The sequence below is a fragment of the Scyliorhinus canicula genome, chromosome 22, assembly GCF_902713615.1.
Source record: "Scyliorhinus canicula chromosome 22, sScyCan1.1, whole genome shotgun sequence".
Classification (NCBI taxonomy): Eukaryota; Metazoa; Chordata; class Chondrichthyes; order Carcharhiniformes; family Scyliorhinidae; genus Scyliorhinus; species Scyliorhinus canicula.
This window is the reverse complement of record NC_052167.1, coordinates 17,932,479-18,004,567: the sequence shown is the minus strand read 5'-3', so window position 1 is coordinate 18,004,567 and position 72,089 is coordinate 17,932,479. Positions and strand designations below refer to the sequence as shown.

Sequence of the window (72,089 nt, the reverse complement as noted above, 5' to 3'; positions counted from 1 at the left end):
AACACGCGGGTTGGGAGGCCGGAGCATCTCGCCCTGAGCCTTCACGTGTCTGTCCTGTTGGATAAGTGTGTTTGAGATGGTAAGGGTTAATGTGGGGTTGGGATAACAGTACCACCCAAATTATGAAATGAAAATGAAATGAAAATCGCTTATTGTCACGAGTAGGCTTCAATGAAGTTACTGTGAAAAGCCCCTAGTCGCCACATTCTGGCGCCTGTCCGGGGAGGCTGGTACGGGAATCGAACCGTGCTGCTGGCCTGCTTGGTCTGCTTTGTAAGCCAGCGATTTAGCCTGGTGAGCTAAACCAGCCCCTAAAAATTATCATGCAGAGTCACACGTGAGTAATAGACTGTAGGTCAGGCAGAGGTCAGCATGAAGATAGTAGCGAGTCTGGACTGTGTAATAAGTCCACGGAGGCAGAAGTCCTTTCACCAGAATCCCTTTTATTAATAAAACCAACAGCAGTACGACCTTGTGCATTCAGCTTGCACTGGGAGCACAATTGATCTGACACTCCCTGTTATATACAGAGAAAGGGCCACTAATCAGGGAACTCAAAAGCCTGGTCTAAATGAAAATCACTTATTGTCACAAGTAGGCTTCAAATGAAGTTACTGGGAAAAGCTCCTAGTCGCCACATTCCTGCGCCTGTTTGGGGAGGCTGGCACGGGAATTGAACTGTGCTGCTGGCCTGCCTTGGTCTGCTTTCAAAGCCAGCGATTTAGCCCTGTGCTAAACCAGCCCCATCATTATGACACTAAATCATTACAGATTGTACCCTCTATGTATGTGTGAAGTGATGTGTTATTAATCAACAGATTTTTCAACCATACAAACCTCCTTTCTTCAACCACCCAGGAAATCACTACAGAAATGGGACACAACAGCTGGGAGGTTATGCTTCAGATCTGCAGGGCATTGGTGAGACCCCATCTGAAGTACTGTGTACGGCATTAGTCACGTTATTTGAGGAAATAAGGAATGTTTAAGGAAGGGCGGCACGGTAGCACAGTGATTAGCACTGTTGCTTCACAGCTCCAGGATCCCAGGTTTGATTCCCGGCTTGGGTCACTGTCTGTGTGGAGTCTGCACGTTCTCCTCGTGTTTGCGTGGGTTTCGTCCGGGAGCTCCGGTTTCCTCCCACAAGTTCCAAAAGACGTGCTTGTTCGGAGAATTGGACATTCTGAATTCTCTCTGTGTTATTTTTCTCTTTCATTTGATCCATCAGTCGCCGTGGACTTCATTCCTCATAGAGCGATCGTATTTTGATGGAATACCTCTTGGAGGGATAGCCGGCTGGCTTTTCCCCTGTGGAACCTCCTGCTTTGCACAGTCCAGGTCAACAACAGCTTCATTCCCCTTGTCAGCTTCGCACAAGCCGGCTCTTCGTTTGGACTCATTGTGACGCATGAGGACTTGGGCCTCTCTCTGTTCCCATCCTCCTTTTACTAAAGCTACTTTCATTTAGCTATCCTCTTAGCATCCCTCAACAATTCAAACGGAGTGCTTAGGGTGGCATGGTAACACAGTGGTTAGCACAGTTGCTTCACAGTGCCAGGGACCCGGGTTCAATTCCCGGCTTGGGTCACTGTCTGTGCGGAGTCTGCACGTTCTCTCCGTGTCAGCGTGGGTTTCCTCCGGGTGCTCCAGTTTCCTTCCGCAAGTCCTGAAAAATGTGCTTGTGAGGTGAATTGGACATTCTGAATTCTCCCTCCGTGTACCCAAACAGGTGCCAGAATGTGGCGGCTGGGGGATTTTCACAGTAACTTCATTGCAGAGTTAATGTAAGCCTACTTGTGACACTAATACTGATTATTTTTGTATGTAAAGGCATTGGAACCAGTTCAGAGGAGGTTCACTAGATCAGTACCTGAAATGGGGTGCAAGGCCTTATGAGGAAGGATTGGACAGGGCAGGCCTGTACCCGCTGGAGTTTAGAGGTGTAAGAGGCAACTTGAGTAAGGACCTTGAGCAGCTTTGACAGGGTGTATGTGGAGAGGCTGTTTCCTCCGATGGGGGAATCAAGAACGAGGAGCCACTGTTGTAAAAATAAGCGGTCACCCATTTATGACAGAAATGAGGAAATTTTGTTTTTCTCTGTGGGCTGTGAGATTTGGAATTTTCTCCCTCAAAAGGTGGTGGAGGAGGCAGAGGGCTTGAATATCTTTAAGGCAGACGCAGATCGATTATTGACAGGTAAAGGTGGTGACTGGTAATCAGAGGTAGGCAGGAATGTGAAGCAGCCATGATCGTATTGAATGACAGAGCACGCTCGAGGGGCCGAGTCGCCTACTGCCGCTCCTAACTTGTACATTCGTACAATAACTAAGGCAGTTATTGTAATTTGATGTTTTGTGTGATATGAATTTTTAAAAGTCTTTCAAGGTCCACTCACACCATCGCCTTGATATTAACCTAACCCAGCCAACAGGAATGTGACAGCTTTGGTAGAGCACTTGTTTTAAGCACTGTACTCATAAACCCCCATAAATCCCCCTCCCCACTCAACGCTATGAGCTGTTGATGTCAATGGAACATAAAATTGGGTAGGATGTCAAACTGAGTTCTGATTCAAACTCATTCCGTTCCCACCCAACTACGATGATTAAAATTGTAATTATAATTATTACATAAGCATTTAATGATTTTGATTTGCCGCGATGCTGTAGTTAAATTGCAGCCTGACTCCAAAATCAGGGCCTGACTTGACACAAGAACAATCCTGAATGCGCTAATTGCGATACGAACAACCAATTTAAGTCAATCAGTCCAGCCTGTAATGTGGCTCATTTATGCTTTTTGAAGTGTGATCAATGTAGAAATTGTTATGTGATATTTTATATTTATGGCAGTAATGTTATTAAAAACCCTGGTTTAAAGTACATACAGGCAGTGTGTCTACTAAAGCTGTAATGAAAGAGTCATAAAAGGTGAAGTAATTATTCAATCCAATCACTTAATTGGTTACAGATATACGGCTAATGGAATAGTGTTCTGATTGCTGAAGATTCTCTGGAGTGTAGCTAATTTATAAGGGATTGTATTTAGACATAGCTAAGCAGGTCATGGAATGTAGTGGGGTGTAGATGATATAATTATGTCATTGATGAAGACAAACATCTTGCCAAGGCCATCCCCACACCTCCACTCCCTGCCTTCGAACAACATGGCAACCCCAAACAGACCATTGTTTTCAGCAAACTACCCAGCCTTCAGGAGAACGGCGACCACGGCACCACACAACCCTGCCATGGCAACCTCTGCAAGACGTGCCAGATCATCAACATTGGTACCTCCATTACAAGTGAGAACACCACACACACCAGGTGCATACTCGTGCGACTCGGCCAACGCTGTCTACCTCATATGCTGCAGGAAAGGATGTCCCGAGGTGTGGTACCTTGGCGAGACCATGCAGACGTTGCCACAATGGATGAACGGACAATCACCAGGCAGGAATGTTCCCTCCCAGTCTGTGAACACGTCAGCAGGCAAGGGCATTCCGCGTCTGACCTTTGGGTAAGCGTTCTCCAAGGCGGCCTTCAGGACGCGCGACAACGCAGAATCGCCGAGCAGAAACTGATAGCCAAGTTCTGCACACATATGTACAGCCTCAACCGGGACCTCGCATTCATGTCACATTACATTCACCCCCCCCCCCCACCATCTGGCCTGGGCTTGCGAAATCCTACCAACTGCCATGGCTCGAGACAATTCACACCCCTTTAACCTGTGATTATCCCTCGCTCCAGTCGCACCTGGACCTATAATGACTTAATTACCTGCAAAGACTCGCATAGGTGCTGGTTTAGCACACTGGGCTAAATCACTGGCTTTTAAAGCAGACCAAGGCAGGCCAGCAGCACGGTTCAATTCCCGTACCAGCCTCCCTGAACAGGTGCCGGAATGTGGCGACTAGGGGCTTTCCACAGTAACTTCATTGAAGCCTACTTGTGACAATAAGCGATTTTCATTTTCATTTTCATTCAAAGTATTGTCTTGCATCATTGACTTTGTCTAGATATGTGTTTCTGGAACTGACCTCTTCATTCACCTGAGGAAGGAGCAGTGCTCCAAAGCTAGTGATTCAAAACAAACCTTTTGGGCTTTAACCTGGTGTTGTAAGACTTCTTACTGTGCCCATCCCAGTGCAACGCCGGCATCTCCACATCATATAATTAACGGGAAGAGCCAGGTCTGTCTGTAGTTGTGCCATCTGTTGCCAAGTGGCTGGTTTAGCTCACTGGGCTAAATCGCAGGCTTTTAAAGCAGACCAAGCAGGCCAGCAGCACGGTTCGATTCCCGTACCAGCCTCCCCGGACAGGCGCCGGAATGTGGCGACTAGGGGCTTTTCACAGTAACTTCATTGAAGCCTACTCGTGACAATAAGCAATTTTAATTTTTTCATTTTCAAGTTGAACATCGGTTTTGCCCAAATGCTGTTAGATTGCAGAAATGTATTGGACCTGCTCTTGAAAGGATCTCACACCAAAAGTCTATACACAGATAAGCAAGGAACCTGTTTTGTTAACTTTATTTATAAGTGGCATTTGAACTGTATTGAGTGACTTAATTGGAATTAATGGCAGGTGTAGATAGTAATTTCAAGTTTTCTCTTTTATTTAAGAACTTCTTCACTATTAGATGTAAAGCTATTTCTTTGATAATGTGGTATATTCTGTGTTTAAATTAAAGTTTGTTTTAATATAAAAGATACCGATTGCTCAGAGTCATTACTGCTTGAGTGAAGTATACTTTTATCACAGTTTTACAAATTTAAAAAAATTGTTTGGGTTTTTTGTCCTGTGCCCTAATAAAAGCAGCATACATTCATACGCAAGGACCTACTTATTCTTTGCAAACAAAAGGACTAGGTTTATAAGAACTAGGAGCAGGAGTAGGCCATCTGGCCCCTCGAGCCTGCTCCGCCATTCAATGAGATCATGGCTGATCTTTTGTGGACTCAGCTTATGTCTTGGGTCTTCTTTTGATTATCTGGGAGATTGGGTAGCCCATAATTCCCCATTGCTTTCTTCGTCTCAATACCTTGGCCAATCAGAGTGAACTTGCCAACCAATCAGCACTCTTTTCCCCTGTGCCATAAATTGTGATCATTTGAAATTTGGAAATCCTGATGAAAAGCGTCAGCAACACGTGTCTCTTTTCAGCAAGGTTCAAGTTCCATACTACCAAGCGACTATTTATTTTGCTTTTGTTGACTAGACATTACCTTGTCGGCAACGGATGTGCTCAACTGAAGAAAAGGTATTTCCCATTAACTTCTTAGCTCAACTGAAAAGCCCAAGACACATTTAAGCATGACACCGCACTCACAGTAGAGATGTAAGGCAGGGTTTTCCAATCACAGCCCCCCCCCCCCCCCCCCCCCCCCCCCCCCCCCCCCCCCCCCCCCCCCCCCGCACCCCGTGCATTGCAGCATCACCGGTGGCTCACCATTGGACAGCAGTGTTCCCGTCCCACCGCTGCCATCGGGGTTTCCTGTTGTTTGCACCCTCCGCCACTGGGAAACCCACAACAGGGGAGGTCACCTTTGGCCGGTCCGGAAAATCCTATTAGTAGTCTTGTATATGAAGTCTTGAGCTCTTCCCGTCTTCAACAGGATCTCTTATCCTGCCACATCAGAGTGAAACTTACAGTGTCCTTCTCAAATAATGTCCATCGCTCAATCTTCTAAAGTAAATAAAATGGCCTCCATTTTCAAGATATCTTCTGGCAACTCCTGGATCTTTAACTCTCCACAAACCTTCGAACAGGAAATCTGTCCTCACCAAAACTTTGCCTGGTGGTTGCTTGGCGTAGCAACACTTGTTTCTGTTCCTCAAAGTTTTCCGACTGACTCTGAGAATCTGCGAGTCTGGTCACGGCAAGTCCAGCTGCCTCCTCATTCATGTCCAGGTCTTAAAAGCTGAACTTCACTTTCAATAGATTTTGACCTTGCCCCTTGTCCCCATGAGAACCAGATCACATTGGCTTGTCTCCAGGCAGATTTCACAGGAGGTCACATCCCACTCTCAAATTTTCTTCCGTTCAACCGTGAATTAAAGGTGACTGTTTAAAATTTGACAGCCTTATAAAAGTCTGAGCTCTATGAAGCTATGCTAAAGGCTCAATGTCAATGAAATTGCTGTTGTTGAAACCGTGTTGTAATCTTCAAATATTCACTTTAAAATACTTGATAAGTGAGCTTCAGTAAAATGCCATTAACCAGCATTTTGGGTATGAATTATGGGGGGAAACTATTGATAATCACTTCACATTAAAATATAGCATGAAAAGATAATGTAGTTGACAATAATGAACGACAAGTATTAACAGTGTACGGATGCAAAAAGGGCAAATGTTACAAGCTAATAGATTTGGAAAAAAATACCTCAATGCTATAATCAGTGTCGTTATTCAAAGGGAAGAGGGGAAGGTGCAATAGATGAATGCACATAATAACTTGAAAATAGAGTTTCTTCTGTCTCACTACATCCCTAATCTATTCGCTAGAGTAAAAATTTAGACAGACTTTAGGAAGAATTTGGTGAACCTTCAGCCTCACCCTGGGCATTTCTACTGTTTAAGAAACTCAGTGAAATTGTGCAAGTTGGCCACATTCAACTTGAGATAGAATTACACGGAACTGCAACAGCCAAGCTAGTCAATGTCAGTGTTTCTGCTTCACATAAGCCTCCTCTCAACCTACATCATTTAACCCCATCAGCGTATCTTTCTAGTCCTTCCTCTCTTCGCCCTTTGTTCAGTTTTCACTTAAACGCATCCACGCTAGTTATTCCATGCGGTAAGCAAGTTCGATGTTCCCATCAATCCCTCAATACAGCAGCTTCCCGGGAATTTCTTATTCAATTTATAATAATAATAATCTTTATTGTCACACTGGAATGAAGTTACTGTGAAATGCCCCTAGTCGCCACATTCCGGCGCCTGTTCGGGTACACAGGGAGAATTTAGAATGTCCAATTCACCAACAAGCACGTCTTTCGGGACGTGTGGGAGGAAACCGGAGCACCCGGAGGAAACCCACGCAGACACGGTGAAAACGTGCAGACTCCGCACAGACAGTGACTCAAGCTGGGAATGTAACCCTGGGAGCCGTGAAGCAACAGTGTTAACCACTGTGGTACCGTGATTTACTAGTGGCTATGTTATCTAGTAAAAAGGCGGTCTAGTGCCACAGTGAGAGGCTTTCCTGATTCTGAGGCAGAAGATTTGGGTTTGAGTCCCACTCTAGGGATTGATTCTGTACTCTGGGATAACACAGGCTGCAACTCGATGCAGCTTTGACCAAAAGATACTGCAGACTTTGAAGTAAGTTCAATGTGATTTATTGAACCATTAGCACAGATCTCTATGAGTTTGACTCTCCTGCTAATCTTGCTATAGTAACTCAGTCTAACTAACCAGTCTGCTCTAAGCCACGCGGTGGGTGTGATGCTTCTGATCTGCCCCTGTCCTACTCTCTAAGTGTCGCCTTGGAAAGAGACAGAGGATGTGTGCCCTGTCCTTATATATGGGTTGTGTAATGCCCCCTTGTGGTAGTGTCACCTCCGGGTATCTTGACTGCCCATTGGTCGTGTCCTATTCTATGTGTTCATTAGCTGTATGTCTGCATGTCATGACATCTCTGGTGCTCCCTCTAGTGTTTACTGAGTCGTAGTGTATTTACATTAACCCCTGGTGTATTTACAGTGATGCATATCACCACAATGGCCACTTTCATAATGCAGCCAAAAGGTTTGAGTATCAGCTTGCAACGCCCTTCCAACTCGTGTCAATGGCTGACGGTAAGAGCGGGAGAGACTCCTGGTCAGTCATGTTTGATGCGAAGCGGCACCACTCAATCTATAAGACTCTAGTTACAGGCTGGAGACCTGTTCCAGAAAAAAACCTCACGCTGGGAAAATACGAAGATCTGCCCTGTGCGCCAGTAGATGCGGAAAGAGAAACAGCAACGATAACATTATATCCAACACGAACAGAAAATGCTGTAAAAACCCAGCAGGTGCAGACTTGATGGGCCGAAGGGCTTCCTTCCGTACTGTCGGGATTCTATGATTCATTCTGATGAATTTGATGCGGGAGGAGAAAGGTCACAGACAATAATTGTTGAGTCCCGTGCCCAATGAGGAGATGCGATGTTGCCCCTCCAGTTTGTGCTGGGCTTCACTGGAGCTTTGCAGCAGGCCAAGGTTGGACATGTGGGCACGAGAGCAAGGTGCTGAGCTGAGCTGGCAAGCAGCAATGATATTATACAGTTACTGATCATTGGTGAGCACTAACCATGAAAGTTGTTTCTTTTACATGTGACCAGGCCTGAAATCACACCAAAACTGTCTTTTGTGTAAATCCCGTGGTGTAATGGTATAATCATAATATGACATCTGGGTTAATCACTGCCCTGCTACCTTACTGTGAGCAGTTAACTGTCTTCCACAAATCCTAATTACAGAAGACAGACCGGTCGAGCTTCTTTCATTAATTTCCATTCTGTTCATGACACCTCCGTGTAACCAAATGTATTTTGCAACTGATCCGCAAGGTCGCAGGATAAACTCCCTGGAGTTAAACGTCAATTTGAAAAGAAAAATATCTAAAGTTTTTAATGCAAGAAAATAAAGACTTGAACAATCGCTTCACAGCTCCAGGGTCCCAGGTTCGATTCCGGGTTGGGTCACTGTCTGTGCGGAGTCTGCACATCCTCCCCATGTGTGCGTGGGTTTCCTCCGGGTGCTCCGGTTTCCTCCCACAGTCCAAAGATGTGCAGATTAGGTGGATTGGACATGATAACTTGCCCTTAGTGTCCAAAATTGGCCTTAGTGTTGGGTGGGTTTTCTGGGTTATGGGGATAGGGTGGAGGTGTTAACCTTGGGTAGGGTGCTCTTTCCAGGAGCCGGTGCAGACTCGATGGGCCGAATGGCCTCCTTCTGCACTATAAATTCTATGATCTATAACTTCAGCCACGACAACTGGAAACCATCAGAAACTTTATATACCCCACTCAGCAGAGAAACTCTGCAGGTTTCTGGGCTTATGTGAGTTTCTTAGAAGTTTCATGAGGAGTACGTTGCCTCAACACCTCAGACTGTTTCACAAAGTTGATATTGAAGTTGTGGATATGACTTTGTCTTTGAAAGGTGAAAGTCAAAAACAGTTTGCATGAATCATGTTGCTCTGGCCAAGATAATCCAGACGTTAGGGATTTGTGATGAAAGCAAACTGCTGGTGAGGTCCCCCGCCGGCCGAGCCTGCACCTTGGAAAGGCAAAAGCGAGGTTACCGGCATTGCAGGTGTAACCTCTCACCGGGACACCTGCATCGCAGCTGATATTGTCGGGTGGGTGGGCTTCCCGATTCGACAGCTGCAGGAAGTAGAATCTGTGTATCTTTCTTAACGTCCTGCCCAATGATGTGACCAGATGGTGTTGCTGCACCAGTGAAATGAACATCCAGCAAGGCAGTGGCCTCAAATAGACCCAAACGGAAGGCAATACTCAACGATGAGTCATCTCGCTGACTAGAGAACTTGATCATTAACTCATCATGCACTGGGTCTGTGGAGGAATGATTCAAAGTGCCTCAATCTCACCCTGGCTAGACACTGGCTGCCCACATGGGGTCAAGAGGGTCGGGAATGCTCCTCAGATTGGGGGTCAGGCCATCCTGGCAACTTGGTCCACCCCATGCGTTGACTAATACATTGGCAAATTCCTTCTCTTCCCCCACTGCTGTGCATTTAGACATGGTCTTCCTGTCAAACAGGGTACCAAGCCTACGCGATCAGATGGGCTCACCAGCAGAGAGCCTGTTGGGGGGAAAAACAAAGATTCTCGCTATGGAGCTAAAACCAAAGCAAACCTCTGCCCTCGCACCCTCCCCACCCAGCAGCATCCCCCCCCCCCCCCCCCTCCCCGCCCCCCGCCGCCACCCATTCTCCAGTCAGCCGTGTTTCAGAGCTTTGGATTCAGAATCCAAGTGCATACTTGCCTTACTCACAGCCTGGACCCAAACTGTGAAGGGCAGAGGAGGCACCTTTTAAGAAAAAAAAGTTGGAAGTGGGAAGATCAGTAGAATCATAGAATGTTCCTGAACAAAAGGAGGCCATTCAGCCCATCGTGCCTGCGTTGGCCCTTTGAATGAGCCATCCAATTAGTCCAGCGGTGATATGCCTGTGAACAATATGGTAGATAGTTGGCGGTGCGACCTCCAACCACCAGGTGGCAGTACAGATCCACCATGCGGTCTTGAGACAGTGGTCATGTGACAAGGCATCCAGATGCAAGCCAGGGCAGATCTGGTGATCCTAGAAAGGTTATAAGACGTATATGAGGACAGTCGTGCATAGGGGTAGTTCCAGGGGAGTATTAAGAAACTCCATGAGAACTTGCTCTGTATCAGATTGTTACCTTACCACATGTGTATTAATTAAAATCCTGGTTTGGACAAGTCACAAACAGTTCCGTGGATTCCTTGTTAGACATCGAACACTGAACACAGCAAGTCCCACTTTACTTTTCTTTCCCCTACAGATCCCGGGAAGCGTTACTTCTCAGGTATTTATCCAGTTCACTTCCAAAAGTTACTATCCCCTCGCGAATTACATAACTGGTGCGGCCGCTCCTGGAGTACTGCGTGCAGTTCTGGTCACCACATTATAGGAAGGATGTGGAAGCTTTGGAAAGGGTTCAGAGGAGATTTACTAGGATGTTGCCTGGTATGGAGGGAAGGTCTTACGAGGAAAGGCTCAGGGACTTGAGGTTGTTTTCGTTAGAGAGGAGAAGGCTGAGAGGTGACTTAATAGAGACATATAAGATAGTCAGAGGGTTAGATAGGGTGGACAGTGAGAGTCTCTTTCCTCGGATGGTGATGACCAACACGAGGGGACATAGCTTTAAATTGAGGGGTGGTAGATATAGGACAGATGTCAGAGGCAGTTTCTTTACTCGGAGAGTAGTAGGGGTGTGGAACGCCCTGCCTGCAACAGTAGTAGACTCGCCAACTTTAAGGGCATTTAAGTGGTCACTGGATAGACATATGGATGAAAATGGAATAGTGTAGGTCAGATAGGCTTCAGATGGTTTCACAGGTCGGCGCAACATCGAGGGCCGAAGGGCCCGTACTGCGCTGTAATGTTCTATGTTCTATGTTCTTAACAACACGCTGAATGAAAAAGAAAATCAAGGCAGATGTCGACGGCAGCAAACACGAAGACAAACGGGTGGTGAAAATGATCCACTAAGAGCGAACAAAGGACTAAACTGAATGATGCTCGGGGTTTTAGTAGCTGTTCATTCACGACTGACCAGGGGCCACAAAGAAAGTAGACTATCGATAAAACCTTTGAGCAGTTGTGGGATAAACCATGCTCAAAGTATAAGACCAAGCAGTTCCTCATTCTGGTCACTTACCCGTGAAGATTGTCCAGAGAATTGCTGCAAGGCCGATTTTTAACGTCAGTGTACGGGCTGCTTTTGATTGGCATTCAGACAGGCGGCCATCCAGCAGAACTTGTCAGTCAGCTAGCCGTTTTGGCCAGTGAGAGGTTTGTCACCCTTTAGGAACCCCTTGCCTCGTCTGAATCTGGCGGAATGAGGCGGCTCGCCGTTTTCTTGGCCTGAAGGTCCTGGGTTGGATGGCGGAGAGAGGCAAGACCATGGCAGACAGAGTGATGGATGGGCAGTGGTCGACAGTCATTCTGGTGGGAACCGGAGGAGAATTCTGTTCCTTCAGGCCTCACAGAAATAACTTACGACTGACCCTTTCCAGGGCCTGTCTCCATTGCTCATCGAACCAGCATGACAATCCACAATACAGGCTTTGATCAGTGTGATGGAACCATCAATTCAGCGAACACATGTAGTTGGATCTGAACAGAGGCTTTAATACACTTACAATAGAGCCAGCCTATTCGTCGTTGAACTTCAGGTGAAATGGCAGGCTGGCTCTAAGGCACTGATCTTTATACATCAGTCCCAGGGGGAGGAGGCCTGGGCGGAGCCAAGGGAGGAGCCCAGTACAACTCTCGCGTACTCCCAGAGTGACTCCCCCTGGTGGTCGGATAGTGCCACTGCACTTACAATGGGTAGATAACGAACATATATACATGGAGTGATATTGGCAACTATATATAGTGTGAATCACATTCACCACACAGTGCTACCCACAAAGGCAAAACGGATCTACCCCCATGTCACGGGACACTGAGTTGCATATGAAAAGAGCCGAGAGCTATGGCTGCCCAATATTAGGCCTCTGTGGAAGTTATACTGGAGCAATCACTAGGGTTAATGAGGCCAGTTAACACCAGCTTTGGCAGGTTTAAATTGTCCCCTTGGGCCTTATGCACACTTGGAATGAGGCAACTGGGAGGGGGACTTCATAGAGATACCACATAAAGAAGAAAACAATGGATCTGGAAAATAGTCACAAACTAAAGAGTGGAACACTAGTGTTTCGAACCAAAATAACACAATTTAAACAGGTTTAGCACTGACATCAGGAGACTGGTCAAGTTCAACTCATTGGATTCCAGGTAGAGGAGAGTTAAAGCCCTGAAATTACTTAAAAGCAGTTGGGTGATGTGATGAGAGAGCTCTCTGGATGGTTGAGTCCAGCAGTCTCCCCATCTGTGTTTATTTGGTGATCTCGTAAAAACAACTCAAACATATAGATTGTTAACACGTTAACATCTCCCCAGTCTGAAAGGAATGGTCTTGGAAAGCATAGTTACTTTAAAGGTATGTGTGTTCAGAGAACCCGCACCAACACCCCTTCGGGCCTGCCCATGAACCTCTAGAAACAGCCTTAAAAGACTTTCCCAATTCAGCTGGTGAAAGGAAATAAATCCTCAATCATTTTGTTTTCAGATGATAAAAGATTCTAACACCATGCTGTTCTGGGCAATACAAGTCCCCAATTGGAAGAGTGCCATTATTAAGGCTGAATTAAGGTTCTTCAGACTACAGGCCTCAGGCCTACAGTTTCAGTTGCTCTGTCTCATAAGTCTCAGGTTTTTGAATTATGCTGGCTTGGCACCCAACGAAACTGAATAATTGCCAAGCAAAATACTGCGATAATATACTGGAGATGCTGAAAATGCTCAGCAGGCCAGACAGATTCTCCGAAGAAAGAAAGAGATGATGGCCTGTGAAAATTGTAGATTGATTCCGGAACATGCAAACTTGGCCCCCTTAATATATAGATGTCCCCCGTGCAGCAGGCTTCAGGGCGTTCCTTCATGTGCATATGGTGGGGTTTTGATAGCAGTGTCAATACGGGCTTGAAATGGAGGGGGGGGTCTCCTCAACTTCAGACAGCTGCATATCCTAGGGCTACATTAGGTTAGCTGAAAGCATCGAATTGGCTACCTTTGGATGGCTATCATAAGGATGGCTGCCCCACCCGGACTAAAGAGTGCTGACATTGGAGATGCCTCAGCCAAGCCTACTTGGAGACTACCAAGGTTTTCACATGTGGAGGAAAGTTCCCTTCTGCTCCCCTCCCCCCCCCCCCCCACCCCCCCCCCACCGACAATTCCTGCTACCCCACAGTCGGTAAAATGGCAGCGGCGTTGGAAGAGGCCCTTCATTGGTCAGATAAGTGCCTTCATTGGCCTCTGGGCCATTCACCACATTCCCCGCCAACAGCAGCAGATGGGAAGGCAGAGGAAGACAACATTCACTCGACACCTTTATTCCTGCATTCCCTCAGCACTTTACAGGAGACCCACCCTCGACCCTATCCCCAGATGGCTGGTAAACTCCAGTCTGGTGGGTTACCAAAGGATTTCTCTGCATTCACTGCTATCTCATTTGAATCCATTGCATTTCCCACTTTTAGGTTCAGAGTAGAGGTGGGAGAGGCTCGTTTTAGAAGGTGCTCTGTGCCAGGATTTTGTGCTAGAATTGGCAATCATGGGGCAGCACGGTGGTGCAGTGGTGATCAGCACTGCTGCCTATGGAGCTGAGGTCCCAGGTTCGATCCTGGCCCCAGGTCACTGTCAGTGTGGAGTTTGCACATTCTCCCCGTGTCTGCGTGGGTTTCGCCCCCACAACCCAAAGATGTGCAGCGTAGGTGGATTGGCCACGCTAAATTGCCCCTTAATTGGAAAAAAAGAATTGGGTACTGTAAATTTATTTAAAAAAAGAATTGGCAATCTTCTGTTTCAGACTTTGGGCATGTAAGCATTCCCTTCTTACTTAGACTCATGGAGAATGGACAGGACGGTAGAGTAAGGCCAGGATGTGATTAGCCATGATCGAATGGCGGAGCAGACTTGATGGGCCAAATGGCCTAATTCTGCTCCTATACCTTATAAAATAACAGACAAACTTCTCCAACCGTCATTTCTCCCTCGCAGCCATTGACACGCTCAATGAATAGGCAAACATTAAGGTCAAAACGCTTTTATTTTTGTCTGGTAATGCAAATCAGTGCTCACAAATTGTACAAGCGTGTCCCATTAAGTTGAACAGAAACGCTTTCCGGTGCCAACTGCCTCTCTTTCCACCTTTTTAAGCAACCTTGATTTGCACAAATTCTCTTTAACTTTCCTTTGCAACAGTGGTGGGTTCGGGAGCAGGAAACCAAGCAGAGTCCACAAACAAAGCAACCTGGACTCCTCCTGGGAGCCGCCACAAAGGCTTTGTAAATTTAGAAAGAGTTAGAGGGAACCACATAAAAATGGCATTGTATTGTGTTACAATGAGCACTCCTGATTCAAGAATGTCGTCAGACAGAAAGGCATCAGAGTTCGCAATTCCCGATTGTTTTCCAAATATTTCGCAAGTATGGTAACAATGTCGGATATTCAAGGACAAAATCAATAGCTGATATAGATCGTTAGGTAAAGGGAAAGGAATCGGTTACCATTGTGCTGATTTATGCTTATAATGACTGACTTATAGAATACATTTGTTCCCTAGGGCCCTATAGATCAGTTTCTGAAATTAATTCAGTCTTTAAATCAGTCCATCCTGTTTGAAGTTTCGCTACATAAATCTACCTTCCCCACCACCCACCCCAACCCCGGGCATTGATACTGTTTAATATGATCAAATCTATATTAATAATAAATGCAGCATACATGTTGTCAGTAACGTGTGAGTATATGATCTTTAATATTTTTTAAATGTGTCAAATGCTTCCTTTCTCTTGCATATTTTTCCAAAGGGAACGCTTTGCATTTGGTATTCTTCTGTCAGAAATCTTCCGGAAGGGTTTTCCATAGGACTCGCATTTATAGGAAGCATCTCGGCTCGGTTCTCTGGGGCTAAGCACACCTTGCGCGCAATAAATTCAATTGCAGTCAACGCGATTGCAAAGCCCATTTTTGCCCACAGCCGCATCATTCAGACTGCTGTGAAGGGGGCGCAATGTGGGCCAGGGCTTTCGTACGAACATCTTGACCGCCCACGATTATTGTTGCGGGGACTTTTACTTCTCTGCAAACAGGGAGACGGGGTCGGGAATGAACAGCGCACCAGTCCGCCGAGTATGTCCTTCTTACCTTTTGTGCTCTTGTCTTATTTTCTGACTGCTGACAACTCCAAATGAACACTTTGAGAGAGGTTATGAGGGGCGTGGACAATTCTAAATACAAAATTTCCAAATTGGAAGTAGCAAAGCTTGAATCTTTTTTGTTGCATGTATTAAAGCGCGTGGCGGGGGGAATGTTTTTCTTTATTTTTGTCATCGTGTTTATATTTTGAGAGAAGCAGACCAAAACGCCAAGAGATTGCCTTCTCACCCAAAACATTTCCAACTGTTATTAATGTTTTATGGGGCTGCCATTGACTGCTGTTATGTTTATTTTTCCGGCAGGGTTTCCTTGCCTTGTCCACTGGGATTGTTACATCATATCCCCTTTGGCGCCAAGGCCTCGCCTAAATGATGCATTGAGCTTCTCATTGAATCTCAGTTCTCTGCTGCTGTGGCCTTTAAGTTGCATAGTCTGTCCATACCGCACCGCCAGTCTGCAGCTTTGCAAATGCCTGCAAGTTCTATACCCATTGCCCGCGAATGCTTGGGCTCTCTGCAAATGTCAACCCGTGTGCTGGTAACCTATGTCCCTTGCGAATTAAACTTGAATCCCGCCCGTCTCCAGCTGAGATCCTGGTGGGAGTCCAACGCCTCTCCAGGGAATACAGCCACATTGGCATCAGATTCCCACCGGTCACAGCCAGGACTGGGGTGGGGGGGTGGGGGGGTGGGGGATGGGGAGGGAGGTCCATACAATCCCAGCCTGTTATGCAATAAGTGCATCCTTGAGATTATATGAAGCAGAAGGTGTTCATTTTGCACGTAAAGTTGGATTGTGTTATTGAAGCTGTTGGGCAGTCAGACCCATGCATATTAATAGGTAACAGCAGAAAGTTGCAGTGTCGCATTGGAAGCTTTTGAACCCCACAGGATTGAACCAATTGAACCAGGGGCTGTTTAGCACAACGCTAAATTGCTGGCTTTGAAAGTAGGCCAGCAGCACGGTTCGATTCCCGTACCAGCCTCCCCGAACAGGTGCCGGATTGTGGCGACTAGGGGCTTTTCACAGTAACTTCATTTGAAGCCTACTCGTGACAATAAGCGATTTTCATTTTCAATTGCGATGCACACGCTTAGCTTCATATGTTTCTTTTCAAAGGTTCAGACATAAGGTTGACGTGACATAGATGAAAGGCTAATAAAGGCGGTTGTCACGGTGAACCTTAAAGCATAATTCACAATGTATTGCTATAAACATTCAGCTTGTAAACTATATCACTACGTAACAACTGGTTACTGGGTAATATTCTGTGCGTGATGGCAGTCTGCGTGGAATACATAAGGGTGTCACATTTTTCTTTTGCCTCATCAGCACGCACGATCAGCACGTGCTTGTTACCTTCACATCATGGATTTCCTGAAAAGTAATGGAGAGTTTCATTAACAACAGCCTTGTGTGCCACGTTTGCTATGATTATTGGGACGAAGACGCCTCAAGCAACATTAACTTTAGCTCTCTCGTTTAGATTGTTAATTAGGTTCTCCTCAGCATTATTTAAACAGTGGGACTCTGGACGTATCTATGTGGAAAAAGGACACCTATAGCGAGGCAGTAAGAAGGTCTTGTGGCGCAGTAGAGTGTCCCTACCTCTGGACCAGAGGATCTGGATTGAGTCCAATGCCAGGACTTCTTGGCCATGGGAGAAGCTAAAGGAAGGCAGTGGTGTAGTCGCTAGACGAGCAATCGAGAGACCCAGAGTAATGCTCCCGGTTTGAATCCCACCACGGCAGATGGAGAAATTAAAAGCCTAGTGACGACCATGAAACCATTGGTCGATTGTTGTAAAAACCCATCCAGTTCACTGATTTTCTTTAGTGAAGGAAATCTGCCGCCCCTTGCCCGACCTTGCCTACGTGTGACTCCAAACCCACAGGCTTGTGACTTGCATAGAAAGTACAGTGCAGAAGGAGGTCATTCGGCCCATCGAGACTGCACCGGCTCCTGGAAAGAGCACCCTACCCACGGTTAACACCTCCACCCCATCCCATAACCCAGTAACCCCACCCAACACTAAGGGCAATTTTGGACACTAAGGGCAATTTAGGACACTAAGGGCAATTTATCATGGCCAATCCACCTAAGCTGCACATCTTTGGACTGTGGGGGGAAACCGGAGCACCCGGACGAAACCCACGCACACATGGGGAGGACGTGCAGACTCCACACAGGCAGTGACCCAAGCCGGAATCGAACCTGGGACCCTGGAGCTGTGAAGCGATTGTGCTATCCACAATGCTACCGTACTGCCCTAATTGTGATTGACTCTGAACTACCCCCTCGCGGGTAATCAGGGATGGGCACAGCCAGCAACGCTGAATTTTTAAAAATATTCGCAGTTCAACGGGCTGATTATCAGCACAGGAATTCTTCCACCAGTTCCCCAACCATTTTCCCCAGAAGGAAATAAGTGGGCGGGATTCTCCGTTCCGGCAACCGGCCAATGGGTTTCCCATTGTGGCCAACCCAGGCCCGGGCGTGGGTGCGCTGCCGGCGAAGCAGAGGGTCCCGCCGACGGAGAATCCCGCAGAGTGTGTCTTTGACACTAAAAATAACAAACAGAGGCACCAGGCTTGGGCCTTCCCCTTCAGCCAGAATTGGGCTACACCCTCAGCGCCGATGCTGCCATGGTGAACTCCTGACCTCAGTCCAGGGGTCACTGCGTCAAGCCTCGGAGGACGCTAGGCCACTGGCGAAACGGAATTGGGTGCCGATGTTTGTGTATTAAATTTAAACCTACCTCCTCCATTGCCACAACCACACCAGGCACCAAGGCCCAAATAAGTAAATACGTGGCAAATCTCTGCCATTTGAGTACTCTTTCAATTTGTCCATCCAACAGACACATTGAATGTCACTGGTTAATCCAGAAGGAAGCCCCAGCCAGATGTTAGCAGGGGGTGGAGGGAGGAAATACAGGCGAATAGCTTCCCATATAGACCAATGTATAACATATCTGTAAAATGAGGGAGAGTAATACTTCATGGAGCTAAAAGGAACCTAATGCATGGCTCAGTAATTATCACACACTGTAAAATATGATGTAATGTCAGGCGTAGTTGACCCATGTTGAACACGGCTGCAGCGAAACATGAGTGAAAGTGAGACTAGATGCCTGCCGTCTCAGCAGCGCCAGAACTCATAGTGGGCGCTGCTGGGACTGCAAGTCGGCAAAGCATCCGGATCCAGTTAAGTCCTGGGTTTGGGCATAAAGGGATTGGGGAGTTGGCGGGGGCGAAGGAGTTTGTTGGCCAGGGTGGCTACCAACTTCAGCGGATTTAATCGGAACAGATTGGGGGTGGGTGGAAAGACAGTAGATTAGCCATCGGTTTCCCCTCTCAACGAGAAATACAGCCCAGAGATGGGGGAGTCCAAAAGATACAGCCCTCTATTTGCATTGTACTTGCGGTGACCCATCAGATACCAGGAACATAGGATTTTGGAGCTGGAGTGGCCATTCAGCCCTTCAAGTCTGTTCCACCATTCAATAAAATCAAGGCTGATCTGGTTGTGGTCTCAAATGGATGTTCCTTTATTCCCTTCACACTCCCATAAACCTTGACTCCTCTGTCTTTCAGAAATCTACTAATTTGAACTACATTCATTTTCCAAAACATTGCAAATTTGCAAAATGTGATGAATTCAGATTCCCTTCGTATTCTAAGATGAAAACGTTGTTGGCCGTTGCCTTAAAGTCTTTCTGCTTGATTATATTGGCCTCAAATGTACCTTATTGCTAGGGAAATGGAGGAGAAAAGTAGGGGAATCTTGAACTGGATAGGGTGTGAGTGACACCACATCGAGAGTACTGGGTACACATGGTCTCTTATTTAAGGAGAAATATACTTTCTTTGGATGCAGTTCAGAGAAGCTTCATTCAGCTAATTCCTGGGATGAAGGGTCTGTAAAGATTGAGCAGGTTGGGACTATACCCACTGGAGTTTGGAAGAACAATAGATGATCTTATTGAAACATATAAGCTTCATAAAAACATAAAAAATAGGAGCACGATGAGGCCATTCGACCCTTCGAGCCAGTAGTGATATGCATCACTGTACATACACAAGGGATTAATGTAAATACACTACAACTAAGTAACCACTAGAGGGAGCACCAGAGATGTCATGATATGCAGACACGCAACCAATGGGTCACTAGAACAGGACACAACCAATGGGTAATCAGGACACCCAGAGGTGGCATTACCACAAGGGGGCACTACACGACCCATATAAAAAGGACAGGGCACACAGGCTCTGCCTCTTCCACCGTCAGAGACCTAGAGAGTAAGACAGGGTTGATGAACAGCAACATCACACCCTAGCACATGGTCGAGAGCAAGCATGTATAGTTAGCGAAATAGACTGAGTTACAAGAGAGGCAGATTAGCAGAGTGTCAAACTCATTTAGGAGAATTGTTAATCGTTCAATAAATACGTTAAACGTATCTCCGAGTCTGGAGCATCTTTCAGCAGAGCCTACATCAAGTGGCAGCTTATGTTACTATCAATAACATAACACAACAGAGCCGGCTTCGCCATTCATTATGATCATGGCCGATCATCCAATTCAGTAACATGATCCTTTAATCCTTTTAACTCCAATTGCTTTATCTAACTCCTTCTTGAAAACATGGCCTCACCTGCTTTCTATGATAGCGAGTTCCACAGGCTCACCACTCCCTGGGTGAAGAAATGTTTCCTCATCTCTGTCTTAAATGGTTTACCTCGTATCGTTGGACTGTGACCACTGGTTCTGAACTCCCCTGCCATCGGGAACATCCTGCCTGCATCCACCCTAGTCCGGTTAAAATGATGTCCCCCCTCATTCTTGTGAACTCCAGCGAATATAATCCAAACCGACTCAATATCTCCTCATACATCAGCCCTACCAATCCAGGAACCAGTCTGGTAAACCTTTGCTGCACTTCCACTGGAACAAGAACATTCTTCCTCAGACAAGGAGACCTAAACTGCACACACTATTCCCGATGTGGCCTCACCAAGGCCCTGTATAATTGCAGCAAGTCACCCCTGTCCTGTATTCGAATCTGCTCGCAAAGATGGTCAATGTACCATTTGCCTTCTTCACCGCCTGCTGCACCTGCATCTACACCCAGGCCTCGTTGCACATTCCCCTCTCTCAATCTATAGCTCTTCAGATAATAAGCTGCCTCCCTGTTTTTGCTACCAAAGTGGATACCGTCACATTTATCCCCGTAATCACTGATTCCAAGGAGTGATGCTGGGGACATATTTCCCCCATGGGGGATTCTAATACTAGAGGCACCGTTTCGAAATAAAGAGCCTCCCATTTAAGAATTAGATGAAAAGGAATTTCTTCCCTCAGAGTCATTACTCTGTGGCAGTCTCTAACCCAGAGAGCAATGAAGGCTGGGCCTGTGAATGTATTCAAGGCTGAGTGAGACAAAAGGGTGTCAAGGGTTTTGAGGGACAGGTGGGAAAGTGGAGTTGAGGCCTCAGTAATATCACCCATAATCTATCTGAATGGCGGAGCAGGCTCCAAGGGCCAAACGGCCTCCTCCCGCTCCTATTTTGTATGTTCTTAAGTTAATTATAGGCAACAGTAAGCAGCGGGCTGTAAATTCATTTGCTTTCTCAGATTTGTGGTGTCCTATTGTTACATGGAAATCTGTTCCCGGAATAATTGCTCAACTCCACCCGTCGCACAGACGAGAGTGGAAGTTCATTGAGGGGCCTAAGCCAAAGCAGCTCTTGAACCGAAATGAGACGATTGCCATCATTCCTGTTATTTCCACATGGCAATGATTTTACACAGGAGAGGGGGAGGGGGTGTGTCCCCGCGGATTAAGATGAAGATTAGCAACGACAAAGTTGAACCTCGCTTCTTTGTTTTATTGTCTCCACTGGGAAACAAAATGCCCAGAAACAAATTTCTTGCCGCAGGAATAACTATTGTTTCGCGGTCAATTGCAGTGACAGCAATGGTGGTCTAAATCTTGGCGGGATGGATACTTTCACGGACCATTAAAAGGTTCGTTGACCTCGGGGTGGGGGGGGGGAGGGGGGTGATTTCCAATCTCGGGGTAGGCGGGACTAGAAAATCCCACCCAATGTAACAGGAAGTAAGTGTTACGCTTACAGGAAATGCAGTGGATGTGCACAACTTTAAATATATCATAAATGGACATTTCATTTGATAAATGTAACAGCTTCTTATCAGTGCACTCGATCACATTGTTGACGTGAGGGGCAATGCAGTTGCAAATGATTTGAAGGAAACCGCCTGGTTTTGTGTCCTTACTGGTGTCTATTTCTAAAACGGAGCCATCTTGTTCTGGGGTGAATGCAGATCTGGTCACCGTTGATCTTCAAAGTGGCTCTGTCAAACGAAAGAACAAAGTGGGTTAGATGCTTAACACGGGAGAGAAGGTAAATCACTGATAAATCCCCCATTGAATCTCAGGGACCAGGGAGGATGTGTATCTGCACACACCCCGGACTTGCAGAGAGGAATTCCCCCCATTCGTTGGTATCTACTTTGCCAACAATGCTAGAGGGAATCCCAAGTGGCACCCAAGAGGGAATTTCAAGGATGAATGGGCGTAGCTCTTGGGAATCTCCCATCAGCTTGGCTTTGTTTCAGTCAGCGGAGGTTTTCCAGTTTCATAGCCCGATCAGGAAATCAACAGAACTAACTGCAGAACAGCAACATTGGGGCAGAGAATGGAAATGCCACACCTCATGTAACACAAGCTGCATGGAAAATATTGAGGATTGCAGATGATTCTGATTTCACTAACATCTTGCTCCGACTATAATCCACCTATGCCACAAGCTCTCAATGAGAACATATATGTAAACATGTGAGGAATGGGGCAGGTGAAGACTATTGAGTCTGTTCTGTATTGTGAGTTACTTGTGAACATGTTGACCCAGATCTTCTGGTCAACTGTGGAACAGGAGCACCCACTGTTGACTTAGATTTACTTCCCTTTTTTACATTGGAGTAATAGGCTCCCCCCTCCTTGGTTTGAATTCAGCAGCAAGTATGGTGGCACAATGGTTAGCACTACTTCCTCCCAGGGACACGTGTTCAAGTCCGGCCTCGGGTGACCGTCTATGTGGAGTTTGCACGTTCTCCCCGTCTCTGCGTGGGTTTTCTCCGGGTGCTCTGGTGAAGTGTCCCTTACAGCAGCGCCAAGCCCCCTTTTTCATCATGAGCTGGACACATGCCCCTTAGCGTCTACCTTCAGATGATTGACAAGCAGAGTTTCAAAATGTCCCGGTCACTCAGAACACTGCACAGCTTCCACCCACCCCTCCCGACAGTGCTCACCCCCTTCAACCCCTTCTTCACATCCAAAGCAAAAATGAACATGCCCCCCCCCCACCCCCTCTCCCCACTCCCCTGCCTGCTCATCCGCCCTCAACAATATTCATTGTTCATGCGAGAAATTAGCTGCATTCCCTTTGGGTCATCTTTAACAACCTCAAGATATCCCTAACTTCTCCACAGCCAATGAGATACTTCTCTTGAATAGTAGCCAAGAACGGAAGGAATTTGTAGCAGAGAGCATCAATGTCCATTGGTTCAAACACCGGGATTATTCCCTGGACCGGGGTATCCAGCATAGCCCAACAAAGTGGGACTAATCACTTTAGATGATCCATGCTACCTTCCCCCGATTCCCGTCCATTTTCCCCTGATTCTTGGCCACCCGACTATTCTTCCTCTTGTACGTTGGCCACAAACAGGTCCCGGAACAGTTGCATGAATGGCTCCCACGTTCTGTGGAAGCCGTCGTCTGACCCCCGGATGGCGAATTTGATTTTCTCCATTTGGAGAGATTCCGAGAGGTCGGACAGCCAGTCTGCAGCTCTGGGCGGTGCTGCTGACCGCCAGCCAAACAGGATTCTAAGGCGGGCGATCAGGGAGGCAAAGGCAAGGGCGTCCGCCCTCCTCCCCAGGAATAGATCTGGCTGGTCTGAAACCCCGAAGACCGCCACTATCGGGCATGGCTCCACCCTCACCCCCACCACTTTGGACATAGCCTCGAAGAAGGCTGTCCAGTACTCCACAAGTCTGGGGCAAGACCAGAACATGTGGGCGTGGTTGGCCGGGCCTCTTTGGCACCGTTCACATCTGTCCTCCACCTCCGGGAAGAACCTACTCATACGGTTTCTTGTTAAGTGGGCTCTATGCATGTAGCATTCATAACAACACAATGGAATATACTCAGCTTTTAAAATCATTGAATCAAATCATAGAATACCCACTGTGCAGAAGGAGGCCATTCAGCCCTTCAAGTTCAAAGATTTGCAGGTTAGGTCGATTGGCCATGCTAAATTGCCCCTTAGTGGCCATTGGAGGTTAGATGGGGTTACGAGGATAGGGCGGGGGAGTAGGCCCAGTCTTTGTGCTCTGTCAGAAAGTCGGTGCAGACTCGATGGGCCGAATGGCCTCCTTCTGCACTGTAGGAATTCTATGGTTCTATGGGGTCTACGCCGACCCTCCGAAAGAGCCGCCCACCTAGGTCTACTCACCCCCCGCCTTATCCCCGTAACCCCACCTCATCTGCACATCTTTGGACTTGTGGGAGGAAACCGGAGCACCCAGAGGAAACCCACGGAGACTTGGGGAGAGCGTACAAACACAGTACACAGTCACCCAAGACCGGAATTGAACCCAGGTCCCTGGCGCTGTGAGGCAGCAGTGCTAACCACTGTGCCGTTGTGCCGCTCCACCTTTGCTCCATTATCAAAATTGTGGAAATTTTTCAAATGATTCTTTGTGAAAGCACAAAGGGATAGTAAGCATGATTTCTAAATCTTTACCTTGAGCATTTTGAATCTTAATGGTTACAGCAAAGAAGCTAAATGGACATGAATGTATAGGATAACTAGAATAAACTAGTGGCGTGAAACATGTTTTTCACTGATTTTAAACCCTATTCCTTATTGTGCAGCAGTGCAATGGAATTAAGTGTATTATAAACAAACCTCTAACATTCCCTAATAGACTATGAACAGAAGTGAGGATAGTTTGCAATTTGGCATTCACCCACAACAATAAATAAGCAACAAAGTCAACACCCTCGCCATCAACCCAAATAAACAATCCACTCAGACATCTAGCTAAACAAAGGTGTTCCTAGTGCCAACCAATTGGGAGGCAGGATAGGGTAAGTAGTTCCAGATGTCAGCCTCATCGCTGATCCTGCGCTCCGTGGAATGGAAGCAGAAATTCCTGACGGAGCAAAGCAGAAAGCTGAGCACATTCCCGTGGCAGTTGTCTGCCCAAGTTCAGGAAGTTGGCTGAAGGCTGACCGTCCCTGTTGCCGCCCCTGACAAGCCAGTTTTCCCAACGTTCCTCCTCCAGTCATTGGCACTGCAGGTTGGCCTTCAATCTGCCCATGATCTCATCATCTCCTGGATCAGCTGATCCACACAAGAGACCACCCTTCGCTGATTGACCAGCTGACACAGTGTGAGGTTTATTGTCCATGAAGCCATGGGCGCGGTCGCACTTCGTGGAATTGGTTCTGACAAAGCTCTTGACTTCCCTTCAAGTAAGTCCATTGAGGAATGGTACGGGTTTAGTGCAGTCGTATTACAGAACTTACATATTGATAAAAAGAGACATGTTGTCAAAGCTTTTCATCTTGCACTCTTCAGGACAAATGCAAGAATGCCCAATTTCAAAGATTCACAAGTTTATGCTACAGAAGAGAAGGGGTGCTGGTTGTTTTCCAGGTCAATTCTGATTGGCAGTCGCTCTTTTCAGCAATGATTACAGCTGTGGATCAGTGTAGATAATAGTCGTTACACTTCAAAGAGTAACGGCGGAATTCTCCGCTCCCGGGAAAAATCGGGAGGGCCGTCGTGAAGTCGGCCGAGTTTCACGATGGCCTCAGAGGCCGCTCCTCGCCCCCTATTCTCCCCTCCCGGCGGGGCTAGGAGTGGCGCTCCGTAAATCTCGGCCACGAGGGCGTCCCGCCGAGAATGACGCGGCCGGCGCGCCTAATGACGTCAGCCGCGCATGCGCAGGTTGGCCGGCTCCAACCCTCGCATGCACGGCTGATGTCACGACGCTGACAGCTCGAACCTGCGCATGCGCGGTGGCCGTCTTTCCCCTCAGCCGCCCCGCAAGACGTGGCGGCTTGATCTTGCGGGGCGGCGGAGGGGAAATAGTGCGTCCGATTGAGATGCCGGCCCGACGATCGGTGGGCACCGATCGCGGGCCTGTCCCCTCCCGAGCACAGTCGTGGTGTTCTTTTCCCTGTACTCCCCCCCACAAGCCCCAAACGGGCATATCTCACCCGTTTCACCACGGCAGCGACCAGGTGTTGTTGCCGCCGTCGTGAAATGGTCCCGAACGACAGGCCGCCCGGCCCATCCGGGTCGGAGAATCGCCGTTCGCTGTGAAAAACGGTGAGCGGCGATTCTTCCGAGCGAGGGGGGGGGGGGAGAATCGCGGGGGCGTGAATTTTGTCGGGGGGCCCTCCCGCGATTCTCCCACGCCACGTGGGGAGCGGAGAATCGCGCCCTAAGTCATTTGAAGTGAAATAGATTGACCCTGAATTTTCTGGAAAATATAATAGGGCGGAATCTTGAGCCCGCAATTGCCGTCCGTGGGATTTGTGGCGAGGGCGGAGAATCTTGTGAAAATCAGGAAGTGAGATTCTCGCTGGAGATATCGGGTTACCTGATTTCCCCGCCTCTCGCTGGCAGGACCATGCCCACAAAGGGCGGGAGCCTCATTTTAATGAATTTCCACATTTATTAGTGGCCCCCCTTGCCAAATGAACCCCCTCCCCCTCACTAAATATTCATAGCTTGCTGACGCGACATCCTGTCGGCAAGGTTAGCAACAGGCTTGGCCAGGCATGAAGCAGTCGAGGGGTTCGCTCCAGAGCAGGGGTGGGGCGGAGGGCAGTATAGCCCTGGGGGGAGGGTCGAAGGGGGTAGAGGGCACTGCCCATTAGCACAGGTTGGCATTTCCACATGTCAGCATCTGGATACCCAAAAAACACCCAACAATCAATGATTCTGCCATCGCCCACATTTTTTTTTTTGCAGATCTGAAATAACTGAGCTGCCTTTCAAGGACCTGGTTCTCTCCGTTCAATTTGCCTTGTATCTTTTCCAAGCCCCTGGAGTCGAGAAATGCAGAGGAACTATAAATTATGGGATGTTGTTGTTCTCTTTCATTTGATCCATCAGTCGCTGTGGACTTCATTCCTCGTAGAGCGATCGTATTTTGATGGAGCACCTCTTGGAGGGATAGCTGGCTGTCTTTTCCCCTGTGGAACGTCCTGCTTTGCACAGTCCAGGTTAACAACAGCTTTATTCCCCTTCTCAGCTTCGCACAAGCCAGCTCTTCGTTTCAGCTCTTCATGACGCATGAGGAGTTAAGCCTCTCTTTGTTCCCATCCTCCTTTTATTACAGCTACTTTCATTTTGCTATTCTCTCAGCATCCCTCAACAATTCATGTGGAGTCTTTAGGGCAGCACGGTAGCACAGTGGTTAGCACAGTTTCTTCACAGCTCCAGGGTCCCAGGTTCAATTCCCAGCTTGGGTCACTGTCTGTGTGGAGTCTGCACGTTGTCCCCGTGTCTGCGTGGGTTTCCTCCGGGTACTCCGGTTTCTTCCCACAGTCCAACGATGTGCAGGTTAGGTGAATAGGACATTCTGAATTCTCCCTCTGTGTTCACGAACAGGCGTCGGAATGTGGCGACTGGAGGTCGAGACACGGAGAAGCTTCGGAACAGTTACAGCGGTTCGGTACCATCGGCAATGGTGCAATTAAAATTGGAAATTGTAACCAGGAACGGAATTGGAGGAATGCTGAGACCTCAGAGAGGGTGGAAGGGCTGGAGGAGATAAGGGAGGTAGGATGAGGTAATCTGCAAGGATTTGACAACCAGGACGAGGATTTTTTTAATTCCCAGTTCTTTTTTTTTCCCAATTAAGGGGCAATTTAGCGTGGCCGATCTGCCTACCCGGCACGTCTTTGGGTTGTGGGGGTGAGACCCACGCAGACACAGAGAGAATGTGCAAACTGCATACGCACAGTGACCCGGGGCCAGGATCGAACCCGGGGCCTCAGCGCCATGAGGCAGCAGTGCTAACCACTACGTCAGTGAGCACAGTGGTGAACAGGACTTGGTGCAAGTTAGGGTGCGGGCGGCTGAGGTTTGGAGGTGTGGGCATCGATCCCATGGTAAGTCATGGCAGCAATGGCGTTGACTCTTATCACCTGCCAATGACAGGAAGAGGGCCTCGGAGGTTTTGGTACTGGGCTGTGAAGCACTCTTACAGAAAGCTCCCCAAGTGTTAAAACATATTCTTTAATGATCTGCCTCAATTTGGACCGAGCTATTATGGTGCTGGCAAAATTCCATCCCATTTTCAGCTACATTCCCGGGTGCTTCATGTGTGTGGCCAGTGCCCAGCAGTCTCACAGCTGGAGCCAAATTGGCTGCATCCTAAATCCACCATCAGTAGGAAAGTCTGCGTAAACCATCCCTCCAGAGCTTTGAGAGTCCGAGCAGACTGAACACTTTTTCAACACATATCAATGCTGAACACCAAGAAAGGATTACAAATGGTACATTATGGTTCCAAAACAGCTTCTTCCCCGCTGTTGCCAGATTCCTGAATGACCCTCTTATGGACTGAACTGATCTCTCCACACATCTGTGTGGAGTCTGCACGTCCTCCCCGTGTGTGCGTGGGTTTCCTCCGGGTGCTCCGGTTTCCTCCCACAGTCCAAAGATGTGCGGGTTAGGTGGATTGGCCATGCTAAATTACCCGTAGTGTAAGGTTAATGGGGGGATTGTTGGGTTACGGGTATACGGGTTACGTGGGTTTAAGTAGGGTGATCATTGCTCGGCACAACATCGAGGGCTGAAGGGCCTGTTCTGTGCTGTACTGTTCTATTCTAATTCTATCTTCTCTACTGAGTAGGACTACACTCCGTATGCCTCACTCAATGACTGAGTCGAAGTATTTACATTGTCTATCTATCGTATGTCCTATGTTTTTTCATGGATGGAACGATCTGTCAGGACTGTGTGCACTTTTCACTGTACCTCGGTGCACGGGTAAATCAAATCAAAAATTAAAAGATGTTGGCCTGAATTCTCCAGCCGTTGGGATTCTCTGAACGCGCCGGTAGCAGCCCCCCCCCCCCCCCCCCCAGCCCGTGGGTTTCCCGACGTTATGGGGTGGCTTCAATTGGAAATCCCATTCACAAGTGGCGGGAGTAGAGAATCTCGCTGCCAGCGATCGCGCGCCGCCAAGAAACACGGGGCTCAGGGACTGGAGAACCCCCCCCCCCCCCCCCCCTCCACTATACCATCCAGTTTCCAGTTCTCAGCCCTTTTCTGTTGATTTACGCTGGATGTAATACCTCCCGTGGAGGCCAGGCTGTGCAAAACAAAGGCTTATTCTTGACCAGAAAAGAAGCCACAGCCATGATGTACAACACTATCGTCCCATTCCCGGGACCATCGGGAACTCTGGTCCCGCTTAATAGGGGAACTCAAACTCCGCAAAACTCTACAGGGAGATCAATCGACCATACTCCGTGGGCCTTGTAAGGGTTGCAACAATCCTCCCCGCCCTGCCCTTCGATCCGAGTCATCGGCATCGCTCCCGCGATGATGAGGCCTCTTCCGCCTTTTGACTCTCTGCCTCGAGTGTGAGGCAGGTGGAACCGGATCGGGAGGGAGGTGAGGTGAAGCGGACAGACGACCCTCGCTTCCTCAAAGAGCGCCTGAGGGTTACTGATGCAGGTGTCCTCCCAAAGAACAGTGACCCAGAGGCGGAATTGAACCTGGGACCTAGACGTCCTGAGGCAGCAATGCTATCCACTGCGCCATCGTGCTGCCCGACAATAAAGATTATTAAAGGTGAGGGGCCTTTGGCGCCCCCCACAATGGAGTGTCACTGAATTGGAAGAGTGGCCTGATGACAACAACTGGGGGAGGGAGGCTCTTTGCCAGCGAGAAGAAGGGGAGGTCTTTGCTGGTGAGAAAGAAGGGTGGCGCTGTCGGGTTATTTTTAAAGGATGCCCCAATCTCTGGCCATCCAACCCTGCCAGCATCTTCGGGTCCCATACATCACAGTTTCGGCACAGACCATCCCTGGCTCCAAACAATTGGACAAGTGTGGGATGATGGTGATGGGAATCGTGGCAGAATAACCGGCACGATTTGTCCCAATTTTCCTGCCCAAAATGGCTATTAGTCACTTCTTGATGGGAGAATTCCACCCCATATCTGACACCGACCCATGCACATTTTCAAAAGCCGTACTCATTGGCTAAGCCTCAAAAGTGGGAGCCCTGGAGTTATAGAGTTTGACAGCACAGAAAGAGAGCCTTCGCTCATCGTGTCTGTGCCGGCCGTCAAGCACCTCTCTTTCAAACCCCATTTTCCAGCCCTTGGTCCATAGCCTTGTATCCGGAAGCATTTCAAATACTCATCTAAATGCTTCTTATACATCGTGAGGGTTCTCACATCTACCACCCTTTAAGGCAGTGAGTTCCTGATTCCCACCACCCTCTGGTTTTTCTTTCAACCCCCCCCCCCCCCCCCCCCCCCCCCCCCCAAAAGCTCCTGCTCCCTTACCTTAAACCTGCCCTGGCTGATTTCTCCCAGGAGTACTGAGCCTCAGGCGAGAGAGGCCAGCTCAGCACAGGGCAGTGATCCATTTACCTGACCACAAGAGTCTTCCAATGACTCAACTCAAGACAATGTGAAGTGGCAGCATTGCACTTCACCCCAACATTCCTGCACTGGTCAGTCAGATGGCCTGGAGCTGGAAAACTCAACAGATAATGTACGTGTGAACACCTATGTGAGGACTGGGTCAATGGTGATATCATCTGCAATTGGCTCGCTGTCAAGTGACGCCATTGGACCAACCAGGAGTTGATTTCTTCAGGACTGAACGAGTGAGGAGAAGATTGAACATAACATTTTTGTTAATTTAAGTGATAGCTGCAGTAAAGATACGTATAAAATATTTGAATCGATGCATCCATGGAACTTACATGATTTGCAGGGGGCAGTTTGGAATCGGAAGGATCATCAGTTTTTGAATGCTGTTGGGGCTCAGTCGAGTGGTGCCACCTCGGCACTTGCATCTGTTAATTATTGACGATGGTTTTCCTGGCGAGGCAGGAAACGAGAGGTAGCGAGAGAAAGAAAGAAAAATAAACACTGTTAAAGGCAAACCGCATGTGCAACACTGCTACAAATGGTGCAGGGCAGAAATCTTTCCCTTGCATCTAATGTAAATTGTACTCCTGTCACTCACAACTCGGGTCCAAAGCATTCCTTTCACAGACAGACTTGCCGCACTGTATCAGAAAGGCTGTTAGTTGTTGCGACTCAGTATCATTTAGAAGGATCATTTAGAATCATCATGCAGAAGGAGGCCATTTGGCCCATGGGGTCTGTACCGGCCCTTGCAAAGAGCACCCTACTTGAGCCCACACCTCCACCCTATTTCTGTAACCCAGTAATCCCACCTAACCTTTTTTTTTTTGGACACAATTTAGCACAGCCAATCCACATAACCGGCAGAACTTTGGACTGTGGAGGAAACAGGAGCACCCGGAGGAAACCCACGCAGACACGGAGAGAACATGCAGACTCCACACAGACAGTGACCCAAGCCGGGAATCGAACCTGGCACCCTGGAGCTGTGAAGCATCAGTGCTAACCACTGTGCTCCCAGGCCGCCCAAGGAATAAGGCTACAACATTCCTTACAACCAGAATATCCAACTAAGTCAAGTTTTATTTGCACCACCTTTTTGGGTATGAAGCTAAATCGACAATAATAAACTGGATATTTAAAGTTTCCAAACTTCACATTTTCTTCAACAAAGGATATCTTTTTAAAGGAAGAAATGTATAATAGTATTGTGTGTACTTACATTGTTTACAATAATTAACAAATAAAATGACTGGATTACATTACTAATTGTGAAAACTTTAAAGGAAGTAATATATCATGGTGGCGCAGCAGTTCGCACTGTTGCTTCACAGCTCCAGGGTCCCAGGTTCGATTCCCGGCTTGGGTCACTGTCTGTGGAGTCTGCACGTTCTCCCCGTGTCTGCGTGGGTTTCCTCCGGGTGCTCCGGTTTCGTCCCACAAGTCCCGAACGACGTGCTTGTTAGGTGAATTGGACATTCTGAATTCTCCCTCAGTGTACCCGAACAGGCGCCGGAGTGTGGCGACTAGGGGCTTTTCACAGTAACTTCATTGCAGTGTTAATGTAAGCCTTCTTGTGACACTAATAAAGAATTTATTGCCCATTCCTAATTGCGTTTTAGAAGAGGTGGTGAACGACTTTTTTGTATCACAATCCAAATGGTGCAGCTACACCTAAAGTACTGTTAGGAAGGGAGGTCCGAGATTTCAGCGCGGCAACAGCAAAGGAATGGCGATAAGGTTCCAAATCAGAATGGTGAATGACTTGGAGGGGTACATGTTCCCTTGCCCCTCTTAATGGTAGAGGTCAGGGACGTGGAAGGTGACACTGAAGACATCAGTGACCAGCTGAGATGGGAGGAGGCTGAGCTGAGAGAAGAGAGCAATGCTCGCTGTCCTTGCTCACAGTTCCTGTACAGTGACGATCTCAGTCTGTGCTGAGCAGGGTTGGTGAGCACAGTTGGCTAGAAGGCTGGTTCGTGATGCGGAGCGATGCCACCAGCGCGGGTTCCATTCCCGTACCGGCCGAGGTTATTCATGAAGACCCCGCCTTCGCAACCTTGCCCCTCGCCTGAAGTGTGGCGACCCTCAGGTTAAACCGCCACCAGTCAGCTCTCAAAGAAGAGGGCAGCCTATGGTCCTCTGACTCTGGCGACACTGACATTAACATTGACAAGGTGCCCCGCAGATGGGTCATATTTAATGGAAATGACCTGTGGATGAATCAACCTCATTTCAAGTCCTCATCTTCTCCCAGAAAAGGGTGATGCATTTGCACAGTCCTAATCCTAATGGGCACCACGGTAGCACAAGTGGGTAGCACTGTGGCTTCACAGTGCCAGAGTCCCAGGTTCGATTCCCCACTGGATCACTGTCTGTGCAGAGTTTGCACATTCTCCCTGTGTGTTTGTGGGTTTCCTCCGGGTGCTCCGGTTTCCTCCCACAGTACAAAGACGTGCAGGTTAGGTGGATTGGCCATGATAAATTGCCCTTAGCATCCAAAAAGGTTAGGAGGGGTTATTGGGTTATGGGGACAGGGTGGAAGTGAGGGCTTAAGTGGGCCGGTGCAGACCCAATAGGCTGAATGGCCTCTTTCTGCACTGTATGTTCTATGTCCTATGTTCTAATCGACCTTGGAAATGCTGTCAGTTTGACTTCAAATCTAACAATGTCTTGGTGATTTGTTGTGTTGACTGAAGTTTGGTAAATCAGCTAAACCTGTTGGAAAGAGCTTTGTCAATTCGTCAACATCTCCAACAGAAGCTGAGCATTTGGGGTATGTCGAGAATGGCTCGTGGAAACTGAAAGCTAGATATTACTTTGATGCCTTTGAACATTAGATCCTGATGAAGGGGGAAGGCGAGTTATAATTACTGAAAGACAAAGTTCACCCCAACAATTGGAATTCAAACATCTGTTGTTCAAAGACATCTTGTAGCTGAATTTCCCATTGCATGCCATACAGCTCTGAAGCACTGCTCATTATCAGTCATGATCCAAGCTTAAATAACATTGGAGGTCAGCCTATAGTGATTGTGTTAAGAGTTTGGTTTGTATGTTTTCTGGCAGTTGTAGCATACTCCCTTGGAAAGGATCCCAGTGAGCAAAATCAAACCCTAATTTATCAATGTCCCTTTTTGGAGGTCCAACTTAAAGCAGTAAACATTTCATTTCAATGCGACATGAAAAAATACATAAAAAGGCAAATGCAATGTACCAACTGTTAACCGTTTATCATCTCCCTCATCAATGATCTTCTTTGCCAGATCATGAATCGAAGCTCAGGGACACAAAGTGACCAACTTTTAGATATTCCCGATCCAGTATAGCGCTCCCGCAGGCTCCACTGGCCTTCAATGGTCCTCATACAAAAATCTGTCTCAAGACAGACTGCGAAGAATTAATGTTACGCATTTGTATAGCTTCAATAACAAACGGCTGAAAAACTCTAAAATTATAAATCTCTCCGTCTCCTCAAGCCACACACATCCTTGGCAAGTTAGCAGTACATCTGGGTTGCAAATGCGATTCGCGATGTTCCAAAGACTGTTTTCTCTCATTGTTTTAAGTTTGAAAATGATGAAGAGAAATTTTGAAGATTTTTGAAATCCCAATGTTCTTTGGGTATGATTTTTAGCACCTCTCTCAGGATAGAGCGTAAAATAAAAACGTTTCAGGAGCTTAAACGATTAAGTAAGTGGCAGGATTGACATTGACAGTAAGTATTGTTACAGAATCATGCCTGGAACAATTCAGCGTGTGTCGCTCCCCTCCCTGTATCCTTGTTATTGGTGTTTAAGTTCAGTAAGATGTGTCAGCATTCTTCATCGTCCGAGAGACTCACAGTTCAATCCAATCTTGTCATCGTCTGACCTGTCTCACACATGTTTCTTTTTCTCTGGACGGCGATCAAGAGCAGATACCAAAGACTGTTTATTCCCTCCGCAGCCCCAACCCACCATCCTCGTGAAGGTCTAATTGCTCAGCACCGATTGAACCCGAGATCCTGAGGGATGAATTACACACTGATTGAGTGGCTGTCCACCTATTCTTCAACACAATCTTTCTTCGTGAAAACTTGCAAGTTGATTGATTCCAGCGAGTTTGGACCATTCCCAGTTGGATGAAGCAAAGCAGTGGCGAAAATGTCAGGGATCTGATGTATGGAAGCATTAGTGCTCTGAACGCAGGTGCACAGAATGCCCCTACACTCATATCCCACCTTAGAAAGGACGCTTTCATCCGTAAGCATTGACAGAAACTTAATACAAATATTAATAATAATCGCTTATTGTCACAAGTTGGCTTCAATGAAGTTACCGTGAAAAGCCCCTAGTCACCACATTCCAGCGCCTGTTCGGGGAGGCTGGTACGGGAATTGAACCAACGCTGCTGGCCTTGTTCTGCATTACAAGCCATTAAGGGGCAGCACGGTAGCATTGTGGATAGCACAATTGCTTCACAGCTCCAGGGTCCCAGGTTCGATTCCCGGCTTGGGTCACTGTCTGTGCAGAGTCTGCACATCCTCCCCATGTGTGCGTGGGTTTCTTCCGGGTGCTTCAGTTTCCTCCCACAGTCCAAAGATGAGCAGGTTAGGTGGGTTGGCCATGCTAAATTGCCCTTATGTCTATTTAGCCCATTGTGCTAAACCAAACCCTTAAAGCAAGCTCTTGAGAATTACATTCGTTACTTTAGTCAGTACGTGGTACTTGGAACTGGCAAAGTGCATTCCAACTGCCACACATCAAAATAGACGAGTTAAATTGTTATTACTTTCATTATTGTACAGATTGGCTCCTGATCTTCTCCGGTAGTTCAGAGTGTTAAAACTTCAACGTTTCAACAGTTCATTTGGAATAGAGCGTTGCCTGAGATCTTCAGGTGGCCTAGCGCGAGAAGGGGCAGTATATCCCAGGGAAGGGTCCTGAGGTCAACCCCCAACGTGAGCCCACCCTCCACCCAGGACCCTTGGAGGAGCCCTCCCTTTGAAGCCTAGGGGTGGCAGAGGGGATGAGCAATGAACTAATCGCCTTGATCTCCCTCGGGCTCCATCGCGCCAGGACAGCGCTTGTCAATACTCGCACCAGAGCCCACCCGGTGGAGTTCCTGCTGGGTGGGGGGGGGGGGGGGGGGGGGGGGGGAGGGTGTCGGAGAATTACAGGGATGGGAGGGTGATGGATATTCGGGCTTCTAGCCCATTAATCGCATTCGGATGAAAGCAGTTGAGCTGTTTGCATGTTCCCTTCGGCAAGGGACGGGAAGCCCACTGTGGTTGAGGGGGCAGGTCCAGAAATTAGGAATGGGTTTGCTGCCCACCACCGATCCCATTTTTGGGCCGATGCTGGATTCTCTGCCCGATTGGGATTCCCAATTCTGGCAGACGGGAGCGGAGAATCTTCTCCCCCCTCCCCACCCTCCGCCCCGCTTCCCCCAGTGTGACAGAAAGTGGAGCTGAGGATCATTACATCAGATCCGTCATGACCTCATTGAATGGCGGAGCAGATTCGATGGACAGAATGGCCCACTTCTGCACCAATGGGTGGGATTTTCCTTGCAAACCCGCTCCGTAAACGGCTGGCAAATTCCAGCCTATGCCTTATGGTCTTAAATACTGTTCAACTTTAAGCCTATTTGAAGTGACGGAGGAAGTCAAGTTTTGTCCTCTATCCCATGAAAGCCTCAGGATCTTTCCTGGTTCCTGTGGCTAGAATTTTGAGTTGCGGGAGTCATACTAAATGCGAAACAGCGTAAAATAAATACCGTAAAGGTGTGGCAGCTGGGGAGTTGTGTAAGAACTCATTTTGGTCAGCTGACAGAACAAAACCACTAAAATACTGCGAAAGAGACATTACAACATGTGTGGTGCATAAAAAATCAAGAGAACAGCATTATTCCCCAGTCGTGACAATGCTGCAAAAATTCCACAGGAGTTACCGACAGTGGGAATTCCGCTGTGAAAATAAAGGAGGACGTTTTCCTGATTCTGTGCCCAGGAACTCTCAATCACCTGAAGCCTGTGGATATGGGAAAATTCAACAGGTTGGAATCCGTGCCTGTAAATAGAACCCACCCATCGATCATAAGATGTCGGAGCAGAAGGAGGCCATTCGGCCTATCGAGTTTGTTCCACCATTCAAATAGATAATGACTGATCTTATACGATAATCATCAATTCCACTTTCCCACCTTATCCCCATAACCCTCGATTCCCTCACTGATAAAAAATCTGTCTCTCTCGGCCATGAACATACTTAAAGACCCAGCCTCTACAGCTCTCTGCAGTAAAGAATTCCACAGATTCACTCCCCTCTGAGAGAAGAAATTCCTCCTCATCTCTGTCTCAGCCTCTACACTGTCGTGCCCCCTGAGAATTCTACATGTCTCAAGAAGATCTCCTCTCATTCTTCTAAACTCTAATGAGCACGGGTCAAACCTACTTAACCTCTTTTCATAGGAAAATCCCAATTTTCAGGCCACTGACTCAAATGGATAAAAGTCAGCAGGCGGCAAAGTGGTTCGCACCCGGGTTCAATTCCGACCTTGAGCGACTGTCTGTGCAGAGTCTGCACGTCCTCCCCGTGTCTGCGTGGGTTTCCTCTGGGTGCTCCGGTTTCCTCCCACCGTCCAAAGACGTGCAGCTTAGGTGGATCGACCGTGCTAAATTGCCCCTTAGTTTGTTCAATACTCCGTTATTCCACGGTGGAGGAAAGAGCAGGTCAACTCTACAATTTTTCCATGAAGGGGAAGATGAAGAGAAGAGCAAACAGAATAGATTTTGAGAGCAAACAAGCAGAGTGGGCGGAACAGGCTGCAGATATCGTGAGACATCCGGGTAATTTAGGCACTAGTTCGACAATCCAGGTGGCCAGTTACATCGCCGTGCTCTGTTCATTCAGAGACTGCAAACGTTCTCAAAGCTGCAGCCTGGAAGAACGACCGGTACATCAAGGGGCAGTGACACATTTCACACAAGGAGACTCGCCTCCCTGCACCGCGCCAGAATCGATGTTAAAAGCCGCTTCGAAAATTTACTGCACTGTCAACTTGCCCAGGGAAGCTTGAGGTGATATAATGTTGACCTCGCCTTTAAGCAAATGCAGTACGTGCTGTATTGTGCTCACCTAAGAGGTAATTTTAAGAGTCTGTGGGGCAGGCTGCCCTGCTCGCTGTCATTATATATTTAAAATTTGGGCTGGACAAGCATTGTAAATCCATGAAATTACCCATCTAATGTTAATGAGATGCTATCATCCCACCCCACCCCCCACCCCGTGGAAATGTTGTCTGTTTCCCTTACAGCATTACTGAAAGCACGATTAAATCATCAATTTGCCAAAAGAAATGAATCTCACTGGGCATCGCCAGGTTTCCAATGCTGACAAAACATCTTCCGCATTTAAAATTTTACTCTGCAAGAAAAAATGGTGACAGCTAAATGGCTTCACGCCGCCTTTACCCCAAGTTTGTCCTCGCTGCATATTTTAAAACTGGATGACGCTTTAAGAAATTGATCAGCAAATCGTGACAAAACTGTTGAATTTTTCAGTTGCTTCATTGAAAAAGCGGGTTTTTTTTTAAAAGAGAGAAGAGTTGAAGTAAGTGGAACTTCTCTCGCTGTTTAAGGATGGCCATTCAATAAGCAGATCGAAAAAGCAGCAATGATCCTCGGGGATGGAGTGTTCCCCTTCATTCAGATGGCAAGTACCATTGCCACTCAAAATGGATCCTCTCCCACACATGACAATCCCATCACTGGCTAGACAGACCCTAGAATCTTCATCGTCACAGCAGAGACGGGTCACTAAAATTCACCTGAGCAACAAACTGTTCTGAAGGTCATCCGGGCTGGAGATAGTGAACATCCCCCTCAGAAAACACAAATCCTTTCACTATAAGCGAGAACAGCAATGCAGATAGACAGACAAATCCAGTCATTCCAAAAGCCAGGTCATTAGTAAAGCATAGTTTCAAAAAAAACTAATTGAACAATTTATTTTAAAACTTTCAAAGTGTAACAAGAGGTGCCAAAATAATTTAGTATGTTATTCAAAGACTGCGCTGGAAGTTGATGCGAGAACAATAAAGTTTGAAAAAGTATCAAACGTTATCTAAATGGGGATGCAAAATATATCTGTCCCTCATTCTCTGGAGGTGCCATTAAAGACAGGTAAGGGAACCGAGACGCAGCGTAGAAGCTTCCAAGTTTCTCTTTTTAGAAAAGTACGGAATCTGGATGCGCACAAGAAAATTCGTTGACTGAAAACAATTTTTACAACAACCAGCTTTCTTTCTCAACCTTTTGTGATGGCGTTACTTTGATATTATACGTTTGCTTCTCATCATCTGTTCCTTTTCACACAGAGCACAATTTTCAATTCACACTGCGAATAAGCAGCGATGTGTTCGGAATACTAATAATCGGGTTCTCCCATCGTAATCTGCATATCAGCAATTAAGTAAGTAATGGTCACTTACCCCAGGAGAAGTTGATGCAGGCTACCCCGACCAGAAGGGCAAGGAACACACAACTTTTCACATTCATGTTGGGTAGTTTGGAGAGCTTTGTACAGCACAGCCTCCACTGATTGAGATGTCACAATTTCAAATTATTTCCAGCCTAAATGTAGCTCTGCAGTTGGAAAGAATCCACCCCCATCCCAACTTTTTATTGGATGGAAAGGGAATACCCAGGATGGTAGTTTATCAAAAAGTGGCAAGGTGATTACATTTGCCTTCTTTCCCAATAACTAGACTAGGCTCAGCCCCAATGAAACAAGGCTAAAGAAATGCAAGGCTGGGCAATGTCCTGTGATAATCTGATACATTGCTCCCATTTATTTTTTAACCATGCGAGTCCACAGTCGGAGCCATGTCAGCCTGTGCATTCTTCCTGTGAAGAAGAGCATTCGTTCGCTTCTAATCTGCATCTCCAGGCTCTGGAAATGCTCTCGCAAATCCATTTGTTATGGCCTCAACCCCCACCCCAGATGAAGAGGAATTCAGGTATTGTCCTCTATCAGACTCACTCCTGACCCAGTGCTGGTGTGAGCTGCATACCAGATAGCAGACGGAATGAGTACAAAGGACAGACCCCTCAACGTTATCGCTCAGGAGCTGGTTTAGCACAGGGCTAAAGAGCTGGCTTTTAAAGCAGACCAAGGCAGGCCAGCAGCACGGTTCAATTCCCGTGCCAGCCTCCCGAACAGGCGCCGGAATGTGGCGACTAGGGGCTTTTCACAGTAACTTCATTTGACGCCTACTTGTGACAATAAGCGATTTTCATTTCATTTCATTTCAGGATGCATGCATCACCCCAAAAAAGAAGAGACAATTCTACAATTGGAAAAAAGCAGGCCAGTTGGATGGAATAAACTCCAGTTTTTTTTTTCCAGTATCACCAACATTTAAAAAAATTGAATTCACAGATACCCTTTCACTCTCTTCAACCGGGGCATAAATAACCTTGAAACTGCGTACAGCGCTGAGGCGCATTGATAACACGGTCCGTATTGCAAGCTATAACTGTCTGCTCTAATGAAGATTAACTGATTGTTTCCATTTCATCAGTATTAATTGCACATTCCACTTATGAATCAAAATTTGATTTGTGTCATTGTTTTCAAAACAGTTCTTTCTTCTGAAAATTTGTCCTTCCATTGACAGACGAGGCTAATTAGACTGGGCCTCTCCCCAGTTAGGGGGCCAGGCGGTCCAGTAGGTTAACAAACACAGCCCATGCACTTAGGGTAAAGCATCCTCCCTCGGACAGGGCATTGGAGACTTACCAAGATTAATTTAATTATGCAACTCCACAAGACTTATATCACATTTGACAGGAAACAAAAGGATTGTTCAATGGAAGTGCCCCTCCATGGCAGTAGAAAGAGACATTGAGTTGAATTCTCACATTGCAAGACTAAGTCCCATGGTAGGGGGGGGACGAGAATATGAAGCGTTTCCTATTGTCTGGGCAGGCGGGAAAACGCGGCAAACCGTCCAGCCCCCACCTCATTAATTATCCACCCGGATGTTTTACGCCGTACTCAGTTGGGGGTCAGGCCTGGATGGCGTGGTGTCCCTCAACGTGTCCAGGTGCCACATTGAAAAGGCGCCCAACATCACCAGCCCATTACTGAAGAAAGAAGGTCAACCTGTGGGAAATGAAGATAGGTTTCCGGGAGACCTTCGAGGCCTTCGAACGAAGATGGATCTCCAGGGACATTCCGAGGCTGGAAGATAGGCCAGCTCCAGGACGCCCAAACTGGAAGGTCCACCTGCAGATGCTCCCACCACCCAATGCTGTGGTGTTCCAGGATTACAGGCGACCTTCATCCTGAACTTCAGAGGCAGCCCCAGGCATTGTTGAAGCGGGCGCCGACAGCGCACGGCAAATGTGTTCTCCCGACAACATCGCAGAGAATCTGGTGTGTGGGGGGGGGGGGGGGGGGGGGGGGGGGGGGGGGGGGGGGGGGGGGGGGGGGGCGGGGGGGGAGGGTCAGACTTTCACCTGCATCCATTGACAGGATGCAAATGAGGTTCCCACCGGCCTCTGGTGGGTTTACTGACCATAGCGGAAGGTCCTGCTGTGAATTCACACCGGCATGAAACCAATTTCTGGGCCTCCTACCATATTCCCCCCCCCCCCCCCCCCCATATCCCCCAACCCCACCCCCCCCCCTCACCCCCACCTGTCTCCAGTACCACTGAGGGAGTTCCACCCAGAATTGAAACCGTACCAGCCTCCCCGGACAGGCGCCGGAATGTGGCGACTAGGGGCTTTTCACAGTAACTTCATTGAAGCCTACTCGTGACAATAAGCGATTTTCATTTTCATTTTCATTTTCAAACACAGCTGAGACAAATCACTGCCTATTTTTTGCCTGATTGTGTTCATGTGATGCATCTTGGGATATTTTCCTACGCTAGAGGCGCTACATAGATGCAAGTTGCTCGGGGTTAAATGACGAGAAAGGTTGCATGAACCTGACCTATTTTCTCTTGGAATATAGATGGAGGGACGATCTGACTGATGTCTGCAGAATGACGAAAGAACTCGATGTGGCTCAGACCAACTTCCAGAACTCGAATATGTAACCTAAACTGAGACTTCAGTCGAGGACTGAGAGGGTGCTGCATTGCCACAGGTGTCAGGTGAGATCTTAAATCGAGACCATGTTCAGATGGACAATACTATTTAAAGAGGAGCCCAATGAGTGCGTAGCCAATCCCGCAAACAATTGAAATCATTTGGTGATTGGAGGATTTTCCTGTGTGCCAATTGACTGTCCCTTTGGCCTGCATAATCAGAGTGGCTGCACTTCCAAAGTCATTAATTAGAGATGAATCTATTTGAAACATTCTGAGGATATAAAAGGTGGGAAAGAATTGCAGATCTTTTTTTCATTCTAGTATCCCTGCAGTGCAGATGGAAGCCATTCAGCCCATCTAGTCTGCACCGACCCTCCGAAAGGGCATGCCACCTTGGCCCACTTTCCTGCCCTATCCCCGTAAGCATTGATCATGGCCAATCCACAATACCTGCACATCTTTGGACTGTGGGAGGAAACCGGGGCGTTCGGACGAAACCCATGCAGACACGGGGAGAACGCACAAACTCCACACTGTCGGCGAGAATGGAAACCAGACATGATGACCATGCGGTGGGGTGGGGGGGGGGGGTGGTTTGGAGGCCATTGGAGACCCAGGGTGGTCGGGTGGTCAGGTTGGTATTTCCAGGATGGTACCAGGGGCAATGCCAGAGGCAAGTGCCAGAATGCTAGGGGGCAGTGCCAAGGGCCGCAGCCTGGCCTCAGAGGGGTCGTGGCCATGAAGGGGGAGGGGAATTGAGGGGGGGGGGCCTGAAAGGGGGACATGAAGAGGGCGAATGAAGATGGAGCCTGAAGGGGGGGACCTGAAGGGGACGCATGGAGGGGTGTGGCTGAAAGTTGGAGGGGGTGGCTGAAGGGGAGGGCCTTAACTGGGGAGCCCTCGGTGACCCCATGGCGGGGTTTCGCTCACTTGGGTGGGGTCAAATCCCCAAAGTCAGTGAGGCTGGATGGTGAAGGGGGTCACCCTCATGCCTGAGTGATATGGGGGGACCGGGAGGGGGGGGGGGGGGGGGGGGGGGGTGGGGGGGGGGGTGATGCCGACAATTAGAGATGGGGTGAATGTTTTTCCTCCAGCATCGAGGGTTGGGCGTGTTGTCCGTGTCTGCAGGGCATCTCAATGTCAATGGGAGTCTAGTTCACGTCCAGCGAGGATGTGAACCAGATCATGTCAGGCACTGCAGGCTGGGAGCATCGCACTCCGTCCGGAGCCCAGTACGAACTCTGTTGAGTGGCTCTCCCGCTATTCTCCGGGAATAGCGGGCGGTGTGCTAACGGGGCGTTAGAATCGCGCCCTATAACTTAACAATGAATGAAGCTGTGAAGTTGGAACGGTCCCCTGACAGACTGAGCTTTTGATGGACAGTGTATTAGAAGTGTTTCTCAGTGCACGCTTTGTGAATGGTATAACTACTTCATTAATTTTATAATAAAGGACTTAAAGGGGGAGGGATGTAGTCGGTGGCCCCTTTAAGGTGTGTAATCAGGAGGGTCATGTGGCCCCATCAACCAATCGGAATCGAGCGCATGGATCTTGTTGCCGAGAGCAGGCTTTTACAGCTAGCATAGATCCTAAAGCTCATAGTGATAACACCGTGAAAGAATCTGGGCGAAGTTCTCTGCCTCACGCCGTCGGTAGCGGAGTTCCCAGTGAGGCGAGAATCCCAAGTTAGCGACGGGCTTGAGGTTCACGGCCCAGGCCAGCTGGAGGACACAAATGGCTCATTAAGACCCATTTGCATACAACTAGCGGGCCGGCCATCTTATTCTGCAGGCCTGCATGACTCACGGGTCCTCTGTGACGGGTGTCACGTGGACAAGGATTACTACACATAGGGACAAACATGGGCCTGTTGTGGTGGGCTTCACAGTGGGCCGGGGGGGGGGGGGTAACTCCTTATTTGGAGTTGGCCCAAATTCCACCCGAGGAGCACCCTTCACCCCACACTCCAAGACCTGCCCAGTCCTCCCCACCCCCACTGGACTCCCTCACCCCCCCCCCCCCCCCCCCCCCCCCGATCTTCTAAATAAATAGACCCTCAAGAGTCCCTAAATAAAGAGACCCCCCCCAGAGATCCCCTATATAAAAGGATACCCTAATTAAGGAGAACCCCCATAGACACCCCCCCCACCCCAGAAAAGAGACCCTGTCAGGAAGCTAGGGAGCAGTCCGGCAGATGGAGTGAAAATAATTACTGTTGTAACACTCACCTAGGCAATGCACCTGCAGGCTCAGACACAGGAAGCACCACGTGTCAATTCCTGGAAAGAGAAATCAGTCAGCTGTGTTTAAATCCCTCAGGTTTAATGAAGACATCTTCTAGCCAGAACTGGAATGCTGTCTAAAGCTTGAAATCACTCTAGAAAGTCTAAAGATGCTTGAGCTGCAAGCCATTCATTCAGTTCCTTTACTAGGCTTTGATTGACAGCTTCCACACACACACACACACACACACACAGCTGTCAGCTTTGCTTCATTCATCTTCCTTCATGGTTGAGTAACTCTAAAGTGCTCTAACCACAGTGGTCATCAACATCAACCACTTCAAAGAGAACTAAGTGCTTTCCAATCACCCCCCTTCACGCTTGCGTGATTTTGAAGCGGTCAGCTGAAAATTGACAGCACTTAACTGATTTGCGGGAGCGTAAATCAGTTTGAAATCAGCTCCAGCGAGAGAACATAGGGCAAGATTTCTCACCCTGTGTGTCAAAACCATTTACAAATAAACTGTTATAATTCGTTATACATACTGGCTGGTGATCACCAAGACTTCCTTTACTACAGCCTGTTAGCAAAGTCGGCACCTATCTTGATTGATTAGTTTTAACAGTATCCAAAAGCTTGTTTCTTCACAGTCAGTTGTGCATCTTATAAGTATCCCTTAAGCCCCGCATTGTTTCTATTTCACTCTGATGACAACAAACTGCTTCTGCATACATTAGGACTGGTTTAGCTCAGTGGGCTAGATAGCTGGTTTGTGATGCAGAACAAGGCCAGGAGCGCGGGTTCAGTTCCCGTGCCAGCTTACCCCAACAGGTGCCGGGATATGGCGACTAAGGGCTTTTCACTTTAACTTCATACTTGTGACAATAAAAGGTTGTTATTATTATTATTATTTGCAAGAATAACAATTTGCCTTTATGTAGCACCTGGTGCTTTGGAGGAATTGACACCGAGTGATAGCAACTGTTGCTGGATTAAAATCCGGGAACTCTCTTCCTAACAGCACTGTGGGTGTACCTACACCACATGGACTGCGGCGGTTCAAGAGAGCAGCTCTTAAGGGGCAATTAAGGATGGGCAACGAATGCTGGCCTAGCCAGCGACGCCCACATCCATCAATGTATCAATAAAGTAGGAGATATTAGGGCATAGGGCCAATAACTTGGTCCAAGAGGTAGATAAATGTCAATTTGGGACATTATGATTGAGATGCAAATAAAAGGTGAAGGATTCTCAGGAGACTGGCCTGTTTGGAAGGAGTGTGCATCTCCATTTCTACACCCCCTCTGTTCCTGGAATGCTATCTGACACTCTCTGTCGTATTATGAATAATGTTTGTGTTGGAGCCCAGCTCTCCACCCACACTAACACCGCTCACTTCGATACTCTCCAAAGGATTGAATTCAGAGTGGCCCCCCTGGAAAGAGTCGAACCCACAACCTTTCACCTACAAGCCCGATGCCTTCCCAACAATGGTCGCCTGTGTTTGGTGAGAGCCCAGGACACAGGCGAGAAATGATAGTTGCACTCTCATGGCAAGTCCCATTCATCACGCTGCACCTCGGTAAACAATCTGGCCGAACATATTCAAACCATTGGCCATTGCAGCCTTGTTATTTAAGACTTTCCCTGGTTTAGAGTAAACAGAATATCACAGCCATAGCGATGAGTTACTGCAGTTGTTTAATTTGTGAAACAGCTCTCTTAACAGACAGTGCCTGCTTTATTTAATAGCCAACCACATTTACACAGTCGCATTCTTGAGTGACCTTCACGGCAGCTGGAAATTTAGGAAAAGGGCTGCTTTTGGCTTCTTATCAGAGTTCATCATGATAAGGTGACAAGAATCGAATGATGATTCGGTTTCTATACTCTCATTCTGGTGGCACGCCAGTAAAGTAACCTGCCACGGAATCCCCATCCCCGAAATATTCCCAATAAATAATTTACATTTAATCACCGTGGAACAGGAAGCCTGTTTCTTCCAATGGTTTTCTAATGGTTTCTTGCTTTTAGCAGCTGAACAAACATTGCCCTGACCCAAATTATCATTGAGGTAACGGCAACTGTTTTAATCAAAGTGACCCAATAAGGCCACTCGTTCAGGCGAGCCCCCAGGGGACCCGAACCTATTGGAAGTAATGGGAATTCCGCACATTTCCAGCTGCAGAAGGGGTTAATCTTGCTTTTCTCACTGGGTAACCTGCTCCCCAAAGAGAATATTGGGAAGATTGTCGGTGTGGAATTTATGTCACGGCACCTTTTTGTTCGCTCAATGTGCGTGCGTTTTGCATTTTTGACTGATAGTTCGTGGATTTGTGGGAACTCCTTTTCAGAAATAGTACTGCAGGGTTATAATTCATTGCTTCATGATCCTGTCAAGAATTTGGGTGTCCTTTCCGTGAGAACCAGCACGGGAGATTCCACAGTACCTCTACCATTCATAAATCTGGCAAAAGGTGATTTATAATCATTCAGACATTGACCGTGGCTCTCTCTTAAGAAAAGGCTTTTCCCTTTGAGAACGTAACGACCTTTCCAAAAAATACAATTTCCCTTCCAATTCTTCAGGTGGGTTAGCACAGTGGTTAGCACTGTTGCTTCACAGCATCAGGGTCCCGGGTTCAATTCCCGGCTATCTGTGTGTCTGCACATTCTCCCTGTGTCTGCGTGGGTTTCCTCCCGGCACTCCGGTTTCCTCCCACAAGTCCCGAAAGACGTCCTGTTAGGTTATTTGGATATTCTGAGTTCTCCCTCCGTGTATCCGAACAGGCGCCGGAATATGGCGACGAGGGGCTTTTCACAATAACGTCACTGCATTTAAAAAAAAAAAATTTAGTGTACCCAATTCATTTTTTCCAATTAAGGGGCAATTTAGCGTGGCCAATCCACCTAGCCTTCACATCTTTAGGTTGTGGGGACAAAACCCACACAAACACGGGGAGAATGTGCAAACTCCACACGGGCAGTGGTCCAGAACCGGGATCGAACCTGGGATCTCGGCGCCTTGAGGCAGCAGTGCTAACCACTGCCCCACCGTGCTGCCCTTCACTGCAGTGTTAATGTAAGCCTACTTGTGACAATAAAAGATTTTTATTATGGGGAATCCCGTACAAGCTTGCTACGTAAGTTGCCTGTTTTCTTTGTCTGTAATTCTTAACCTGCAATTAATACAATCTTTTCATTAATACATCTTTCACCAAAGGAACCATTTATCAAACGTCCTTTTGCCTTGAAAGTGTTAACACTAATTCAAACAATCAAGAGAGAATATGACATGTATCAGACTGATATAAAGAGGGGTTGGGAAACCGCGGAAGTATCAACATTGAATCCTATACCAAATCTGACCCAATACTTTTGATTGCAGATTTGAAAACAAGTCTCTTTTTGTTTTGGCAAATTTACTAATTTCATCTCCCTCTCCCTCGTTCAATTTGTAGAGTTTTGAAACCAAGTTTGATGCCACCTGATTGCTCTACCTTGTCATAACATACACCAGTATATCATGGTGCAGACACACACACTGATGGACACACACAGGGACCAATCAACATGTACAAATACCGCAGCCAATCAGTTAGAACACACACACTATAAAGGCAGAGGGCACCACGGTTCCTGCTCATTCTGGGTGCTGCCTCTGAGTGTAACAAGAACTCATCCAGCCCAGCACAGACTCGCACCACGTGCTGAGAGAATCAACTGGTTCGGACAAGGCTTAGGTCTCTAGTTTAAGTTAGCCTCATTTAGACCCACAGTCATCGTGTGTTAGTTAGTTAGAAGTAGTTAATAAAATTGAGTTGAACCTTCATCTGTGTTGGAAGTGTCTGTTCATCTCTCAAGTCCACACTAGCCAACACTTCATACCTCATCTTCCACCCCGCTGAATGCAGCCTGCATTTTTGCCTTGACCCTTGACCTTACTCACCCTGTTAAAAAAAACCCTGTCTTTCATTTTGAGTAGTGGTTTTGCAAATCATGACCAGCAGCTCACAAGTATGTGCCACTCGGTGAGGGACGCTCACAAAGGTTATTGATGTCAGTGGGGAAAGATTATCAGTAATCCCTGCTTGGCTAAGATTTACTGTACAAGGTTGTTGCTTTGCGGCTTTCATACTGAAGGCAAGTAACTCAAAATTGAGGCTGAACCATGATTGTATTGTTTTAAAGCAATACGGGACGAGAGAGGGCGGCGCGGTAGCACAGTGGTTAGCACTGCTGCCTCACAGCACCAGGGACCCGGGTTCAATTCCGGCCTCGGGTGGCCATCTGTGTGGAGTCTGCACGTTCTCCCCCTGTCCGCCTGGGTGCTCCGGTTTCCTCTCACAGTCCAAAGATGTGCAGGTTAGGTTACGGGGGTTGGGTAGCGAACCTAGGCATGTTGCTCTTTCGGAGGGTTGGTGCAGACTCGATGGGCCGAATGGCCTCCTTCGGCACTGAGGCGATTCTATAAAGCACGATTCCGTGCTTTGGGGCAGCACGGTAGCATGGTGGTTAGCACAAATGCTTCACAGCTCCAGGGTCCCCAGTTCGGTTCCCGGCTGGGTCACTGTCTGTGTGGAGTCTGCACGTCCTCCTCGTGCGTGCGTGGGTTTCCTCCGGGTGCTCCGGTTTCCTCCCACAGTCCAAAGATGTGCGGGTTAGGTGGATTGGCCATGCTAAATTGCCCGTAGTGTCCTAAAAAGTAAGGGGGGTGGGGGGTTGGTGGGTACGTGGGTTTGAGTAGGGTGATCATTGCTCGGCACAACATCGAGGGCCTGTTCTGTGCTGTACTGTTCTATGTTCTATAATCTAATCAACCCCCCTCCAGAGATTGTGCCACCGTTAGATAAGATTGTGGCTGATTTGTACATCAACACTGTGTTTCTGATTTTGGTTTTATAGCAACAACAGCTATATACCAGTGGCTTGTGGTAAGATAATATGTATACAAGAGATCATATTCCATTGCGTTTTCTCAAATCCAATGTCCCCATCGCACAAAGTACAATGTAATGAAATGTCCCATGCAGCCTCACAGGAGTAGCATCAAAGTAGATGTGGCGCCAAACCACGCAAGGAGATATCAGGACCGATGACCAAAATCTTAGTTAAAGAGGAAGGTCTTAAGGAGCGTCTCAGAGGATCTCGGGGTCTTGACAGTTGAAGGCATGGCCACCAACAGCAGAGCAATTCAAATCGGGGGATGTTCAAGAGGCCAGAATTTGTGGGAGCGCAAATATTTTGGGGCGTTGTACGGCCGGAGGGGGTTGTAGAGTTGGTGGGGGGGGGGGGGGGGGGGGGGTCGGTACTGCCTGACGAACATTTATCTATCTGCATTCTGAAAGTTTTAATTTACCCAGAATTCCAATCCACTGGCGGAGGTGGACTGGGGGGGTTGGGCGGGGGACTGGGGGGTTGGGTGGGGGGCGGCAACAGTGGATGGGGGTGCCGTGGGAGGTGTGGGGGGTTGCCAGAGCGAAAGAAAACCAGTAGAAACTGCGTTATAAGGATACTGCTCCGAACTGTATTCACCTTTGGCCTCACTGCGATCTTATTTTATTCCACATCCAAAGGAATAAACCTTCTGCCATCCACCGACAGCGAACACACTTCAGAAAGAAGTCTCTCATTGACTGTGAAGAACTTTGGGATGCCCTGAGTGTTCATTGCATATTAATTTTGTTTTTCGCTGGGCGCCATTTTCCAATCCCTCCCTCCCCCCCCCCCCCCCCGCGATGGGTTTTGCAGCGGCAGAGGAGGCACGCCATTGGCCGGAGGCAGGATTTTCCGGACCTGCCACTGTCAACGGGGTTGCCCGTTGTTCACGCCCTCCGCGGCAGGGGCTTGCTGTCGGCGGGACTGGATAACTCCGCCCACCGTGTCTTGGCCGTGGGCATCAACTGAGGTTTCACACGAGCTCCCATGCGTTTGAACAGACTGAAAGTGTTGTTGGGTTTGGAGGTGTGTCTTTGTCTCTGTAAACCAAAGCTGAGGAAGTGGGCAAGGATTGGGCTCCAGTTCTGTCCTATTTGGAATAAAACACCGAGTTTGTGAAAGGCGCTAGTGGAATTCAGGTGCTTGTTTGTACCACCCTGTTGAATCCTTTCATTATTTAAAAAAACTTTGATGAGAGCACTCCTCAGCATTGTTCGACCGCAAGATCGTCACAGACGGGATGGGGACAATGTAAGTGTCCATTGAGCCCCAAGTCTCTGTATTCCTGAGGGGCCTTGACAGGGTGGATGTGGAGAGGATGGGCGGGATTCTCTGATTCTGAGGCTAAGTGTTGACGTCATCGGAAACGCCGTCGCATTTCTCGACGGCGTCAACTAGGCCTGAAGATCAGCAATTCTGGCCCCTACAGGGGGCCAGCACAGCACTGGAGCAGCCCACGCTGCTCCAACTGCTGATCCTGGCATCAACTGGGCACCACGGGGTGCGGAGTGGCACCGTCGCTAATGCGCGCATGCGCAGTGGTACCGGCGTCAACGCGCGCATGCGCAATGGTACCGGCGTCAACGCGTGCATGCGCAATGGTACCGGCGTCAACGCGCGCATGCGCAGTGGTACCGGCGTCAACGCGCGCATGCGCAGTGGTACCGGCATCAACGCGCACATGCGCAGTGGTACCGGCGTCAACGCACGCATGCGCAGTGGTACCGGCATCAACGCGCACATGCGCAGTGGTACCGGCGTCAACGCGCGCATGCGCAGTGGTACCGGCGTCAACGCGCGCATGCGCAGTGGTACCGGCGTCAACGCGCACATGCGCAGTGGTACCGGCGTCAACGCGCGCATGCGCAGTGGTACCGGCGTCAATGCGCGCATGCGCAGTGGTACCGGCGTCAACGCGCACATGCGCAGTGGTACCGGCGTCAACGCGCGCATGCGCAGTGGTACCGGCGTCAATGCGCGCATGCGCAGTGGTACCGGCGTCAACGCGCACATGCGCAGTGGTACCGGCGTCAACGCGCGCATGCGCAGTGGTACCGGCGTCAATGCGCGCATGCGCAGTGGTACCGGCGTCAACGCGCACATGCGCAGTGGTACCGGCGTCAACGCGCGCATGCGCAGTGGTACCGGCGTCAATGCGCGCATGCGCAGTGGTACCGGCGTCAATGCGCGCATGCGCAGTGGTACCGGCGTCAACGTGCGCATGCGCAGTTGCTCCCTGCTCTGCGCCGGCCCCGACGCAACATGGCGCAGGGCTACAGGGGCGGAAGAAAGGAGGCCTCCAGGCCGGCCCGCCGATCGGTGGGCCCCAGTCGCGGGCCAGGCCACAACGGAGACCCCCTCTGGGGTCGGTTCCCCCTCCCCCTCCCCCACAGGCCACCCCCCGACCCTACCACGCCAAGGTCCCGCCGGCTGAGAGCTGGTTAGAACAGTACCGCCGGGACTCGGATTTTTTGCGAAGGGTGCTGGTCGCGGGGATTCTCTGTCCCGGAGAATCCCGTCCGATGTTTCCTCTTGTCAGAGAATCTAGAGCCAGGGGGGTCACTGTTTAAAAATAAGGGGTCGCCTCCCCCCCCCCCCCCCCCCATTTAAAACGGAGGAAAGGAGAAATAATTTCTCTCAGCGTCTCTGGATAATTTCTAAGGCAGAGCTCGATGGGTTCTTGATCATCAAGGGAGGTGAAAGGTTATCGAGGGTCAGCAGGAACGTGGGGTTGAGGTTACAATCAGATCAGCTATGACCTTATTGAATGGCGGAGCAGGCTCGAGCGGCCGATTGGCTGACTCCTGCGCCTAATTGATATGTTCAGATACACGACTGAAACATGCCAGACCCCTGAGATCAAGGCCAACATTTCCATTGAACTGAACGGGGACTTTAAAGGAAGGTTGCAGATTTTTTTCTCTGGTGACGTAGTCTATTTAGCAGAAACGAAAGAGAAAATGCTGGAAAATCTCAGCAGGTCTGGCAGCATCTGTACAATCTGAGCAGAAATCTTTACGGGGCAACATTCCCTGGGCTTCACTGATGTTTGCTGGGATGACCGAGGGATGCCTATGATTCACGGACAGCACGTTGGATGGGCTCCTTTTCGGACTGTGCATCCCTTTCCGCTGGGTTTTCCTGGATTTGCTTTGCTGTGCAGCCAGTAGCACCCAGAGGCCGGAACGGGAGACTTTAAAATAGCTAACATCAATGTAAGAACATGGGGAAAAGCGAGACGTTTGCGATCCAGGCATGAGGTCAGGAGAAGAGACTGGGAGAGTGATGCGACCATCAATTCACTCAAAGACAGGAGTAGAAGCAAACCGAGGTTTTAATCAGCTTAGAACAGTGCCTGCCTGCGACTAGTACAATACTGTGGACCGCCTACAGGTCAACTGCTCTTTATACTTCCTTTCAAGGGGAGGAGCCATGGGCGGAGCCCGTACATGCCCCAACATATCCCGCTGTGGGTGAAGCCACACAATGGCCCATAGGTGGAGCCCACAAGGTCAACAACACAACAAAGCTGTAACACAATGGCAGAACATGATACTAATACACTGGTGAATTACTAGTACTATACATTCACCACAGAGAGCTTCCGCTTAGAATGGTAGGGAAGAGCTTTCGATATCTGGGAATCCAGGTGGCCAGGAATGGGAGGTACTACACAAGTTAAAGGAATTAAGGAATTGGGACAGCACGGTAGCATTGTGGATAGCACAATCGCTTCACAGCTCCAGGGTCCCAGGTTCGATTCCGGCTTGGGTCACTGTCTGTGCGGAGTCTGCACATCCTCCCCGTGTGTGCGTGGGTTTCCTCCGGGTGCTCCGGTTTCCTCCCACAGTTCAAAGATGTGCAGGTTAGGTGGATTGGCCATGATAAATTGCCCCTAGTGTCCAAAATTGCCCTTAGTGTTGGGTGGGGTTACTGGGTTATGAGGATAGGGTGGAGGTGTTAACCTTGGGTAGGGTGCTCTTTCCAGGAGCCGGTGCAGACTCAATGGGCCGAATGGCCTCCTTCTGCACTGTAAATTCTATGTAAACCTATCCCGGTTGGTACACCAAATGGAAGGGGACTTTAAGAGATGGGACATGCTCCCGCTATCACTGGCGGGGAGGGTACAGACCATGAAAATAACAGTCCACCCTAGATTTCTATTTGTCTTTCAGTGCCTCCCCATCTTCATCCCAAAGGCCTTTTTCAAGCGGGTGAATAAGATTATTTTGTGCTTTGTGTGGGTGGGTAAAACCCCACGAGTGAAAAAAGTTTTGCTGGAACGCAGTCGGGGGGAGGGTGGGTTGGCGCTGCCAAACTTCTGCAATTACTACGGGGCGGCTAATATAGCCATGATCAGGAAGTGGGTAGTGGGGGAGGGGTCGGCATGGGAGCAGATGGAGGCGGCGTCATGTAAAGACACCAGTCTGGGAGCATTTGTAACGGCACTTCTTCCGTTCTCGCCGGCCCGATACTCCACAATTCCGGTGGTAGTGGCAGCTCTAAGGATCTGGGGGCAATGGAGGAGAAATAAGAGAGTTGAGGACAGGTGTGTGAGGTGCGCGGGAAGCCCAGCAAATCATGTCCACATGTTTTGGGCATGGCCGAAGCTTAAAGGGTTTTGGCAGGATTTTGTTAAGGCAATGTCCACGGTACTAAAAACACGGGTGGTGCCGAGTCCGGAGGTCGCGATCTTTGGAGTGTCGGAAGAGCCGGGAGTTCAGGGGGCGAAAGAGGCCGACGTCTTGGCCTTTACCTCCCTGGTAGCCTGGAGACGGATCTTGATAATGTGGAGGGACTCGAAGCCCCCGAGTGTAGAGAACTGGGCTAGTGACATGGCTGGGTTTCTCAGCCTCGAGAAAATAAAGTCCGCCTTAAGAGGGTCAATGTTAGGGTTCTCCCGGAGGTGGCAGCCGTTTGTCGACTTTCTCGGGGAAAATTAAAATGTCAGCCGATGCAGTATTCCAATGGTGGGGGCGGGGGTGGATTGTTGTTGTATGGTTGAGGTGCGTGAAGATTGGGCTGGGGGGGGGGGAAATGTTTATTTTACCATGTTGATGTCATTGTTTATGTTACTGTTATAAAAATGTTCAAATACCGTAATAAAATATTATTTTTAAAAAATCAACGTAAGACAATTAGCTTGATGAATTCAACATGACCTGCAAAGATAGCTAAGAAAAGGTTTTTCCAGACTGAATTAAAGTGATGTTTGTCAACAGCTCAGTGAAGGCCTTCTCTGTGTTACAATGATAGAGTGAGGTTGGTGGATTTACGTCAGTAACAGTCAAATATCAAGATGTCTGTAGTCAATGAAACAGCAAAGCTGAAAGACCACCCTTACATACTACTGGGAAGAGGATGGTCCGGTTGACTGATTAAAATAATTACCTCCAGATGTCTATGTTGAATCGTTCTCGTCCTTGAGAAGAATTTGTTTAAATTCAAGTAAACCATATCGGGGTGATAGAATATATTTATATTTTTTATTTTTAGAGTACCCAATTCATTTTTTCCAATTAAGGGGCAATTTCTCATGGCCAATCCACCTACCCTGCACATCTTTGGGTTGTGGGGGCGAAACCCACACAAACACGGGGAGAATGTGCAAACTCCACACTGACAGTGACCCAGAGCCAGGATCGAACCTGGGATCTCGGTGCCGTGAGGCAGCAGGGCTAACCCACTGAGCCACCGTGCTGCCCCAGAATATATTCTTAATTTAATTTAGCTTTGCATATTGTCATGAACACATCGTCCCCACGCATTCACCCCAAAGAGGTGTTGGCGAAACTCTCTCCAGAAGTCCCTCAGGGAAAAGTTCCATGGCTATTGGCCCAAGTAGTTCAAATTGTGTTTGGGAAAGTTGCCTTGGACTGGGAACAATCCGAAAGTTATACTCAGCTAAATGCCAGTGGCTTGTGGTGAGATAATTGTAACATGTGTACTAGAGATCATATTCCATTGCGTTTTCTCAAATCCAATGTCCCCAACACACAAATATAGAATTATTTTCCAAAGATGGTTTTGTGTGTGACATTGTGGGGTTATAATAGAACGAGCCCAGTGTTCTATAACAATGTCCCCAGCACAATTAGAATACATTTCCTCTAAGGTTAACCATAATAATCTTGGCAAAAGCCACAAAGGGAAAAGACGCTTATACATAACACAGGCAATATCAGGTAACCATATAGAGATTAATAAGACCCCCCACCCCTTTCCACCCCTGACCCCGCTTCTCCCCTTGTTCATCTAGGACTGATTACTTGTTTAACAACTAACCACCCAGGGGTGGCACGATGGAGTTAGCACTACTACCTCACGGCGCCGAGGACCCGTGTTTGATATCGGCCCCGGGTCACTGTCTGTGTGGAGTTTGCACATTCTCCCCGTGTTTGCGTGGGACTCGCCCCCGCAACCCAAAAATTGCCCACTTAATTGGGGCGAGAAAAACTAAATTTATAAAAATAGAAAAAAATAAATTAACTAACCAACCTTGAATATGGATACACTTATTATATAATCATATACTTGCCCAAAACTTTCAAACAATGTTATTGCGCTGTCTCCTTGTTTTAAGCTGTAAACCTTTGGCATTTTGAAATATGGAGCAGAATTGGAATTCAGCGGCGAACTTGACATCAATGAAAAAGCAAAACAGGGTGTGGAGAAAGAGCAGGCAAGGGGGACTAAACCGAATAATTCCTTTTGAGGAGCTAGCACAGGCAACGATGGGCCAAATGGCCTCATTCACTACTGCATGGGTGGGCTAAGCTTACTGTATATCTGAGGGAAAGACCCCAAAGGATTGATGGAAATAAATGGAAGGGAAAAAGAAGACAACATCGCAGAATAACAAACAGATGTTCAGGTTTGGAACACGTACCAGCAGGAAGATTAAGCTAAAATAACAGTGATATTGAAAGGACATAAAAACACACGGCCGGTATTTTCTCCTTCGGTTCACGCAGTGGCCGGGCGATCGCAGATCAGAGAATCCCGGCCTTAAGGGAATGATATTGAAACTCAGCTCAGATTCTTCGTTGTCCGCCGCTGCGATCGGATATCCTGATCGGGCGGAAAGTGGAGCATCGCCTGAAAACCGGGATTGAAGCCGAGGGGCGGATCCCCAGTCCCCAGTCTCCGCTCCCGCCCTGACACCCGTATCTACCCGCCCCACCCCGGCGGGACATTCAAAGTGCTCATATGCCTGCATTAGCATGCGGTTAGCGGCTGGAAGCCCGATTTCCACCTCCCCCCGCCCCGCCCCCACGTGTTGTTCCGACCCCCACAGTGGGAAATTCACCGGGTGGGCTTTGGTGTCAGTATGGGTAGGCGCAGCCCTGGTCGGGTGGACCCGGGGGGGGGGGGGGGGGGGTTGGGGGTGGTCAACCCATTGCTAATGTGTGCCCCTCTGCCACTGACAGAGGGAGATTCGCCAAGGGTACTGATGGTTGTGTGGGTGAGGGCTTCACTCCTGGACCCTCCCCCCGGTATGAGGGCCCAATGTCTAACCTGCCCCTTCCAGCCCTGGAAATCTGAAGATCATCGTTGGCATGGTGATCTCAGGCAAGCCTCTGCTCAACAGGATCCTCCTGGTCAGACATTTTTATACTCTGAAGTGGCCTCCTCACTCTGAACTGCTCTGCGTGACAGTGATGAGCTGTCCAGGCAGTTGAATGGAGAATCAATGCAGGACAGTTTCAGTTTCCCTTTGCTAACATCGGCTCCCTCAGCCCTAGGCCTGTGAAACTGCAGCTTTTTGAAGTGCCGGGGCCTTCCTAGAAAGTCCTTACACTTGAAAAGACTTCAAACCCACTGGGATCCTTTGAAATGCTAAACATCCATTCAATTTCCCAGAGCAATACCTTTAACGCGGCTGTGATTGACATATTAATGGTTCAGAATCAGATGCCAGGGGGTTTGCTAATTATTTATCTCTCCCTTCACGCTTGAATGCATCTCAAGTATACTCAATTGATCCTACAAACACTCAGGGCTGTTTAGCACAGGGCTAAATCACTGGCTTTGAAAGCAGACCAAGGCAGATCAGCAGCACGGTTCAATTCCCGTACCAGCCTCCCCGAACACGTGCTGGAATGTGGCGACTAGGGGCTTTTCACAGTAACTTCATTTGAAGCCTACTTGTGACAATAAGCGATTTTCACTTCATTCTTTATGATTGACAGTTCCTGACCACTTCAATAATGTTGTGCTTTCTACAGTTTTAAAAGAAGGAATGAAACCATGTAGCTGCTTTGAAGTGGTCAGGAGCCATCTTGTCCCCATAGCCCTGTGCATTCTTCCTTTCCATATAACAATTCAGTTCCCTCTTCATTGCCTCAATTGGGTTTGCCTCCACCGCACTCTCAGACAGTGCATTCCGGACCTGAACCACGTTTCCTCATACCTCCAGAACCTTTCTGTGACAATTACTTTAAATCTATGGCCTCTTCTTCTCGATTCTCACGCAATGGGAACAGTTTTCCTCACCTAACCTGTCCAGACCCCTCAGGATTTCCAATAACAATAATAGTAAAAAAATCTCCTCTCCACCATCTCTTCTCCAAGGCAAAGCAGTCCCAGCTTCTCCAATCTATCTATGTAATTGTAGTTCCTCACCGCTGGAAATATTCTCAGACACCTTTCCTCCCACTCTGTCTGCCTAAAGTCGGCACGCAAAACTGCACGAGCTGAGTTCAAACCAGTGTTTTGTACAAGTTTCACGAAACTTCCTTGTCCCATGGGTAAAGAATGCTGGGGGCAGGGGGTGGGGTAATGGAAGCTTGCACCAGGCTTTCTGGGGGTGGGGGGGGGGGGGGGGGGGTTTTCCCCACCTCCCAGTCAGAATGAAACCGAGGTGAAAAAATGTTGTGAGTATATTTTTTTTCAGCTTGCTTTCATGCAGCGGCAGGCCATCCCAGAACTCACGCTGGTCTGCGAAGAATCGACATCAGAAATCAAAGGCATGAACAGCCAATGCTGGGGCTTGAATAAGCGCTCCTCAGAAGTGTCACAAGGACTCCAAACGTTAGCTCCATTTTCTCGCTCCACCGGCGCCGCCAGACACGCTGCGTTTTTCCCGTCTTCTCTGTTTCTCGCTTGAACAGACAGTGTTTGCTTGCTGCTGTACCTCAAGAAAGACCAGGGTGAGAGAATAAGATTGATCCGCGGGAGGGCCAACATTTAATGGAAAGCAATGATGCTCTGAGGTTTTACTCAGTTACTCGTGGACATCGGGAAGTGTATGCGGAATGTTCCCCGGGAATATCAAATAGATGGGAGTCTGAGAAATCATAGATTCAGAGAATTTACAGTGCCATTTGGCCCATCGAGTCTGCACTGACACTTGAAAGGAGCACCCTACTTAAGCCCACACCCCATCCCCGTAACCCAGCAACCCCACCCAAAATTTTCTTTTGGACACTAAGGGCAATTTGTCATGGCCAGTCCCCCGACCCTGCAAATCTTTGGGATGTGGGAGGAAACCGGAGCACCCGGAGGAAACCCACTCAGACACGCGGAGAGATGCAGACGCCACGCAGGCAGTAACCCAAGCCGGGAATCGAACCCGGGACCCTGGAACTGTGAAGCAACAGTGCTAACCGCTACGCTACCGTGCCACCCATGGGCACACGGAAGGAGTCACTTGAACGGCTTTTCCACAATCCCGTCGGGCAGGGTTTTCCAGTCCCGCCAGCAGAGGGTGCCAACACAGGCGGGATGGCACAACTTGGAAAGTCTGCTCCTTTCGGTCAATCTCCAAGTTTTCCAGTCCCGTCTGAGACGGGGGTGCGGGGCCGGAAAACTGCGGCCCATTTGTTTTGATTGGGCGGGATTCACTGCTTCGCTGCTGCGCGTTTTGCGACGGCGAAAGCGACCCGCCATTGGTCGGCGGCGGGGGGGCTGGTTTCTCCGTTCCCCCAACTCCGAAATCGCATTCGAGTACGCTGCACACTGCATCCACGGTCTCAGGCCATTGCCTGAGACCCGCCCCCCCCCCCCCCCCCCCCCCCCCCCCCCCGATGCTCCGTCCCCAACCGGCCAAGCTCCCGACCGCGTGGGATGCGTGCGGTCTCACCCGTCGGGAACTCAGCGAGGCGGCTGCGGACTCAGTCCAGCGCTGCCACAGTCGGGGGACGGCCGATCCGCTGGCAGGAGGGACATAATCCGGGGCTGGGGGCACTGTGGGGGGGGGGGGGGGGGGGCGGTCCGGGACGCGCGAGCTGGCCGAAGGGGAGACTAAATTTGCGGGCCGGGCCCGCGGGTCCGCCATGAAGCACGGCACGGCCTGCGCATGCGCGGCCATGGTCCCGGCATATCTGCAGACCATATCGGCAGGTGGAACCGGGGGGCTCTACGCAGCCTGGCTGCTAGCCCCCCCCCCCACAACACCCCCACCCCGGAGCAGCGAATCGGTGGCCGTTTTGCGTCAGTTTTCCTGGCTTAAAACACGATCGTTTTCACGCCGGCACGTGGGGACTGAGTCTTCCAAACGGAGAATCCGGCCCGTCCCTCCGCTGTCAATGGTTTCCCGTTGTCTGCGCCCTCCGCGGCCGGGGAAACCCGCGGCGGCGCTGGGCGGTTCTCCGTCAACCCGGATCAGAATACCCGGCCGGCAGGAACGAGCAGAGGATCCCGCCCATTGTTGTCTGAAACTGCTGATGGGATCTGCTGAGTGAGAGACCCGGGGCAGATGAGCGAATGTCGGTCTCCTGCAATGTTATCCCTGTAAATCATCCTGAAAACAAATAGGCGTTTAACTGTGAACGCAGGCCAAGGTTCTGTCCTCAGTGTTACTCTCTGTAAATACACAGAACTCAGGCACGTTTATCCTACAGAAACAAAGTAAAAATCTCTCCGTGTAAATGATGTTCTTTGCCCATCCATCCAGGAACCGGTTGAGCAGATTAAGATCGCCATTTATTATTGCTATATTTATCAGGCCCATAAATTGGGAGTCTCGTCACAGGGTCCCACTGTCTGAGATTCCTGGTGCTCTGCGGGTTTCAATGGTTCATGAAATATAGCGAAAGGACTGTGAAGTAAACATTAAGGACATTCCTCCTAACCACAGGCCAGTCCGTTTAACATCAGTCGGAGTTACGATTTTGGAAACAAACATCAGGGAAACAAATGAACAGATACTTGGAGAAGTTTTATTTCGTTCAGGAGACATGTGCACGATGGCACAGCGGTTAGCCCTGCTGCCTCACAGTGCCAGGGACCCAGGTTCAATTCCGGCCTTGGGTGACAGCCAGTGTGGAGTTTGCACCTTCTCCCCGTGCCAGAGGGTGCTCCAGCTTCCTCCCGCACTCCAACGGGGTGCAGGTTAGGTGGATTGGCCAATTATCGATGCACAGGGTTGCGGGGAAAGGGCCGAGGTAGACCCTTTCAGAGGGTCAGTACAGACTCGATGGGCTAAATGGCCTCCTTCTGCACTGTCGGGATTCTACGGAGGGTCGGCACGGATTTGTAAAAAGTAGATCATATTGAGTAAATGGGGGCTCATGGAACAGGAGGGTTCCCTTTGGAATAAAAAGCTGGCTGATGGACAGCAAACAGCAAACCCTGGTAAACGGTTGCTTTACAGACTGGAAGATATGTTCCTCAAGAGAACCATTGCTATTTTCCAATTCTAATTCTCTTCCCATACCTAGTGGTTGCACAAAGACAGACTTTTGATCTGTTTCTGCAGCTAATCCTGCTCGGAGCAGGTCGCTAGTCTGTCGCTCAGGGCTTTTAGCATGAGGGGTCGCCACTCCACATCGAGCGTGCTTGACCAGGAGTCTCTCCCGCTCTTACTGCCAGCCATTGGCGTGTTTGGAAGGATTTCACAGGTTGCACTCAACCCGTTTGACCTCATTAAAAACGCGCCTTCCTCGGCCATCAAGTCCTGAGGCGGGAATCGAACCCGGAGCTTTTGGCTCAGAGGCAGGCATGCTAACCCACTGCCCCACAGGACCTCCTCCCATTGCTTTTTGATGTAGATAAATGGCTTGGGTATTGGCACTCAAATTTGCCAATTATACCAAACTTGGAGGTGTGGCAAAACAGTGAGGCTGGTAGCAATCAATTGCAGCAGGATGTGGGCAGGTTAGCAGAATGGGCAGACAAGCGGCAAGGAGAGTTTAATCCAGAAAAATACAGGGTGATGGATTTTGTCAGAAGAGAATGGCACTGTAACTTAGCTGGATTGTTCTAGAGTCTGCATGGACAGCGGGTCAGAGAGGTTCATGTGCATAGATTTTTCAACACGAAATGACATACTGAGAGAGTAATTGTCAAGGTATATAGGATCTTTGGCTTCCGAAGTAGATACATTGCAGGGTTTAGTTCCCCCCCCCCCCCCCCCCCACTTCCCCCACCGTGGGTTATGCAACAGTGGACGGGGGCTCACCGGTGGGCGGCGGTGGGATTTTCTGGTCCCTCTGTTGTCACAGGCGTTTCCTGTTGAACGCGCCCCTCTTGGTCGCAAACCCCGAGGGTGGGGGTGCGCCCTTGACGGGACCATGAGGCAGCGCAAATGGCCAGAGAACCCCACCCGCTGAGTACCAAAGTTAGGGAAGTTACATTGAGCCTCCATAAAATGCAGGTTAGGCCACGACTAGAGTATTGCATCTAGTTCTGGTCAGAAGGACATGAGTGACCCTGACAGGATTCAGAAGGGCTTTGCCAGAACGGATCCAGGGGGGAGAGGTTTTAGTCATACTCTTCCGCCAATTTCACAACCACAGAGAGAGGCTCTATATTGTTCTGGCCAATGACTTTACAAAGTAACACCAAAAGAGACCTACTTTCTGTTCTGTTTGCTAAGGTTCTGGAAATTCCTAGTAAAACTTAAACCATCTCATTCACGGCTAGAGAAGGTCATTTAGCAAGTTGACATGGTCCAAAATTAAATCTCTTAGAATCATACAAAACCTAGACTGCCGAAGGAGGCCATTCGACCCATCAAGGCTGCACCAGCCCTTCGCCCCACCTCGTCCCAATCCCCTGTCCCATCCCCATAACCCCCCCTAACCGTTGGGCAATATTACCATGGCTATTTCACCCAACCTGCACATCTTTGGACTGTGGGTGGAAACCAGAGCACCCGGAATAATCCCACGGAGACACGGGGAGAACGTGCGAGCTCCACACAGTCGGAACTGAACACGGGTCCCTGGCGCTGTGAAGCAGCAGTGTTAGCCACTGTGCCAACCCCCGCTCACCCCCGAGCCTTGCGTTTCCCTGTTTAAAATGTTTGCCTATTCTTCCATTAAAAGGCTGAAATGTTCTCCACCTCAAATATTTCCTTGTACAATCTCTGTGAGAAGACTTAGTCCCTTTCCCACTCTTAGTTGGGGGAGGGGAGTAGTTTATTGAAGGAATGTGATTGAAGTATATTTTACTTATTTTTCAGTTTATTTACCGATGGAAAGATGATGGAGCTGAGGAGGAGAAGTTGGGTGCTGTGCTTTCCTATATAACTCTGATGAAAAATATAACCCCAATTCAAGGACGAACTTCCCCAACTCTTTAACATGCTGTCTGTATGGCCTCCCTGAGTCATTGTTAATTATCTCCCAATCTCAGGATGTTTACAGGGTGTTACATTGCAACTGGGAACTATTAAGCTTCTCCAATGGATTTATTTGCCTTTCTGTATATTAATCAAGATTAATTGAGTCAATAATTTCATGACAACTGCAGGAATGCGAAGAAAAACAATGCAGATTGTCCAACAGTGTTTTCGCAATCTATATCATCATGTAGGAACTACGATTATCAGGCTATGTTTTGACATACAGGAGTATTTAAACACTAATTAATGTCTGTCCTTTTCTGTCTCAAGTATGTTTAGTTCTTTGTGTTACTTTCAAGTTAAAGTTTTCCCCTTATTTATATACTTCTTGGTCAAGGTGGCGTTCAAGGAACCAGGCCTCTGTCAATGCTCCTCTGCCCAATCATCAGGACTTCAGTGTGAGATGTGAGGAAATCCTGGAGCAGGATTTTGTGGTCAGGATCCAGTAGGGACCCTGGTGCCACACTGTTCCAGGAGCAGCGGTCCATTTTTTCCTGTATTGGCCAATTAGTGGCTCGTTCGTTCAATTAAGGATGGCAGACGGGCTCTGGAAGGTGGAGGGCTTCCAGCAAAGGAAGGAGCTGAACGCCTACCGTCACAGGCCAGGGAGAAAGAGTGGGTGCCTCCATCTTGAAGCACCCTTCGTAGCGCTCTCTGTGTGCAGAGGTTTTGGCTGAATTCCCTGTGACTCTCTTACATTGATACAGTTTAATAAGGTTCTTTTAATAAGGGCAGCACGGTAGAAAAGTGGGTAGCACTGTGGCTTCACAGCGCCAGGGTCCCAGGTTCGATTCCCCGCTGGGTCACTGTCTGTGCGGAGTCTGCACGTCCTCCCCCTGTGTGCGTGGGTTTCCTCCGGGAGCTCCGGTTACCTCCCCCAGTCCAAAGATGTGCGGGTTAGGTGGATTGACCGTGCTAAATTGCCCTTAGTGTCCAAAATTGCCCTTAGTGTCTAAAAAAGGGTTACATAGAACATAGAACATAGAACAGTACAGCACAGAACAGGCCCTTCGGCCCTCGATGTTGTGCCGAGCAATGATCACCCTACTCAACCCCACGTATCCACCCTATACCCGTAACCCAACAACCCCCCCCCCCCCCTTAACCTTACTTTTAAGGACACTACGGGCAATTTAGCATGGCCAATCCACCTAACCCGCACATCTTTGGACTTTGGTTAGGAGGGGTTATTGGGTTACGGGAATAAGGTGGAAGTGAGGGCTTAAGTGGGTTGGTGCAGACTCTATGGGCCTCCTTCTGCACTGTATGTTCTATGTCCTGTATATTCTCTGTTCATTGGCGTTGATCAGCAGCAAGGCCGACCACAGAACTCCAGTCCGGATCGCGCTCCTCGGACCCCCGTCCATTCCAGGACCTGACATTCCAGGCCTCCCCATTCCCAACCTTTCAACCGGAATACCTGGAAAAAGCCCAAAGACTCGGATAAACCAATTGCCAAATGCACCTCAGGACTATTCAAGGTCTCGGATTAAGATCATTCTAGAAATAAGATTATCGCGAATAAACCACTTGCCAAGTGAGGTGTTCGGAAGGCTGAAAAGTGGCACGGTGATTTGGCTTTTCGGTTTCCTGAACCATGAGTTTCAATGCATAAAGCAGCAATTCACTCTTGCTCCCTGAACATTTGCGTTTGCCAGAATAGGAAACACCTGAATTAATTAATGGGCAAATGTTTCAAATGGGGTCTTTTTAAGCCCAACTGGTGCGGCCTTTAAATTGCGATGCTGTTTTCTCTCCGGCCACCAGAGGGCAGTTCCTCTGCTGAGTCAAAGACCACTGCAAAAAAAACACATCGAGCTTCATTGCACGAGTTGCATTTCTTTCCTTATATTGCTAGCCAGGCCCAGGAACAGTCCCGTGATATTAATAACATTTATTAGTGTCACAAGTAGGCTTACATTAACACTGCAATGAAGATACTGTGTAAATCCCCTAGTCGCCACATTCCGGCGCCTGTTCGGGTACACAGAGGGAGAATTCAGAATGTCCTAACACCGAACAAGCACGTCTTTCGGGACTGGTGGGAGGAAACCGGAGCACCCGGAGGCAACCCGTGGGGCTGTTTAGCACAGGGCTAAATCGCTGGCTTTGAAAGCAGACCAAGCAGGCCAGCAGCACGGTTCGATTCCCGTCACAGCCTCCCAGAACAGGCGCCGGAATGTGGCGACTAGGGGCTTTTCACAGTAACTTCATTTGAAGCCTACTCGTGACAATAACGATTTTCATTTCATTTCATTTCATTCACGGGGAGAACGTGCAGACTCCGCAAAGACAGTGACCCAAGTGGGAATCGAACCCGGGTACCAAGCGCTGTGAAGCAACAGTGCGAACCACTGTGATACCATGCCACCCCAAAGGATCAGGCCTACGGCTCATGGAAGCACTGAAACCTACTTCAGAATAGCCCCGAAGTTGCAGAGCTTCCAACTGCCCTTGCTTGAGGGCACTTGTGAATGGGGTTTCACCTTGGCTTGAAGTTACTTTAACTCCGCGTTAAGTTGCCCTTCCCCTGGTTATCAGGCCTGTCCCCTCTGTTCACCATCGCTCGGCAGATAGCCCCTCTCTCTTGTGTTTTATAGCCTGCTCCCTCTAAATTCTCAGCTCCTTTACTCGCTCCCTCTCAATTTCGGGGTCCCAGTGCTGCCCACGCGGTTTCTGGCTCCGATTATCAACATTCTCCCTCAGTCGATTTTTTTCTCCCAGTTTCTGGGGCCCATTATCCCTTCTCGAGTCTACTCAACCCCTCTACCCACCCCTTTGCTAATGGGTCTTGTAACCTAACCCTCCCTAGTTATCGGGTCATATTTTTAAAATTTGTTCATGGGAGGTGGGTGTCGCAGGCTGTACCGGCATTTATTGCCCATCCCTAATTGCCCTTGAGGGGGCAGTTAAGAGTCACCCACTTTGCTGTGGATCTGGAGTCACATGTAGGCCAGACCGGGTAAGGATGGCAGATTTCCTTCCCTAAGGGGCATTACTGAACCAGATGGGTTTTTACGACAATCGGCAATGGTTTCATGGTCATCATAGAACATAGAACAGTACAGCACAGAACAGGCCCTTCGGCCCTCGATGTTGTGCCAAGCAATGATCACCCTACTCAAACCCACGCATCCACCCCATACCCGTAACCCAACAACTCCCCCCCTTAACCTTACTATTAGGACACTACGGGCAATTTAGCATGGCCAATCCACCTAACCCGCACATCTTTGGACTGTGGGAGGAAACCGGAGCACCCGGAGGAAACCCACGCACACACGGGGAGAACGTGCAGACTCCACACAGACAGTGACCCAGCCGGGAATCGAACCTGGGACCCTGGAGCTGTGAAGCATTTATGCTAACCACCATGCTACCGTGCTGCCGTCATCATTAGACTTTTAATTCCCGATTTTTATTGAATTCAAATTTCACCATCTGCAGTGGCTGGGATTTGAACCTGGGACCCCCAGAGCATTACTCTGGGTCTCTGGTTTACTTCTACCTCTCGTTTCCAGGCCAGTTACACTTCTCTTCCAGCTGCTGGGCATATCACTTTGCGTTCCCCACCACCCAATCCTCTGCCCTCCCCAGACCTCCCATACTCGATCTGTTTAACTATTATTCTATTTTAAATGACCACCAATTTTCAGACACAAGTCATAAAGTTCCTCCACAAACATTGCCTGATTGGCAATAGCGACGTGACAGGTGCCCTGCCTCACCCGGAATTACATTCTAGCCAATTCCTGATGGGATATTGGTTTAAGGAATAGGAAGCAGTTCAGTCCAGCAGGATTTAGGCATCACTAATGACCTGAAGCTTTAAGGGATAAAGTATTAATTCCTGGGCCATTGCTCGGATCAATCCAGGCCAAAGATTCGAGGGACATCGGCAAAGATTGGAGGCGATTCTCATTGTCTATGAGCGCTTTGCATTGTTACTTTTCAGGAACAGTCACCAACTATAACCTCACCAAAAACAAAATCAGATCATTCAAACAGCCACACATAAATAGCCCAGTAATCTCTTCTCCAGTTGACAATGGGATGATTGGACCAATTGTGAACTGTGGGAATCGGGTTAGAAAATGACAATGTGGAAGAACGTTTGTTAAAATAGAGCTTGTGCTGGGTATGTGGGAATTGGAGGGAAAGGTTTAAACAAAAACAATCCCCTGGCAATAAATGCCCCTTAAAGGAGCACATCAAATTCTTAAATAGCACGTCCAATCCAATCCCAGCTGAGTTACATCCCGGTCTGATTTCAAGTTTATTCGAGGTCACGACCTCATTGATTCATGCCCAAGAATGTTTTTTAAAATTCTGTTTTGCTCTAAAGACCTATTCTTCGTGCGTTACATGTTCTGTGGTAGACATTCTGCGGTGCTGACTCGAGAGGGGCCGATCTCGCCAGCTAGTCAGTGTTTCAGTGGCGAACTGGAATTCTGGTTCGCAAGAACAATGGGGTTTTTTTAGACAATTCACTTGAGGGATTAGCCCTGTGCAGGGCATTATCCTCAAGCCATCATCTAACATCTTTAGAGAGTGAAAGATCGAAAGCGCCTTTCACAACCTGTTGGAACCAACAATTCTATGGACACGTGCTTGTAGGATTAGAATAGCGGTTTTAATATACTTACAACAGAGCCAGCCTGTTAGCCGTTGAACTTTCGGTGAACTGGCCGGCTGACCCTGTGGCACTGATCTTTATACAGCAGCTCCCGGGGGAGGAGTCCTGGGCGGAGCCAAGGGAGAAGCCCCGTACAACTCTCAAGCATTCCCAGAGCTACTCCCCCTGGAGGTTAGATAGTGCAACTGCACTTACAATATAGACACATGTATATAGAGGTTATAATCCGGTGTGAATCACATTCACCACACAACCCCAGGATACACAGAAAATACAGTGTCGAAGAAGCCCTTCGGCCCATTGAGCCTACGCCGATACATGAAAAACACCTGACCTGCCTTCCTAATCCCATTTGCCGGGTCCATAGCCTTGAATGTCAAGACGTGCCAATTTCTCATCCGGGTACTTTTTAAAGGATGTGAGGCAACCCGCCTCTCCCACCTTCCCAGGCAGTGCGTTCCAAACCATCACCACCCTCTGGGTCAAAAAGCTTTCCTCAGATCCCCCCTGAACCTCCTGCCCCTCACCTTGAACTTGGGTCCCCTCGTGACTGACCCTTCAATAAGGGGAACAGCTGCTTCCTATCCACCCTGTCCACGGCCCTCATGACGTTGTACCCCTCGATCAGGTCACCCCTCAGTCTTCTCTGCTCCAGAGAAAACAACCCAAGCCTATCCAACCTCTCTTCATAACTGAAATGCTCCATCCCAGGCAACATCCTGGTGAATCTCCTCTGCACCCCCTCCAGTGCAATCACATCCTTCCGATAACCTCTCTGTGCTCCAGATAGTGTCATGAGATTCTCTACATCTACCCTGGAAAGTCAAGGATTAGTTTAATGTCTGACATGAAAGACATCATCAGGATAGCACTCCCTCAGTGCTGCATTGGAGCGACAGCCAAGACTTAAAAAAAAACAAGAACAAAGAAAAGTACAGCCCTTCAGCACTCCCAGCCTGCGCCGATCCAGATCCTTTATCTAAACTTGTCGCCTATTTTCCAAGGATCTACTTCCCTCTGTTCCCCACCCGTTCATATATCTGTCTAGATACATCTTAAATGACACTATCGTGCCCGCCTCTACCACCTCCGCTGGCAAAGTGTTCCAGGCACCCACCACCCTCTGTGTAAAAAACTTTCCACGCACATCTCCCTTAAACTTTCCCCCTCTCACCTTGAAATCGTGACCCCTTGTAATTGACACCCCCACTCTTGGAAAAAGCTTGTTGCTATCCACCCTGTCCATACCTCTCATAATTTTGTAGACCTCATTTAGGTCTCCCCTCAACCTCCGTCTTTCCAATGTGCAATCCTAATCTACTCAATCTTTCTTCATAGCTAGCACCCTCCATACCAGGCAACATCCTGGTGAAGCTCCTCTGCACCCTCTCCAAAGCATCCACATCCTTCTGGTAATGTGGCAACCAGAACTGCACGCAGTATTCCAAATGTGGCCTAATTAAAGTCCTATACAACTGTAACATGACCTGCCGACTCTCGTAGTCAATACCCGGTCCGATGAAGGCAAGCATGCTGTATGCCTTCTTGACCACTCTATCGACCTGCGTTGCCACCTTCAGGGTACAATGGACCTGAACTCCCAGACCTCTCTGTACATCAATTTTCCCCAGGGCTCTTCCATTGACCGTATAGTCCGCTCTTGAATTGGACCTTCCAAAATGCATCACCTCGCATTTGCCTGGATTGAGCTCCATACATCACCTCGCATTTGCCTGGAACTCCATACATCACCTCGCATTTCCCTGGATTAAACTCCAAAATCTGCCGAATGGGTCTCAAACACACTTCTAACTCACAGGTGAGGATGTTACTAAATGAGCCACAGCTCGGACCTTTGTGTAACTGGCTGATTGAGTGACCAGACTTCATTCACTGCCTGGTATTGACATGAGGAAGGCCAAACCAAGCCTTCAGGCACACCAAGTTGGAGGGAGGATAAGTGGAAATCGGTTGTTAATTACCAGAGGGCCAGGAGAGGAAAACGTTGGAAACTTCCCAATCTGCGAGCACGAGAAGACAAGAGGTTTGATGAAAGAAGCAATTTAACCATCTTTCATCAATTGTTCCTCTTTGAAGAGCCGACTATGGCTGAACTTTGGTTCTACGGGTTGGCTATCATCCAGGAGAAAATCTACTGGCGAATGGGGCTATCTTTCCTCGATCGTGATTCCTATCTCAGTCACGAGGACACAGAGAGGAGGTTTTGAACAATACAAATAAATTGCGACGCCACAGTGTAGCAGAAAATATCATTATTCACCCATTGACAGTCAGCGCAGGCATTGTCTTTCACACTCCTTCGATGACAACCACTTTGGAACAGACTGTTAACATTTCCTTTGAAGTAAGATTAACAATGTGCATTATATCGAATTGGCAACAGGAAAGGATCACAGCCAAATGTGCTCACATATTGTGAAAGAATCAGCAATGACAAAATTGCACACGCCCGGCATATTACCGCAAGCCGTTAATGAGCCATTAAAACATAATGGACAAGCCAAAACCGTCATTTGGCAGTGCAGGACTTGAGTATTGCTGAAACAAAATGGGACATGTTGAATTATTAAGTCTTGGGTTTACCAGGACACTTTGCATGAATACCGAAATAAGGATTGAACAACAATTTGTACTGTATTAGAAAAAGTGCTGATTTGGTGAGCAAGTAGACTCTGATTGGTAGACATGTTACCATGGAGAATGCACCAGGTGGTTGACAATGAAGTTCTAAGAAGTGTTTGAAAATGAAAACAGGCAGCTTGACCCTGGTTGGTCAAGGCATAGCCCTCAGGAATAAGTCAGCTAATTGCCGTCACTTATTTTGTTCAGCTGAAACAGGTGCAATGTGTGTACATGTTCTCTCTGCACATGCAAATGCACCACTCTGCAAGCCCACCTGACACTTAACTGTACTGGAAGCTACATATATTATGACGCAAGGCCCTGTCCTTTGCAGACCCTCTCCCCTTTTGTACAGATTCAATTTCAATGTTTGAACGTCTTTTTCAGACACTGCACAGGTTTTGCATCCAAAGTGTGACCATTTCTGCTCTTTCTCTTCCCTTGTTCTCTTTCTCTCTCTCTCTCCCTCGCACACAAAGGCTGGCTGAAGCTGGGTGGCTGTTTCTCGAGGCACTTTGTGTTTCAGGTGAGGGGAAGCCCCTGGATGCTGATCTGCCTGTTCCTGGGCCAATGCAGCATGAGGGACTGACAAGCTGGTCTGTAACTCAAAGATACTGGAAATAATATCAGCATGAGCCCTGTGAAAGAATGTTCTAAAAGACCTTTGCAATCACAATAAAGCGTGTGTAACTGGTTCATACATTTCCTTTTTATAAAAACACCTTTCATGACTTTAGAATCTCCCATCTGGTCCAGTCGGCTCCACTTATTACCATTCTCAGTGGATTTGAGTGGCTTCACAGCGCCAGGGTCCCAGGTTCGATTCCCCGCTGGGTCACTGTCTGTGCGGAGTCTGCACGTTCTCCCCGTGCCTGCGTGGGTTTCCTCCGGGTGTTCCGGTTTCCTCCCACTGTCCAAAGATGTGCAGGTTAGGTGGATTGGCCATGCTAAAATTGCCCTTAGTGACCAAAAACGTTAGGAGGGGTTATTGGTTTACGGGGATAGGGCGCGAGTGAGAGCTTAAGTGGGTCGGCGTAGACTCGATGGGCCGAATGGCCTCCTTCTGCACTGTATGTTCTATGAATCTGTATGTTCTATGAGTGGGATTGACTGTTGATCATTGTATCTGGAGTTCTGCAAGTGAAGAATGAGTGAAGTTAGATCAAACCTCACGGTGTAATGACAGTACGAACTTGGCTGCCCCTTCCCAACCCCATGACTGGGAGCCTAGCAGGGGCGGTATCATAACTGTTGCCATGGATGCATCAGCTCGGGCTCAGATCTCTGCTTGGCAGCCATTCCAGTGGCGAGCACATAATCCTGGCCGGCACTCCGGTGCGGCACCGAGGGACGTGCCTTGTCGGACGTTCCGTCTGTCAGACGACATCTTACGCCAAGGCCCAGTGTGCCCTCCCAAGGTGGGGGTTAAAATATTCCGCGGCTGTATGTCAAACAAATGCAAGGGAGGGGGGGAGGAGAGTTCCCTCCAGTATCCCGCGCAACAGCACCAATACCAATCTCCCCGCTATTTATGGGAGCTTGCTGTGCCCAAAATGGCTTCCCTGCTTCAAAAGTGACTGTTTCACCGGATAATCCTGTGTCTTCATTCGCACGAGTGAAAGAGAATTCAGTGAGAAAACATATGCACCGGTTCATTCACTCTGCTCAATTCCTGGCCGAACCTCAAACGTGTTCAGTCTGAAGAAAGTAGATTCTCGCCCACCTGAATACACAAACTACCTCAAACTGAGCACAACGTCCAAATAAAAGGGGGCCCCGTGTTTCCCGCTGCTGTTGCACAAACATCCTCAGCATGTCCGGCCCTCAGAACCGCACGGGTAATGAATTCATTGCAGAAGGCGTCAATCACACCTTCCTTCATGGTCCAGTGAAAGCTGGTCACCCCTACCCGCCACATGTGGCTTTCAGACTCATTGCACTCCGCAGCCATCGCCCTCCCCAACCCCACCCCCAATATCCTGCTGCACTTCCTCGGCAAACGACACCCTCTCCAACGTCAGGATGGAAGCTGTCAGCGATGATTTGCCTCAACTGGAATGATGAGAAACGTACAGAACTGTAAGGGTTAATGTTATGTCCGAATCAACCACTCGAGGGAGCTGGATGCAGAACTATATAAGGCAGGGATGGGCAAACTACGGCCTGCTGGCCGCATGCGGCCCGCCAAAGGTCTTTATGCGGCCCACCAAGATCAAGTCATAAAAATAAAAAATAAAACAAATAATGTTTTTGTTATAAATTTTAAGGTTAATGGGGGGGCTGTTGGGTTACTGGTATAGGGTGGATACGTTGACTTGAGTAGGGTGATCATTGCTCAGCACAACATGTGTTTCATGTGAAGTTTCTACTTTAAAATATTAAATAATAAAAATTAATTGCTTTTTTTTGGGGCAGCACGGTAGCATGGTGGTTAGCATCAATGCTTCACAGCTCCAGGGTCCCAGGTTCAATTCCCGGCTGGGTCACTGTCTGTGTGGAGTCTGCACGTCCTCCCCGTGTGTGCGTGGGTTTCCTCCGGGTGCTCCGGTTTCCTCCCACAGTCCAAAGATGTGCGGGTTAGGTGGATTGGCCAGGCTAAATTGCCCTTAGTGTCCTAAAAAATAAGGTTAATGGGGGTTGTTGGGTTACTGGTATAGGGTGGATACGTGGGCTTGAGTAGGGTGATCATTGCTCGGCACAACATCGAGGGCCGAAGGGC

At 48.6% G+C, this 72,089-nt stretch overlaps 1 protein-coding gene across 1 annotated transcript; it reads right to left on the bottom strand.

Moving 5' to 3' along the window:
- Positions 1-16,858: 16,858 nt before the first annotated feature.
- On the bottom strand, positions 16,859-38,973 carry LOC119956138 (stromal cell-derived factor 1-like). The gene is made up of 4 exons (XM_038783044.1): positions 38,748-38,973; positions 30,605-30,722; positions 21,844-21,921; positions 16,859-16,917 (listed from the first exon to the last, which is right to left on the bottom strand). The coding sequence occupies exons 1-4, from the start codon at positions 38,812-38,814 to the stop codon at positions 16,902-16,904; spliced, it is 279 nt and encodes a 92-aa protein (XP_038638972.1). The 5' UTR covers positions 38,815-38,973; the 3' UTR covers positions 16,859-16,901.
- Positions 38,974-72,089: the final 33,116 nt, after the last annotated feature.

Excerpts from the sequence above, each read along its gene's own strand:
- LOC119956138 (XM_038783044.1), bottom strand. The coding sequence starts at position 38,814 with ATGAATGTGAAAAGTTGTGTGTTCCTTGCCCTTCTGGTCGGGGTAGCC. Across the intron at positions 30,723-38,747 it reads CTGCATCAACTTCTCCTGGG|GAAAACCATCGTCAATAATT; the intron begins GTAAGTGACCAT and ends CTGCCTCGCCAG. Across the intron at positions 21,922-30,604 it reads AACTGCCCCCTGCAAATCAT|AGCCACTTTGAAGATCAACG; the intron begins GTAAGTTCCATG and ends TTCGTTTGACAG.